We start from the raw sequence: 72,089 nt of genomic DNA on the forward strand, positions 1-72,089 counted from the left end.
TTCTTTATTCCTTTGTGAGCTCAACTCTTCATTGCATGGATGTTTATTATATTTCATCCAAAACTTCTAAAGCATTTGTAGCAGGCAAATTTTAAAAATGTGTAGATCACTACCTTTCTGATCCCAGAAGACCAGAGTTGTAAGTTGTGCTGTAATTTCTGTGTACAAATTATGTATGGCATACCTATGTGAAAAGATGGACAATTTTTATAACAAATTATGCACAGAAAATATATTAATAAAAATCTCCACTAAATGATTCATAACTCCTCTTTCAGGATGTAGGCTCTAGTTACTAATTCTATTATTAGAATTAGTTATTACCCATTATTATCTTGCAATCTCTGTTCAATCAGACAGTTTATTTCAAGAAAAAAACAAACAAGCAAGTAAAAATATCTTATTTTGGCTAGGCCTATAATAATTATTCCTTAAGAATGTCCCCAGGGATTTCACCTCCTTTTCTAAAATGTTCTTTGAAATAATCATTAAACACAATTTAAAAATATTTTAATTATCAACAAAATTGGTAAATTCTTCATAGCATTGTGGAATCTTTTGTTTTCATCTTCTCTTCAACTTTACTGGAAATGTATTAATCATTTTGTTACTGAAATTGTGAGAAGCCCTAAAAATATTTGGTTGCTATAAAAGCCATCATAATGATTTCCAATATTGTCTTCATATTGTGTTTTTAATTAAAATGTTTATTTTGAGATAATTATAGATGCACATGCAGTTGAAAGAAATACACGTAGATCTTGCATAGTTTTTAACCAATTTCCCTCCACCTTGAAAACATATATTAAAACGTCTCTACTGGGATACTGATATGGTACAAGGAACATACAGAATAGTTACATTATCACAAAGATCCATTGTGTCATTCTCCTTATTGGTCTTATTTCCAAATACAGAGAAAAAACATTCAATATTTCCACAATTAAGTGTAATATATTTTGATAAATATTCTTTATCAAATTGAGAAACATTTTTTTTGCTTAGATTGACAGACGTTTTTATCATGAATAGGTGTTGGATTTTGTCAAAGGTTTTGTGTGCATCCCTTGATGTGACCAATTGATTTTTCTTCTTTAGCCTGTAAATATGGTGGATTATACGGATTTATTTTTGAATATTGAAGCAGTCTTACGCACTTGGAATAAATCCCAGCTGGACATAGTGTATAATTGGCAGTGGTCTATAATGGTGTATAATTCTATATATATGTGTGTGTGCATAGGGATGTGTGTTTGTATATTTACATACATACATGATTTGCTAATATTTCCTTGAAGCTCTGCATCCAAGTTCATGAGAAATATTGGCAATGACTCATACTACTTTATTGCACAAATATGTGGTAAAGGTCAGAACTTTTCTGGGCCTCGTTGACACTTCCCTGGTGAAAGTAGAAGGCTGCCATGCATCTCTCATTGTTTCCATGTGGGAATATTCTATCAGCTCCCATTAGGCCCCCTGCAATCAGAAAGAGGGAAGCAAAGGGCTAATGCACACTATTACATTATAGCTGCAAGGTGTTGGTAAAGGTTCAGTTCCTTGTGGAGCCTCTCTGACACCAGAAGAGCGGAGAAGAGGAATGGAAGTGTTTAATGTTTTCCTGACTTGAACCCCCACAAAGCTCCACGAAGATAGCAGCAAACTTTGTGTAGCTCGCTACTGAAACTCCAGGTCTTAAAACAATGACTTTTTTTTTTTTAAATGAATAGGGACATTTGTAATTGTATTGAGATTTACAGATGTATATCATCATCTATATGTTGAAAAAAATGGTTCTCCGAGATTTATATATTAAATGTTTTGGCACAAGTTTTGAGAGACCGAAAGTAGCATACTTTTTCACAGCTTAATCCTTTAAAAGACCAGCCCTTACTAGAATTGTTTAACAATCTGATTTCAGGCTGTTAATTGTAACTTACTATGTTTACCAACTGGCTATTTCAATATGTTCACATAAAGAAACATTAATATTTAGCAATTTTCATTATTTAATGCCAAGCTTAAATTGGATCCCTATTTGACAATATTGATGTTTTGGATTTTTCTTTGTTGGAGGGACATAGGAAGTCTTATTCACTAATATTTTTGTCCTTGATTTTATTCTTTTTCAAAAAACATGAGGGGGAAAACTGCTAAGCTCAAATGAGAGAAATCGGGTTTAATTCTAAAGTGCTAGTGTAGAGTATTTCTATGATTTTATTACTTATAATAAAAGAATCTGGAATAAGTCCAGTAAGTAAGAGGATTAACTACAGGAAATACACTATAAGAAAAAAAAAAATGCTTAGGCGGTTACATTTAAATAGATTCTCAAGAATGGCATAAGAATTTCTTCAACACAATGAACTTCCTTTATTCTATGTCTCAGGTTACAATATGTAAATCTTAGGTTACAATATGTTGAATATATCTATGTCTACAGATTTTCATATTATTGAAATAGATTTTATCATTTTTGCTAACTATGGTATTTTTTAAATGTGAAGACTTGTAAATTTGGATACTACTTTGTTAATAAAAATATCAGAAAATTTTCAAAATAAGAAAATGGAAGATTTTGATTTTCCAATAATATGTTTATAACAACATGCTAACACTATGAATACATACTAATTGCAAGGAAAATAAAATAAGCCAAAATAGCAACAGCAATTTTGCATTTTAGCCAACAGAACATACTATTGAAAATACACACAGACAAAAGCACATATACACACTTGGAAATAAAAGAAACCACAGAATTTTAACATGTATCGTGAGTTTGATATTACATATGTTTTAGAATAATTGACCATAAGTGTAATAATGTAGAGAGTAATTTTTTTGGTGCAAGCTACATGATTGACAAAAGCACTTATACTTTACTGGAAAGAAAAATGACAACTAACGAAACAGCTGAAGTTATAGTTTTTTAACTTAGGATAGGATGTTGAAAACTGAAGTCTTTCAAAATTTTCATTCTATTTATTAGAATAAATTTTAGGAATAAATTTTTCCTTTCTTGGTGTTAAGTACCTAACAGGTGGAGGAAAACTCATTTTTAACCACTTTGCCCATTGTAAAAACAACAGAATACAAGTTTCCCACTGAGAAATGATAATTTTTCAGGAACTTTGAATGCAATTTATATTGAATATTTTATAAGAAAATTAAGAAGGAGCTGATTCAATTATCCACACAAAAATATAAATGATACAGGAAAATGGGTTTCTTTTTGTTTAACTAGTGGTATACTTTATGTGCAAATGTTTCTTTATCTAAACAATTTTTCACTTGTTTTTATAAAATTTACTGTATTTATACCTATGTATCAATACGATGTATCTGTTAATCATTTAACTATCCTATGATCAGTTAAAAAGTATAGAAATGCTGAGTTTATAAATACTTTAGGAATATGTATCCTTCAGACTGTCTTATTAAAATCTAGTCATAAAGATTTTTGAGCATACTAAGCACATATCAAAAATACTATCAGACCTTTATAAACCTGTGAAAGCAAAATGAAATAAATTTGGCAATGAAGAGTCATACAAATATATTGATTTCTAAATGATAATAAGACCAGCATTTTCTCTTTGTTTGATTTTTTTTTTAAGACTACATTTTCTATGATTTGATGAAACAGTTTTATATTTTCATTTACAATTATTATGATGGTTACTATTCACATGAGTAGGCAAAAAAGAATCATAGGAGGAACTCTCAAGAGTGTTTTGATGTGGATATTAGTACTTTCTACTCAGGTTTTGAGGGTTTTAATAGTATCAGAAAGCGGTGCTAAGGTATAAACTTATGCACTAAAATACTTTTTTTTTTTTTGCAAATAAAATGTTATTTCAGTATCTCTAATGTTCTTGTTTCTCAACAGGCTCATTCCCCGAAGGCTCATTTCTTGCCAAGACCAGGGAGTTTCTGCCCATATGGTCCCATGAAGGCTTGGTTTATAGTCCCCTGATTTCACTACAGTTACAGAAAAAAATCTCCCAGGCTTCTGATTTCCTTGTAGATAAAAACAGCATATGCCTTCAGTTACTGAAATAATGACAAAATAAAAACTCCCCAAATATTCTGAGTTTGTTGTGTTGGCTTCAAAAACTTCCGAAGCAAGCATTGTTTGTTAAACAATGGAAAAGCCTGTGACTTATTTAATGCTTTATAGGGTTTGATAAATTTTCAAAACTAAATTAAAATATGTTGGCTAATTATCCCTTGCCAATACTATCTAGCAAGTAAGGTATACCAGGAAAATTTGACAGGCTTTTACATATACACCATGGAATGAAACTATATTAGTATTTTGAAGAAAGACACATTAGCAAATTCAAGATTTTCCAGTAATTTTTTTTATTTTTGAATATCATCAGTCACATTTCTCTTTAACTAATACTATTCATATATGGTATCTATAGTCTGATACATATTTTGTACTCCCTAAAAGCCTCTAGGTAGTTTTTAAGCACCTATTTATTTAATTATGTGCTATTCAACCTCATAGATGGTCTTCTTTGATTGTGGAAAGTTGCCTTATTCAGAATGTGCTTTCTGGTTTACATACTGAGTAGCTTATGGTGAAGCTCTGTCAATAATATAATCTATATATATATATATCTCTCTCTCTCCAAAATTCTAACAAGATGTTTCCATTTATGTCTCATTTTAAGTTTTAGCACTAACTCTACAATTAAGTTTTAGCACTAACCGTACACTTTAAGTTGACATAACAACACAGAATTAATATAGTTTGAATTTTAAAAAATGTTCTTTGACATATCATGAAGAAACATCCAGATAGATTGTAGTTTGGTAGATAGACAGACAGACAGATAGATAGATAGATAGATAGATAGACAGGAATGAATTATTTCAAATTGTCTTAAAAATCAGGCATGTATATATATACTGTGCTATATAAGAAACAGACTATCTAAGTTTGGGTGAAATTCTGTACCTCTTAAAATATGTTTATGATGTGTTCTATAAATAATATAATTCAAAACTAAAAGTTATAGTCTATTTCAATAAAAAATAAACAGTGCTTTAGTAAGTGAAAGTAAGGCTGGGCGCGGTGGCTCACACCTGTAATCCCAACACTTTGGAAGGTCTAGGTGGGCAGATCACCTGAGGTCAGGAGTTTGAGACGAGCATTGCCAACATGGCAAAACCCCATGTCTACTAAAAATACAAAATTAGCCAGGCATGGTGGCACGCTCCTGTAGTCCCAGCTACCCAGGAGGCTGAGGCAGGAGAATCACTGGAACCCAGGAGGCAGAGGTTGCAGTGAGCCAAGATCGCACCACTGTACTCTAGTCTGGGTGACAGAGCAAGACTCCATCTCAAAACAAAAAAAAAAAGTGAAACTAAATTTTGAATCTCAATTTAATAATATTTTGGTGCATATAAAATCACAATTTTGAAAGAAGTAAAGCAATTAAAATAGCAAATGTTTATGCCTGAAATAGTAATTTTCTTTTTAAATATCTACCTGGCATAACAGATTATAAGTCTTTTGTTCATTCAATACTTATTTCAACAAATTATTATGGATGGAGTCTCATATTTTATGTAATGTTTTGAAGTCTGGTGATAAAGCAGTGACTGAAATAACCTGCTTAAGCCCTGGAGTCTATGTTCCAGAGCATTCAGATATATCAATGATTCTTTGACACATTTATTTATTCATATATGCCAAAAGAGTATGTGTAATTTTCAGACAGTGATGTAATCTTGTTGCCAAATGAAGTAAATGTCATGATACATTTGTTCTTCTTTTATACTCACTATAATGCTTTGTTTTATATAGTCATCTCTTGTGTCATATAGTCGTCTCTCATATTAGAGACATCAACTCATTCACTGAATTTGGTGAAGTATTTCATCATGACAATACTGGAGCACTTATTTGATGTTCTAAGTTTGTTGCCAAAGTGTCACAACTGTAGGACTTACCTTTATAATGCACATTTTTTTAGCACTGGCACCACCATCATCATCTTTTGACTATCACTGTGACTCCCAGGCAGTCACACTTCTCTAGCCATATTTCTATCCTATAGTTTGTTCTCAATACAAAATCTAGAGACCCTTTTAAATGGCAAATAATAGCATGTTGCTCCTGTGTTCAAACTTCTGTACAGGCACACCATTTCATTCAGAGTTAGAAGCCAAAATCTTTAGAAATGCCTACAAGGACCCAAATGATATGTAAGTTTACATTGTAACCCGTCACATCCCACTATCTTATCTCTGATATTCTCTACTATTTGTTCTCTTAGTATTGGGGGAACCCATCCCCAATATTTCAATGTAGGTTCTTTCTATTTTCCATAAGTGTTGGCTTGCTGAGAAATAAAGAGAGACAGTACAAGGAGAGGAATTTTACAGCTGGGCCGCCAGGGGTGACATCACATATCAGTAGAACTGTGATGCCCACCTGAGTCTCAGACCAGCAAGTTTTTATTAAGGGTTTCAAAAGGTGAGGGGGTGTAAGAACAGGGAGTAGGTACAAAGATATCATGCTTCAAAGGGTAAAAAGCAGAACCAGTAATAAGGGTCTAACAAAGATCACATGCTTCTGAGGGAACAGGACAAAGGGCAAAAGCAGAACCACTGTTAAGGGTCCAACAAAGATCACAAGGCAAAGGGCAAAAGCAGAACTACTTGATAAGGGTCCAACAAAGATCACAGGGCAAAGGGCCAAAGCAGAACCACTGATAAGGGTCTATGTTCAGCAGTGCATGTATTGTCTTGATAAACATCTTAAACAACAGAAAACAGGGTTCCAGAGCAGAGAACTGGTCTGATCACAAATTTACCAGGGTGGAATTTTTCCCCACCCTAGCAAGCCTAAGCGTTCTTCAGGAGACCAGGGCATATCTCAGACCTTATCTCAACTTCATAAGACAGACATTCCCTGGCCGGGTGCAGTGGCTCATGCCTGTAATCCCAGCACTTTGGGAGGCAGAGGCAGGTGGATCACGAGGTCAGGAGATCAAGACCATCCTAGCTAATACAGTGAAACCCCGTCTCTACTAAAAATAGAAAAAATTAGCCAGGCATGGTGGCAGGCACCTGTAGTCCCAGCTACTCGGGAGGCTGAGGCAGAAGAATGGCCTGAACCCGGGAAGCGGAGCTTGCAGTGAGCTGAGATTGTGCCACTGCACTCCAGCCTGGGAGACAGAGCAAGACTCCATCTCAAAAAAAAAAAAAAAAAGACAGACAGTCCCAGAGTGGCCGTTTATAGACCTCCCCCAGGAATGTATTCCTTTCCCAGGGTATTAATATTAATATTCGTTGCTAGGAAAATAATTTAGTGATATCTTTCCTACTTGTACATCCATTTATAGGTTCTCTGCAAGAAGAAAAATATGACTATTTCTCCCCGACCCCACAGGCAGTCAGAACTTATGGTTGTCTTGCCTTGTTCCATAAAAATCACTACTATTCTGTTCTTTTTCAAGGTGCACTGATTTCATATTGTTCAAGCACACGTGTTTTACAATCAATTTATACAATTAACACAATGATCACAGTGGTCCTGAGGTGACGTACATCCTCAGCTTATGAAGATAACAGGACTAAGACATTAAAGACAGGCATAAGAAATTATAAAAGTATTATTTGGGAACTAATAAATGTCCACATTAATATTAAATCTTCACAATTTATGTTCCTCTGCCATGGCTCCAGCTGGTCCCCCCATTCAGGGTCCGTGACTTCCCACAACATCTTAGCCCACCAAACTGGCCACCTTGTTGTTTCTTGAATGACACTATATTATCTCCTGAGTATTTTTATTCTTCCCATTCCCAGTGCCTGGAATGTTTTCCCCAGATACAATTGACTGAGTTGTCATTTCCAAGATTATTCTAAAACCCTCCATGGTCTCAAAAGGCCTACCTTGTCCATTCTACTAAATACTGTAACATCCATCTCCAAATCACACACCTAAATTCTTCTTATTCTTCTTTAATTTTTTCCTTTTTCACTTAACTATTGAAAATAATTTACTTATATATTATGTTTATTGTTTATTCTCTTTCTGCTCCACAAGAATATAAGCTTCATGGTGTCTGTTTTATTTACTGACACCTGTATATTCACATGCCTGGGACAGCATCCAGTTCATATTAGATAATACATGAACTGGATGGTGTCCCAGGCATGTGAATATACAGATGTCAGTATAAATTTGTTAAATGAATGAAAGTTATGCTTTCCAGTCTTGTTGATTCTTCACATTTTGTAAATATATATGATTAGTCCTATGAAGATTCCCATTCTTCAAATTCTTATGCCTCTGTTAGTCTACCAAGAATTTCATTTTGAGATTTTATTATTGATTTCCTATCATTTCCTATTAATATATCACCTTGATTTCCTACTATTATATTTTCCTTGTCTTTCCAATTTTTAAAGTTGCAGTATATAATTCAACTATTCTATATTTTTATTTTAATAAGTAATTAAGTAAAATGGACAGAATATACAAAATATTTAATTAAATAAAGTAATTCCTAGAAAAGGATACCAATGCTTTAAAAATGTATTCAAGAGCAAATTGAATAACAACTATTTATTATTACATATTGCAGAAAATTATACTTATTTTTAAAGAAGATGTAGACACACTTTAAAAATTCTTCAACTTCCATCTGTGGTATAGTTTTCAAAGGACATATGATATGCTTGTAAGTTTATCCATTGGAAGGTGAGGTCAAATGCTCTTCATCTCAAATTTTGTGCAAAACAGAATGTTAGGCTAGCCATGGTGGCTCACGCCTGTAATCCCAGCACTTTAGGAGGCCAAGGTGAGAGGATTGCATGAGCCCAGAAGCTCGAGACCAGCCTGGGCAACATGGTGAGAGACACATCTCTACAAAAAATAAAAAATTAGCCAGGCATGGTGGCACATGCCTATAGTTCCAGCTCCTTGGGAGGCTGAGGTAGGAGGATTGCTTAAGCTTTGGAGGGCAAGGCTGCAGTGAGCCATAATAGTGCCATTGAACTCCAGCCTGGAACACACAGCTAGACTCTGTCTCAAAATAAACCAGCAAAAACCAAAAATAGACTTTCAGATAAACAGACAAAACAGAAAGATAGATAGGTAGGAAGGTAGATTGAAAGGCAAGTGGGTGTGTAGATAGATACGTAGAAGATAAAAGGATAAATAATTAGTATATGGAAATATGCCACTATAATCTTGTGTGGCTTTTCTGCTTATGCCTCAGTAAAGATGTTTTTACTTCAATTTACATTGATTTTACTACACATATTTAAAATCAATTATGGATATAGCCTTTGGTTTAAATCAATGCAGTTATTAACTCAGCCATGCTTTGATCTTAGTGACTTTAACCTGAGTTGCATTGTTCTTGTTTCACATGGAACTAATCTGTTAATTCCATCCAGTCTATTTTTCATCAGTCATAACAATAAAATGGATCTGCTTACTAATATGCTTCTCCAAATTGACATGCACCTATCTCTCAGGACATTCTTAATTCTTCTTAATAAATGATCATCCTTGGAATACAGCTGCTTTACTTTATTTTAGCCACTAATATGAGTTCTAAAATGTTGACATAGTTTACCTCTAACTATACTGACAGAGTTTACCTCTTTCCACTCTTTTCACTCCCCTGTCTCCCTCCAGTAAGTAAATATTTTCCGTGTTAAGCCTTAACATATTCTTAACTATGTGTATGTGTGTCTCTGTGTGTGAGTGTGTGTGTGTGTAATTGTACTTTAAAAAAAAATCAGGAAAAGATAGGCATGTTCCTGGATTTTTTTCTATTCAATATTGCTATAGGAGTTATTAAGACATTCTTTCAGGCAGACAGAGAGGAAAAGCGGTCCTTGGGAAGTTTTTTTTTCTTTTAAAGCAGCTCCAGAAGCATTTCTTTTCTAGCAGAAAAGCCAGGCCGGCAAGCCTGGCAAGCTGGCCGATATGCAAATGTCGGCCATTAGAAACTGGGTCCACTCAGATATGGCAATTCCCCTGTCTTCTTCTTGTCCCCACATGTGCCTAGCAACATGGCTGCCCCCACATATCCCCATGTGTGTAAAACATCATGGCACCCTGCACTCACATATTAAAAGGCTAGGGTGGGAGGACCAGTTTTGTTGAGGGCTACTTGAGTGACAAACCTGGTCAAACCAATCCCCTGGGCCCTATGCAAATCAAACACCACCTCCTTCTGCCTCATAATATAACTGGCTGTTCTCAGCTGCACTCGGGATTCCCTCTTTTGGCTTGGAGTCCCCCTCCCTCTGTCTCTGTATGGGGATCCTCTTCCTTCTTTTTTGCCTATTAAACTCTCCTCCTAAAACCACTCCACGTGTGTCTGTGTCCTTTTATTTAAACCGGCGCAAGACAAAGGACCCTGGTGTTCCTCCAGTCATCGGAGCCAAATCAACATTGTACTACAAATATAATTTATAAAGGGCATTTAGTTATAGTTTCTTTGTAATAATGTTTCATTATGTGAGGTTACCAAAGCTTATATACATTCTGTTTTGTACAGAAATAAATTTGGCATTTGTATAGCATTGGATTTAGCACTAGATTTTTCAGTATTATGAAGATTCGCAAACATATCTCCTGGGAAACATGTCTAAGAGTTTCATTAACTTTATATATTAGTATGATGAGTCTTATGCAGTAGAAATGATCAACTCTATACAATGCCATCAAAATATGTAATGAAATTGTTATGATGGTAAATTCCAAAAGGTGTGAAACTGTAAGTAAATTAATAATAGAAGACAATGTAAAGAAGAAAAAGAAATTTTTAGAAGAGTGCCTGAGTGTGAAGTCAGCACATAATTTGTTTCAGGCAAATACCGCCAATACTGTCTAAAAGATATTTTATTCCTTAAATTTTTTTCCTCCTTTAATAAGGCTGAAGATTGAATCTTGTGCTACCATCTCATCATTGTGACACCATCTCATCATTGTGACACAGATCTAGAAGAGGTGTCATTAGTTTTAAGATATATTAAATATACGTGTGTGTGTCTATGTACATACACACATTTAAATGAGTTAATCCGTGATAAATAATGCCAGTCTTATCCTAGTAAAATAAAAATTATAATTTGTGGTTTAAAATAATTTAAAGCTGGAAGTTGTCATTTTTACTTTTCAAAATGCAATAGTAATACAAGCGAAGTTTAAAAATATTTTTAAAATATAATACTTTAAAATATGTTAGAAAAAGTCTGCATCTATAACATATTTAAATATAAAGATTTTAGAATAATTTTATTAAGTTCCATTTCTATTGTTTAACTGAAAATGACATTTCAATTTGAAATTGGGATAATCTAATTACTTATCAAAAAGAAGTATGTTACATAATTGAAAGAGGCAATTGTGCTTTAAAATCAAACAGATCACTTATTTAACATGCACTTAAAAATCCTCAATTAAAAAAATCTACTTCATGAGTTTTCTTTATATTTTGAGGCTCTGATAAGTTGTTAGGCTCAAATGAGGTAATGTATGCAATCGTAGTTGAGTGTGTGTTAAATAATAATTTGTTGCTCTTATTTTTATAACATTCTATTGAGTTTTAATAGCATAATAAATTTTATTAAATTATTGTAAATTAATGAAATTACAAGTTTAGAACATTCTTATTATAACATCTTTGTTAGCCAAATTCCAGCTGTAATACCCTTTTAATTCATGTGGATAACAAACATTGGATATGGATTACACAGCAGGTAGTATTTTAAGAAATATTTACCAAGAGATATTTCCCATCATGAAACTTACATAAATCATAAATAAAACAAAACAAAAATAAACGGAAACATAAAGTACTATATCAAATTAAAGAATTCAAAGATAAACTCTGACCTACAAATAAAAATATACTAAGAATTGGCATTTACATCATAGTATAGAAAAAAATGGGTTTGTGGTTCTGAAGTTATAAAAGTAACATTTGATGACAATGTATTACTGTATTTTAAATTTGCATGCTTTAAAATTTTAAATTTGAATATACTGTATCACCCAGGAGACAATCTTGATGTTAAAATTTTTACAGAAGATATTTAATTTGACAGTAATTTATATATCTGTCATAGGGCCAAATACCAAAACAAAAGCTCTGAGCTACACTAGAGGTAATTCTAGAAAGTAGTTACCACCCTTAAGCCTGGGGAATACAAGAGGAAAAGGTTGAGTGTATCAGATGGTAGAGAAAAGAGGAAACACCTGCAGAGCTGGGGCTCAGGCTGCTGCTAGTCCTTTGAGGGAAGGCATAAAGGCCAGTTCTAGGAAATAAATAAATAAATAAATAAATAAATAAATAAATAAATAAATAAAGCCTGGGTCTGGAACCAACAAATGGCTGAGGAGATCTGCTGTGGGAAAAGCAGCCAGCAAATAGAAACAAGTCTGTTATCTCCTTGCATTTTTCAACACTCTCTAGATCCTTTGTGTTAGCAGAATAGAGCAAGTTATCACTTGTCAAAGTAGCAGGTAGAAATGCAAAGAATCTCAGCCTCTACATCACAAACTAGGGCATGGAAGAATGGAATTGTGGTTTACAGGCAATAGCTTTATAAACTAATTTCTGATTCCATATAGGTTTCTATTATATTATATTCTTACGGTGTATTTCCATCACATTTTTTTAAATATTATTTTTAAAGGTCTAGTCCTGTAAGTATGTGAATGTTTTACTCTTTCCTCAAATTTCTTTCTCTTTCTTCATCCCCTGCCAATTTCTTCTTTTCTCTGCCCAATTAATGACTTTAACTTGCTTCCAGGCAGACTAAATTCCAGACCTTGCCACAATCTTTCTCACATTGGAGTATATGTATATCCTGCTCACTCTGCATGTCTTCTCTTCTCCCTTCTTCATCGGATTAATCCCCATATATCCTTCAGAACTCAGCCAAAATAGCACCATCTTGGGCTCTGAGTAACAGGTACTTTTCTTATTGAACACAATGACACAGTCTGCTACCTCTATTGTAGAATGTAACAAACAGCACTGTAATGGACACATTTCTTAGCTATTTCTTTCAATAAGCCATATGTCGCTTGAGCGACATGACCTCCTGATTCTGAAAAATGGAGTCTATTATATATATAAAGAATATATATAATAGATTATATATATAATAGAATGCATATGTATATATATATAATCAAAAAGCCATATGCAAACCATAAGGGCTAATATAATTTGTGTGTTTGAGCACTAAATTTGTTCTTAAGTTTTCTAGAAGTCAGAAAAAAAAAAGACAGCAAGCTAAATAAAGTTGGAATTTATGTTTACTGTGGAAGAAGGGTAACAATGAATAGAAAGATTAGAGAAATATGTTAAATGTCAGTGAGCATACACAAAGTTATCTGGGTGCAAAAGTGTGCAGAAGCAAAAATATAGTATAACTAAAATATATGAACACTGCCTTTTTAAATTCCTGTCTCATCTAATATAACTATTAATTGAAAGCCATAAGAATAGCAAAACTAAGAGGGAATTAACTAAACAAGCTTATAAGAGGAAATTATGAGTCAGTATGAAAGTATACTGCTTATGATATCTGACCAAATGGCGGTTAGATTCGCACTTGGTTAAAACAAAAATAGTGAAGGGATAAAATAATGAAAGAATAAAAGAACAAAGAACTTGAGAAAGAAAAACATGAGTACAAAATAACTAAAAAAATAAAAAATAATAAAATATCCAAAGAAAGAAAAAGAGGATGATGTGGGATATTTCTGATAGAACATAACTTGTGGTACCACTAAAGATGTACTAAAGTCCTTTTAAATGGGATCCAGAGAAGTTCTGGAACTCTAAACAAACTCTAAACAAATATGTTGTATTTAATTTTATTAAAATTCAAACTCAAAGTGTCTTTTTAGACAATGTTAACTTAGATCAAAACAATTTTTTAAACTATTCTACTCCCCATTTGCAAATGTCATATAAAATTTAATGTTCTTTTATTTTGATTTACTAGCTTCCTTCTTCATGCAAAATGATAGGCTTCATAATTGAGGAAATACATTATACCATTTTATTGACATGAGCCAGGTGATAAAAAGAGTTCATTTTTGCTGCACTAACAAAGAGAAAGACAAGTAAAATTTTGCATCTGATGAAGACTTTTAAAATCAACTGTGATAGGCAGGTCCTATTCCTTGGAGATTAAATCAGGATTGTTAGAGATGAGAACATTCTGAGGAACCTTGACCCTCTTTTTCTTTCTCTCACCTCTAATCTCAAACTGGCTATTTCACTTTCAAATATCCTGAGGCTAATTATTTCCTGATTGATCTTTCTAAATGAACTTTTCACGGCTTCATCTAATGGATATGTGCTCCTCCCTAAATCGTTTGTCAAACTTGCTTTCATAAAGATATATCCCCCAGAGGTGACTTTAGCTTTCTGTTAAATAGGTCAGATAGAAACAGAATTGAGACCAAATACTCAAAACTTCACAGAATTCAAACCCAATTCTATATCCATGTTACTATGGTGTAGGTTTCTAGAATATAAATGAATATGAATACGGACTTCTCTAACAGCAATGCCAAATTATCTGGGAAGTTTGTCTTGACCACAAGTAGGTTCTTGAAAAGTATCTACTTTAAAATTGAGCAAATCTACTTTACAATGTCTATACTAGTCACTAAATTAATGCAATGACCTTCAATAACGTAATGTACACTTGCTTTTTCTGAACTTCAAGTATTGAAATTCTATCACTCATGCTTCAAGGCTGACTTCATAGGAAAAGTTTAAAAATTCCATTTTATGTTGAAATCTGTTAAACTTTTGATTACAGGTTTAATTCTACATCTTGTAAACATGGAAACTGTTTCTACGTATTGTTTAACTATATATAGAACATTGAACCAGAACTGCGTAGCTTTCCAGACAAATACTATATGAATTATGTGATGGGAATTCATTTCTCTTAAAAGCTAAATAAAGTGAAGTATGTGCTCCTAACTTCATAAAGTTAAGAATTAGGGCTGCCTTCATGAATATGTAGCCAGTGAAGTTACTCAGAAACCCACATTCAAAAGACCTCATGCTTAAGATTGAATGTTCTCTATATACTGTCTTGAAACTCTTAATAATTTTATCTTTGATTTTCTGTTTTTCAAGTGACTTCCAATGGGACAATGAAGCATGCAACAGGGCCTTGGTGATGTGGCTGACACATAGTTCTTCATTTCAACATCTCATGTTGCCTTCTTAGAATGTGTCCTTTTCAGCTTTCTTCTACCCTGATGTCCCAGTCTCTCCTATGCTTCTGCCATATGACCTCTGCCATCTTTCAGCAACTTGTTTTTGTGAGCAGAAAGGATGTCTGTGTTCTGCTCTTCCCATCTACCTTTTGCAGGGATGTTGGCACAGGCCTGAGTAGGGTTGGGAATGGCCATACAATCAAATTGGTCTTACATAAAAGTACAAGTCAGATATTCTATCATATCTCAAGGAGGAGGTGGCAGCCATCCCTGCCTTAGGCTGGCAGTGACAAAGTATGTTTGGTGAGCAACTTGAGAACTCTCATATCCCCTGAATCTAGATGTTGAGCATCTTGGAACATGGAGATTATAATGCCTTGGAGGTCACCCTTCCATCATGGGTTGAGGTGGTGATTTGTTGAAAAAAAAGATTGCCTTCACTCCTTCCATTGGGACACTATGCCACAGTCCAGCAGCTGGTTGGAGGGGGAACCTGGCAACTGCCAGGTCAAGTGCATGCATGTGCACATGGTCAGGCTCTATGAAGATCTACACTTGCTCAATAAATGTCTCTGTGACTGAAGGAGCATGGCATTAAATAGAAAATAAAACACACTAAGACAAATGCTGCAAATGGACACTGATTGTTCTATTGTTCACGATCAAACATAATAGAAAGATGAGTTCTATTAAAAGACATACGTTACAAGATACAAATATTTTATTAAGATGCTGTTGTTGTTAAATCCACACCGACATGAGGAAATTTCAAAGTAGGTATTCATAGCTGTTAGGGTTTGACCAGGAAAGCAAGACTAGTATGAGAGGTATGTGAAGTATTAAGTGATATGTGAATAGCATGAGTGATACATGACTTCTTATGAAGTCAGCCTTGAAGCAGTGATGGAAGAATTTTAATATTTTAATTCCAGAAAAAGCAAATGTAAGGATTAGATTTTCTATAATTGTGATAAAGTCTTTGAAGGGCTATTGCACCCCACTATCTGTTAGTGAGCCTAAAGCCGCTATAGGCCAGTAGGGCTGGCAGTTAGAAAGATGAGTTGAGGCCAGGCGTGATGGCTCACACCTGTAATACCAACACTTTTGGAGGTCGAGGCGAGCGGATTGCCTGAGGTCTGGAGTTCAAGACCAGTCTGGCCAACATGGTGAAACCCTGTCTCTACTAAAAAGACAAAAAAATTACCTGGGTGTGGTGGTGTGCACCTGTAATCCCAGCTACTCGGGAGGCTGAGGCAGGGGAATTGCTTGAAACAGGGAGGTGGAGGTTGCAGTGAGCAGAGATCATGCGACTGCACTCCAGCCTTTGCAACAGAGCGAGACTCTGTCTCAAAAAAAAAAAAAAAAAAAAAAAGAAAAGAAAAAAGAAAGAAAGAAAGATGAGTTGAACAGGGAGCAATGGAGAATGGATAATTTAGGCCCGAAGCACAATCGGAAACCCACAAAAACAACCTGAAACTCTCATCTCTTCTCAGTGCATCTAAAATCAATGACATGATTGACCTGCAAAAGAAGCTAGAATCCTTTGCAACAGGGCTACACAGACATTCCACCTAGATTTTGAAATATCTGAAAAACAACAGGAATTGTCTATTGTCCCATACCAATAAGGTGGACCAGTAGACATGTGACAATGTGTTTGAGTCACAGCAACACCTGACATAACACACTTCATAGTGGAATGGCTGTAGTGTGTCTTCACTTCCAACTTTAAGAACTCATGCAAATTTCTCTACGAACACTCCACATGCAACCACAAAGAGAAACGAATTCTTGTCATTACAGTTATAGCTTACCTAAGACACGGTACAAAGTCACTACAGACTCCAGTGTTATTTTACAGCAAGAATATAAATGTCTGGAAATATGGGTAATTAAATAGACTTGATAAGGAAGATTTCTTTCAAAGGAATTATTCTCTGAATCATTTTCCTAATTCTCAAGAGGAAGATATGACTAGTATGCCCTCCTAAACCCAAGATTAGTGAAAGAGGCTTCAAATGGACCACTGATTGAGTCTGAAATACATTGTGTATGTGCCCATGTGGTTGGGAAGGTATAGGAGTTAGGTCTGTGACTTACGTCTAAGAAAGCCAAAGTGACTAACATCAACAGAGTAGAAGCAGGTGTCAGGAAATAACTGCATGGCCTTGAGACAGTTGGTCAAATACATACAAATCCTGGAGGCCAGGTGAACCATAATAGTAGAAATGAAAAGAGATCCTGTCCTGAAATAGTGTCTTAGTTCAGGATTACTGACAAGAGAAATATAAAATGTGGATCCCTGTTCATGTGGCTTATTAGTGGAGTGCTTTAAATGAAAGAGGGGTTGTGTTTGTTTTCTACCCTGTATAACAAATCATCACAAAGTTAGCAGATTAAAACAACACCCATTTATCATCTAAGTTTCTGTAAATTTTAAGTCTGGGCACGGCTTAGTTGGGCTTCCTGCTGAAGGTCTCACACCACTGAAATCATTATAATATATTTTCAAATAGTCTCATAGATTTCTAAAATTTTATTTTCACAAAGCTTATTGCATAAGTAACTAAGGCATGGCTACCCAATTGAGGAGAACACAGCTAATCACGAGCAAAGAGCTTGACTAATTTAAAATTTTTGAGAGCTAACTTCGTAATCCAAGATATAAACTGATAATAATGTCACAACCCATTACCCAATAATATGTTTTACAAATAATATAAATAAGATATTTATTCTTTCAAGAAATACAGCTCAAAACTTGGAGTTAACTGACTTTAATCTAGGAAGTTACTCATGGAGATAAAGTTGGTTTATTTTTTTCACATTTAAAAAGGTGAATACGATTAATACCTCTGACTATATTTTGGTCATGTAGTGAAATTAGAACATGTACCTAGCAGTTGATTCAGGGTGTCATTAATACAACTTTTACATCACCAATTTATGCCCTAAAGAACAAGAGAACACATGCAAACTCTTCTGAAGGATATTAATTTAAAAAAAGGCACAACAAAGTGTGTACATATTTAATTATATCTGTTGCCATGGAAGAGACTTCTGTGTATAAATTACGTCTTCTCTATTATCATTTATTTCATAATATAAACTCTTATACAAATGTGTGTCTTTGCTTTTGCTATGATAGAGAAATATTACAAAATGATTCCAGCATTGTAAATATTCAATAAATAATAATTTTAAAGAAAGACATGTGGCAATATTTCATTAAAATATACATGCAAAGCAGTAAGAGTTTATAAATAGATATGTTTTTGTATTTCACACTGAGGTAAACTTTTTTTATTTGTTATTATTTTTTGAGATGGAATCTTGCTCTGTCGCCCACACTGGAGTGCAATGGTGCCATCTCGGCTCACTGCAACCTCTGCCTCCCGGGTTCAAGTGATTCTCCTGCCTCAGCCTCCCGAGTAGCTGGAACTACAGGGGCACTACCACCCCCAGCTAAGTTTTTTGTACTTTTAGTAGAGACAGGGTTTGACCATGTTGGCCAGGATGGTCTTGATCTCTTGACCTTGTGATCCACCCGCCCTCGGCCTCCCAAAGTGCTGGGATTACATGTTTGAGCCACCGCGCCCGGCCAACATTTTTATTATTTAAATTATTATTATTATTACTTGAGACGGAGTCTCGCTCTGTAGCCGAGGCTGGAGTGAAGTGGTGCGATCTTACCTCACTGCAACCTCTGCCTCCCAGGTCCTGGTTCAAACAATTCTCCTGCCTCACCTCCTGTGTACCTGGGATTACAGGAACGAGCCACTATGCCCAGCTAATTTTTGTGTTTTCAGTAGAGACGGGGTTTCACCATGTTGGCCAGCCGGTGTTGAACTTTTGACCTCATGATCTGCTTGCCTCGGCCTCCCGAAGTGCTGGGATTACAGGCGTGAGCCACCGTGCCTGGCCTAAATTTTATTTTTGAAACTGGTTGTCAAAATATTTTACAACTTTTTTCTTGTTTCTATTCAATTACCTGTACTACCTCTGTCATACTCCCAAAAATATATATTTTTTAAATTTCTGATACTAATGATATATTTGTAAGTTTAGTTAACAAATGCTTTTTCTCATTTGTTCTTAGGCAGAAAATCTAGAATACAATAAGTAAATAATCCATAGCTACAAAATATGATTTTGAAATCTAGCAAAGGAGATAAAAACCAAAATAATATAAGGAATATAGGCAAATTACCATGAACATTATATTGTATACTATAAGATTCAGAAGGTAATAAATTCTTCCACATGGGGGTCTCAGTGAAGTCTTGAATTTAAAGACACCCTTTGAATAAAACATAAAACAATGAATCGATTTTACTAAGGGGAGATTAGGCATTGCTGACAGTTGAGGTAGGATGAATAAAGCCATTGGAGAACTAAATAGGTTAACATTTGGAGGGAATATCAAGAAGATGTTAGAGTTCAATTTCTTTGATCTTTAGAATAAATTTTAGGGAGTATGGAGGTAAGACTCAAAAGATAGTTGAACTCAGTTGTGGAAGTTTGGATTCAGCAAAAATTGGATTTATATATACATCTAAATTTGAGTATATAAAACAGATTGGGAGAAACACAAGAGACACAGGCAAAATGGAGACCAATTTTCAGACTATAGTAATACCTTCCTATTAATTATGTGTAGGGTAGGTGTAGGAGTAAATCACTCTAAAAGAGAAAAATGATTTCTTGTGGTAAAAATAATGATGATAAAGAAGTAATATATGATAAGAGTGTTGGGTAATAATACATTGAAGTGCAAATGAAGATAGTGGAAAGAGTTTTTGCTAGGGTCAATGTTTCTTACAATAAATGGTATAGTCCTTATCAATATATATGTATGTATTTGCATGAGGCTTACATTTATATGTTTTTAGCTATCTCTATCGATATAGGCTCCTGTGAAGATATATTCAGTGCTAATCCTAAAAATTGCTTTTTGGTCACTTTCTATGTAATTTGATATTTTTGAACTAAGTTTTTAAAAATAATTTGTAGAATTAAAAGCAGATATCAAATATACTGTATTCTCTCTCTTTTTTTCTTGTTTAAGCCTCCATGTGTTGTATCAAGCTACCTTTGGCAATGGAAATGTAATAGAAAACAGGTGAAAAGAAAAGAGTTTTATAACCTCCCAACCACTCTACCAATTGACCAGAGAAAACCTAATTTTAAAAATTTATATAATGAGGTTCTCTAAATTTTCCTTTCAACACAAGGTTGTGTGACTTAAAAATAAAAATAAACTAGCACTAAAACTTCGAAGATGGCTGCTAAGAGTTTTTTTCAACTAAAAGTGGAAAACTTTCAAAAGTATTAGGTAACAATTTTTTAACAAAACAATTACTTAACAATATTAGGTAAATGTCATTCACATGAAAGAAAAATCTTCAAAAAATATAACAGTTAAAACCAAAAGAATAGCAAAATAATTGAAAATTACTATTAGTTTTGAAAATGCCTGGAAGAATTATGTCAGACTACTCTTTCATCCTGACCTAAAAATACCAGAGTAACCTTCTGTACAAGGTTAGTGCAAGGACCATTTGGTGCCTCCCTGTCCACCTAGATGATTGCAGAATTGCCAGCAGAGGTTGCTATCTTTGTGTAACTCTGGGCCTGCCCCAAAAGGAGCTATTAAATAATCCCCATAGCAGGTCATACAACCAAGCTGCTTTGTGTGCACTTCACTTCAAATAGGCCACTTGCTCATAATTATTCTAGGGCACATGGTGTTTATGCCACAGTGTAGAGTGGAATCAAAGTAGTTTTGTAAAGTGGTTTCTACACTTGTTCCTAGTGGGGCTTAATTAAACACCAATGACTATACAAAGGCTAAAGCATAATAAAAAATAGACTAGTGCTGTGCATGAAAGTGCTGAACAAACTGTTGTAGGCATATGTATAAACCACAAGGCTAAGATTTCCTTCTTAACCACGCATAGTTATCTGTACCAATCAAAACATATAAATAATTATCTCTTCTTTATATAATCTCCTCAATCAAACACTTGTTTGGCATTAAAATATTTTATCCAAATATAATCACTGTGATTATGTTTCTTTTCTTTTCACAACCTGGCCAGGAAAATTTCTGAACATTTTATCTTTGCAATTTCATTGATTTATAGTATGTATTTAAATAAAAAATGCCCTTAATAGGGCAAACTATAAACATCAACAAAACTAAAGAGAAAAGATTTACTTTGGAAAACCTCAAGGGATACAAAATATCAGTGTTGTTTAGTTAACAATAAATAAAAATTGAAGATATATAATTGAAGATTGCATTGACTATGAGACGTCACATTGAATAGGATTTCTGAACAAAGCAGTGTTTGGATTAAAAATAATAAACACATGTAAACATTGGAGACTCGTGCCCTGAGGATTGGTGGTTTGATTTTTAAAATTTATTTTGCTCAGAAGCAACACAAGCACATGAACACTATTTCTTAAATTTTAACTGTTAAAACTAAATATATCAGTTCCTGTAATTCTCCTGTCCCTCATAATTCATACAATATTTAAGTTTTTTTAATATACTATTTTCAAGTTTGAAAATTTCTCTCTCCTTTTGAAGTCTATACTACTGAATGCTCTCTTATAAACATCTGTACTACCATCTACTGGAAAGGTATGTATATATCAGAAATCATATTCTTATCAAACATTCAAAACAGAATACAAATAATGCAAAAAAAGCAAAAAACATTATTTTTATAATTAAAATCTACCAAGTAATAATAATAATATGCAGATAATAATAATAACATAATTATATATTATAATAATGTAATAATAATAATGCACTGATAAATGATTTTTTAAAATTTATTTAATGGTGTATCTTTATAAATAAATAATATTTCAAATTATCAAGTGTCGATTGGGTATCTAGAAGAAATTCAGAAATGCAACATAGAGAACTATATTTGCAAGTCAGGATAGATAGAAGGCCTCATTTTCAAAGACATGTAAACTTCATAAATTTATGTTTGCAGGCATTATGGTATTTGTGTCCATATCAGGAGAAAGGGAAACAGTGTGAAAGCAAGGAACATATACAAATGTTATTTTGTAGGAACACTGAACTCATATTCTGACTCCTGTTGAAGGAGTTAGCTTAAAACTGCTAGTTGTTAAAACTTGAACAATTTAAATAACATTTCTGATACCCAGAATTATGTGTATCAGGACTTTTTTAAGAAAATCACAGATAACTGATATAAAGTTCCCATTATCTCTTCTTATAAGACAGGTAATTAGCAAAAGCTCTGGATAATAGTTAACTAGTATTTCATAAATACTTTCAGATTTATTTTGTGCCATTTATAGTGCTGTTAGTTATTGCACTCCTTGGTTTACCAAAGTATGTTAATAATTGTGATTAAGTTCAGAGAAAGTATTTAAGTCTGCAATGAATTGGTTATTTTTTTTAACTATAAAAGAAAATCGGAGTTAAGTTTATTATTGTTCTCAATCTATGCATTCAATGAGATGATGTATTCACTCTATGTACAATTATTTTGATTCCAACAATAGATTGTTTGAATAATGCTGTAAAAGATAGAAGCCATAAACAAAAGAATGAAATAGATTTTATATAGGTGGGAATTAGTTTTAATAGATAGAGCCTATTTCAATTAAATGAATGCAGAGAAGTCAAGTCAGGAATTTTATTATTGTTATTGTTAGTATTGTTATAGTTAGTTAAATAAGAATAGGTAAATAAGATCAATATACATACACATGAGCTTATAATTGATTTTCAAAACATTGTTTCTTCTGGGTAAGTAGAAATGGATATTTACTGAAAAGGTAGAAGTGTTAAAAGGCAGCTAAAATCAGGCATATTTAAGGAGCTCATTATTTCTACTCAAATACACACTAAATAAAGTTGGAAATCAACTATAATTATTCTGGTTAAACCTCATAGTAAAAAGGCATATACTCAAATTATAGAATCCATATTCTCCTTAATTAGGAGTTAAAATAAGGGTAATAGAAAAGAAAAATTATTTTACTCTAAAGTTCAGCTACTGAAGTTGGCAAGTAAAAACCTAAATATGTTAATTTAGAATTATTTACTAGAACAATGACATCCATACATCTACAGTCACTATAATTTTATGAGCTTTTCTGACTGGTATTGAATGCTTTAAATGTGTTCTAATAAATTAATCACATTTATGTATTTTTCACCAGTCTTTTTATTCTACTTTATAATAAATAAATCTTGAGAAAACAAATTTTAAAAGGCAATTCATATGAGCTTCCAAAAAGTAATCAAGTTTTTAAGTCATATAAGACATTAAGAGCCATGTGAAATAAATTATAAAATAAGTCAAAAATATAACTATTAAATTAATGATAATATGTTATAATTCTCAAAAACATCCTTCAAAAATCCATTATTCATATAAGTGAAAATTAAAACATTTTTAAAGCAAATATACATTATCTCCTGGGGTGTATAGTATTAAAATTAGTGACAAAAATGAGTTAAATATACTGTTGGGAGTTTTGCCTGTTCGATTTTGATGCTATCACTTAGGAAGTAGTATTTTTATATGTCTTATAAAAACACATTTACCAAATCTTTAAACACATGCATTTTTTATTCTTACCTAAACACACAAGCCTTTCTTAAAACATTTTTTTCTTGATTTCCAATCATTCTTGGTTCCTATAATTTATCTACAGAAAAACGGTTAATGTGTACGTATGACCAAACATAAATGACGTGCATACAACACACAAGTGATTATTTAAATTCTCCTTTTAAATTATTTAAATTAAAGAGAATTATTTAAATTTTCTTGATTTTTCCAAAGTGGTAGGATATGCATTAAATGTATTCCTAAGCATTTTTACAATTAAATAAGAAATTATAGGCAAATAACCTAGTAGAGCTTCTGTCTAATAATAGTTATGACAAGCATATTAGTTTTATCATTTCTTTCCTGAGAGAAAATTATCTGGACATTTTGTTAAATGATTCAAACATTGTTCTCTATTTATTGCACACCACCCTCCACCCTTCACGGAATATGTAAAAGAAAGAGTGGTGAATCATCCCAATATTTGGGGATTCTTTGTCTCAGTAAATCAGTGAGGAAATATCACAAGTAGTAGGTTAGAGTAAAACAGAGGGTATCCATATCCATGATTAAAATTATTGGTTCAGTTATCTTCACAGAAGAATTTAAATAATATTGGTTCCAGGTAACTAAGCTGATTCATTAATTTATGTACATCTCCCTATGTCAATGTCAAACTCAAGTAGATTGTCATAGGCTTTTTTTTTTTTTAATTTGGTCATCCCAAGAAGCAGACCTCTACACTTATAAGTTTGATTTATCTGATGAATACTGACAGGAAAATCAATCAGAAAAGCATGAACTTTGAGGTTTGACTATGCGTTTGGTGTGACCATGTCTTACTATGTGTATGCATTTTTGTTTTCTTTTATACTTGAATATTATCTTTGATTCTTCAAAGCATAGAAATGGTAGTTTTATGATCATAAACCCATAATAAAAAGAAATAAAGGCCAAATTGCCACAATCATCATCCAGCTCTACAGTGAGCAAATTAGTTTCTGGTGCTCATCCATCAGAGGTAAACATCTTCTTCCAGATCACTGGGGCTCAATTTCTGTTACCTCTTCTGGTACAATAAATGACACACAGGTGCCTGATAGAGTTTGTTTGCCTCTTTGGTATACCATATTCACTGAAGCATCACACAATAATATTACCTGGGACTATAAACTCAATGAACCAGTGCATACCATTCCCAGTTATGTGCTATGCATAGCACCTAATTCAACGTAGAAAGTGTGTTCTCGGTTTGAACATTGTCCAAGAAAAATAATTAGTTTTATAAGAACATAGGTAGAAAATAATAAGCAATAACATTCAAAATTAAGTTTTACATTACTTTTTTTAATCAGTTGTATATCTGGTATGTCCAATCTAATCACTTTTCTAGAACCTCATTTTGTAAAACTATAATCTTTCTATGAGCATTTGTTTTGCCCTCCAAACTCTTTTTTTAACTTGGTAGGTTTAAAAAAATTATAGTACTTTTCTCAAAATCCCTATACTGATTTTGTTTTCAACCATCTTTTACCTTTTTTCTTAATCACATAACAAGGGAGCAGAAGAAAACTGTAGGAAAATTGCCATTTTAATTAACACTATGAAAAAAATAGCTTTTCATACCATAAGCTTCCCTCATATGTCCTTTTACAGCCTCAGCTGGAAAAAAAATCGTAAAACTAAGATGTATTTAAGCTTTGCAAACAAAACAATTTCCAGAAAACATTCCATATTTTAATCCCCATCCCTGTACCTGTACAAAATATGTAAAAGAAAGACACACAAGAGAAGAAAAAAAATTCAGTAAACCAATAAGTCTAAATTTTTATTTTATGAAAAAGTGTCTTTAAAATGGTTTCTGTAAAGGCAATACAATGTTCATAATATAGTTGTGTGTGTACATGTGAAAACAATAAGTAAGGTGACAACAATAGGGAAGAGTTTTTTTTTTGTTTTTTTTTTAATCACCAAAGAATTGTTTAAGTTCCTCTTGGGAAACTTACTGTTGGGAGAATATTCTGTAACTTTTTGTCTAGCTTGGCTCATAACGCTAGAATCTTTTTCACATCCTTCAAAATGTATCGCCCGATATTGATAGCCCATTCCTTTTGATAGCCCACATCATTCTGAATGTGGAGGAGTTTGATGGTTCACGTACAGAAGTATAGTTAGATAATTAGGAAATTAGTATGAAAGTAATAAGGATAAATATAAAAATCATTTCTTAGAAGTTGAATGGAGAGGGGTAAAAAGCATTAATAGTAAGCACAGAAATTAAAATAGGTATTTAGACACAAGGGAATAGAAGAAGGGAAGGAAGGAGGCAGAGGAAAGGATTTGGCATGTGGTTGTTACTAATTTCTCGTTGAGGGACAATCTCAGGTTGTATTAACCTAAGTGGCTTCGACATCATCATCAATAATAATTCATTTTATGTTAGAATGTTTTGTTAGAAGCTATTCTATTTTGTTGAAATTTGCTCTGTTTTTCTCTTGCATCTTGTTACTTAATTTGTAGTCCTCAGATCATCCTTGCAGCATCACCTGGGAGCTTGTTGAAGTGACAGACGATCAAGCCCTACCTTGAGTTACTGAATCGGAATCTGTAATACGACAAGATCTGCGGTAGTTTGTATACTTGAACCTTGAGAAGCACTGATATATGTGTTTTAAAATGAAAGAACAAAACAAAATACTTTAACTATATGGGAGTTCAAGCTACGATGACTGAGTATGGAAGAGATCCTTGAGTGTTTGCATGAATTTAGCACTAGGAGTTTAGGATTATACCAGGGTATGATACAAAGAGGTGGGAAGACTTAGTGGGCATAGAGAATACAGGAAAGATTGTTGGAGGCTGACTACAACTTTCTGGCCAACATAGGAATAGCAATGTAACACAAGGTTCCCTATGAAAACCTTTGAAACAAATGTTAGTAAAGATTTTTACTGGAGGTGTAGAGAAGCATCATTCCCCTCCATTTCTTACCTGCCATGTGCGAGTACATTGGGCCATAGAAATCATTTTAAATTTCAGGAAGATGTCTTTGCTGAGTCATAATTGGAGTTACTAGGGGAACAGATTGAACAATAAAGCACTTAGATATCCATTTTCAAGAGTTGATATCCACGTCTTTTGTTTGTTGAATTTCTTGTTGTATTTTATTTTTTACAGGATTATAGGAAAAAAAGATGTCAATCCTGAAGGACTGTGGCACTTTCTGCACCTTCACTATCTCCAAGGTGGTTTTCTGAGCTCTCACAAACAGAATGGGTGAGAAGGGTGACTTTTTTTCCTCCACAAATCCATTATGAAATTTAACACCATTGAATACTGGCTTACATAATGTCACCAAAACAAACTATTAGTAAGACAATGCTGTTTATTGCTTACCATGGTAGAGAGTACATCAATCGTTATATTTTATTTATTTTGACAGTAAATGCAAAGTTTCTGAATCAGTGGAAGACCAATTATATACTTACAGAATATATTTGTACCATTTGGTCACACTCCGTTTTCCTGAATGTGACAAAGTGGTGAGAGCCAGATGTACCCTGCATGTGTGTGTGTGTCATGGATAGAGGTGGGTGAGTAGAGGAAGGGGACCCATGCAATAGCAGAAGAACCCAAAATTATAAAACTGGAAGCTTATATAGGTGTTGACATATTCACCTCTACTCCCCCGTAGAAAGAAAATTGGTGGTGTGCACCTGTAATCCCAGCTACATGGGAGGCTGAGGCAGAAGAATCACATGAACCTGGGAGGTGGAGGTTGCAGTGAGCTGAGATTGTGCCACTGCACTCCAGCCTGGGTGACAGAAGAAGACTGTCTCAAGAATAGGAATTTTTTTTTTTTTTTTTTTTTTTTTGCGATGAGTTTCGCTCTCGTTGCCCCAGCTGGAGTGCAATGGTATGATCTCGGCTCACTGCAACCTCTGCCTTCCAGGTTCAAATGATCCTCTTGCCTCAGCCTCCCGAGTAGCTGGGATAACAGGTGTGTGCCACCACACTTGGCTAATTTTGTATTTTTAGTAGAGACGAGGTTTCTTCATGTTAGTCAGGCTGGTCTCAAACTCCTGACCACAAGTGATCCTCCCACCTCGCCTCGGCCTCCCAAAGTGTTGGGATTACAGGTATGAGCCACCGCACCAGGCCAAGAGAGTAGTCTTATCTTTTTCTCTGGAACATAAACAAACCTTTTTGGGAGGGAAGGGCAAAATCTCCTAGGTTCCCTCAACCTTTGGGAATGTGACTAATGGCTCTAGGTTTATTACCCTTTGAAATGTAAAGACATAGCTCTACATTTATCATTTCAGCATACAAGGAGTACATCATTTTAAGAAAAAGAAGTCATTCTCTATCCTTAGAGCATGCCAATTTTCTTTATCAGAAAGCTCTGAATGTGCAGAATTTTTTTTTAAATATCATTTCTCAATGTGAGTTCACTACCTTGACAGTGTGTTAGTAACATCTCTGAGAAGAAATAGCAGAGTTGTGATATTTATGAAGATTTTGAAGTCGATTTTTGGTGTCTTTACATGAAGGGGCCCATTTAGACCAGGGTAAGAATTATTGTGTAATAGTTGAAAATTGGTACAAAGAGCAAGGAAATGATTTGAGGCAAGAAATTGAGAGTCCTAAGGTGTAAACTATTGTTTAATATTTCCTATTGAAGAGTTGGTATGCTTTTCAGAAAATTTCCAGAATGAAATTATTTAGAACTTTAATCTTCTTGGCAAGAGTTTCCTAATATAGTACATTAGTTATGAAGACAATAGAATAGTAAGTTACGTTAGTGTAAACTACAAGCTATGTAGATGGTTTTGATTCTTGGCACATTCTATGTATCTTTGGTGTAGTGGTGTAGGGCTAGCCAATTTATACCTCAGCTCTCACAGCTACTTTACACCCCAGGATGTGCCACTCATTGGCTGATGTCTTCTAACTTAATTACATCCTTTCATCTGGTAGAAGAATAGATACATTGGATGGATAAATATCAGCTTGAAGAGGTGAGTACAGAAAAAGATACAAACCTGAGTATTTCTGAATCACAATCACACTTGGAGCAGTTTCAAAATATTTAACATTAATAGTGCTGAAGATGTCAGAGAAGGTTCTGAAGTACATGAGGTATCATGTGCTTCATGAGTTATCAGAAGCTAAGACCTTTCATAATTTAAGTATCAACATAAAATGAGCTTCTCTTCACCTGTAGGCTGGTAAAATCCTGGCATGTTTGTGTTTCATCACAGATTTTTGAAGAAGTAATTTATTTTCTTGCTAATCTAGAATTCTTATCTGCATAATATTTCTGTAATCAGCATTTAAGACAATTTACACAATATCTTTTACTAACAAAACCTCAGTGTAATTTTTTGGAAAGAATATTTCTTTTGTATTTTATATATTTCCCAAATGCTGATAAATGAGAATATGTCACCAAACAATATATGATGAATTTATGCAAAAGCAAGTATTTTTTTTAAAGTACACAAAACACTACAGGGAGGAACAAAGAAAAAAAAATCACTTGTTAAGTTCTTTTTAAAGTACAAATATGTGCATGTGCAACAAAATTATTTCACAATCCAAAACCAAGATTAATTTGTTTTTTGTAAAAACTATTTGGACTTGTAAATAAATATGGATTATCAAGTCATGAATCAGATTAAAAAACTGAAAACAAAGATGTTAAACAAGTATTTCAGTAAAGTCTTAAGCTTTTAAGCAAGTAGCAAAGATTATTTGTAGATAGCTCAACCTCTGCATTAGTACAGGATAGTAGGTTTTGCAAATCCCTAATCCTGTAATATGCTCCATGAAGATGGGTGGTGGAAGAAGTAACTTTAGGAAGGCATTAGCTCTAAAAAATCCGCAATAAAGAAATCTCTGTAACCTTGTTTAACTCAGTATTTGCCAAACTTAATTAACCATTGAATCCTTTATCGTCATATATCTTTTAATACAGAAGAGCTAATACAAATGCTTTACACAGTGTATCAGATTAACCTTCACTGTGAAATAGCTCTATCATGAATTTGAATAGCAGTGCCTTGCTATGGAAAATGTGGACCAACTAGGTTTGTCACCCAGACAAACTGAATAAGGATTTGAAGTTTATAAGATCCCTATGTGATTTATAGGCAAAATAAAGTGAAACAAGCAGTAGTATCACGGGTTTTCAACGCTGGCTGAACACTAGAATAATTTGGTATTTTTTGTTTAATACCAACGTGCTGACACTACACTACAAAGTTTCTGCTGTATTTTTGGGAGGACCTCAGGAACTTTGTAGAAAGCTCACTAGATAATTTGAATCTGTAGCAAGATTTGATAACTGTAGGTAAAGAATAACACTTCCTCTAAAGACCCTTCTCTTGGGAGTTTTTCCTGTCTCAATTAATAGCAACTTCATGTTTATAGTACTTCAAGCCCAAACCTTGGAGTCACTCTTGACTTTTTACAGTTTTTACACATCACATTGAGTTCATCAGCAATCTCGTAGGCAACGGAACTACTTTCAGCCAAGGTGGAGTATCAGGAACCAGGTATAACTTCTCACTTTTAAAGAAACACAAAACTACAAACAAAAACAAAATGGACAAAAAAAAGAAAAGAAACAGTAGTTTTCAAGACACCAGTCTTCAAGGAAGCAAGGACAGTTGTCCTGAGAATGAGAAACAAAAGAGGTGAAACCTACAATTGCCTGCACTTACTGAACTGAGAGGGTATCGAGGCCACAATTGAGGAAGTCAAACTCTTGCACTGAGTTTTCTAAAATTTCTGTCACCATTTTCTCTATTCTCCTTCACACATCATCCTTTTGCAAAACAGGTTCAACTTCCATTACTTCAATAAAACACAACTCATTTCCATGTAACTAACTCCATTTGTATTTTTTCTTTCTTCTCCTTGACCCCAGAAGCTTTCCACACTTTTGAGTACTTATCCTTCTTTAAACTGTTTTCCATTGGCTTTATTGACAGCAACATTCCTCATTTGTCTTTTTCCTCATGAGCCCCCTCTCTTTTCTTAGAAGGTGCATTTTCCTCTTTCGGGTTATTAAAAGCTCTTTTTCTCCATTTAAAATAATCGTCCTCATTTTTATCAAAGACTTCAATTCCACTTACACAGAGATAATGGTCTACTATGTTTCTCAAGCCTAACTCTATATTTTTCTTGTTTCTTATTTGCTTTAGGATAATTCAAACTTTACATGTTCACAACTAAAAAGAGGACTCTTTTCCAGACCTGGTTTTATGATGTCTCCATCCTTTTCATGAATGTGAACCAACATGATTCCACTTCAGAAAAAAATAGAAATTGTGCTTGACACCTTTCTCTTCTTCAAACCTTATATCAAATATTTCTGTTAGTTTTACCTCCTAATTATTCCACAAATTGATCTGTATTTCTGCATCTCCAATGGTACATTACTTCTAGCCATTAAAGTTTTTCACTTTAAAGACAGAAGTAGACTCCCAAGTAGCCTTCATTAATCCATTTCTCTTTCTCTCACATGCATTTTCTGTATAGTAGATAGTTTGTTTCTTTGTTTCTCTTAAATGATAATCTGATTATGCCATCCTCCCATTAAAACTCACAGTTGGCCAGGCAGGATGGCTCACGCCTGTAATCCCTGCACTTTGAGAGGCCGAGGCAGGCAGATCACGAGGTCAGAGATCGAGACCAGCCTGATCAACATGGTGAAACCCTGTCTCTACTAAAAATACAAAAATTAGCCAGGTGTGTTGGCACGCACCTGTAATCCCAGCTACTCAGGAGGCTGAGGCAGAGGAATCACTTGAACCTGGTAGTCAGAGGTTGCAGTGAGCTGAGATCGCACCACTGAACTCCAGCCTGGGCAACAGAGAGAGTCTCAGGAAAAAAAAAAAAAAAAAAAAAGGAAAACTCACAGCCACCCTCACTATTCTAAGGATATAAAGAAAAATGTGTTGTAATTAAGAAAGCCCTCATGATCTTGCTTTTACGAATCTCTCCAAAGTCATTTGCATCAAGTGCACCCTCACTCTCTTCACTAGAGTCGTAAGCCTACAATACTATTTTCTCTACTCTTTGCCCAGGTAGCCCATACTCATGCCCGCACCCCCCACCCCTTTTTTTTAACCCAAATAGAGATTATGCCTTGAAACTTTCATCTCTCTGGCCAGGTGACATCTGCCTAGTACCTGTCCTCAGAACTCACTATACATATATTTCAGGTACATCACAGTTGTATGTTTCCGTTGTCTTGAATGCTGTTGTTGCTTCTAGTTTCTTTTTTTTTTTTTTATTAGTGTCTGTTTCCCCCACTAAATTTCAAATTTTATGAGAGCTAATTCAACATCTGTTTCTTCTGATTGTTACATCTCTCTGCCTCCTATTGTGCTTGACATGCAGTAGACATGCAATAGTTGTTGAAGAAATGAATAAATAGGTTGAGATGAGAGGGAGTAATTTAAATTACACATTTTCAATGTTCATATAATCTCTGCTGTTTGTTCTGAGGGATTGAAAATTCTTCTTCATGTGTACTACTGGGAAGATGGTATAAACTCAGAAGCTCCCATACTATCCTTTAATCTATCTATCTTCTCTGAATGAAACCTGCAATGGAAGTTTTGGGTGTTTGAGGGCAGCTGAAACTCTATATTTTGTGGAGCTTCTGGCAAATAAACCTTTTATAAGCTCTTTTCTCTTTCAGTAAGGTGTGATGGCAGAAGTAGCCATTGTAGTCAAGCCTGGTTCCTGGGTTTCATTGTTCGGGGCTGTTATTGTGATGGAAACAGCATTAGTTTCTGCTGTGACCTTACAATTAGTCACTATTACCTTAGTCTTGACTATTTCCCCAAGCCTCAAAGTATTTTGTTTACCTCTTACTATATGTTAATTCACGTGTTTGTTTTCTGCTTCAGCAAAAAAATTGATCCAGTGGTTTGCAGCAAAACAAAAATTCAAATGGGCTACCCATATCCCCCAGTCCCGAACTAGGGATTTTCTTTATATCTTAGCATACCCTTTTTGACATTTCCTGTTTTCATGCTTACCCATTCCAATGGTGTGGATGGAATCTATTGAAACTTAACAAGTGGAACTTTCTTCATTTAAAAAATACTTGTGGATATCCAGCTTCACTACTGAATGGATAATTCTGACCAAATGATTTAATTTTTCTGTTCCTACTGTTGGAAATAAATTTTCGATGCCACAAAAGAAATAGCACTTGAACATGAATTTTCTCAGCAAGGCAATTTCACTTCTATAGAAGGGTGTGTCTTGCGAATGGAGCAATGGTGAGAGCACACCTGAACAAGGGAGGGGAGGGGTTCTTATCCCTGACACAGATAGCCCCTACTATTGTGTTATTCCCCTATTGGCTATGGTTGGACCACACAGTCTAAGCTAATTCTGATTTGCTATTTTAAAGAGAGCAGGTGCATGAGCAAAACTAGTGGGGTGAGCAGTTTCAGCAGGAAAGACAGTTGCGGAACAGGTGACTAAAGTTGACTCAGGTCAGAGCAGGTGACTGGGGTGACTCAGGACAGAGTAGGTAACCAGGGGAACAGATGGGAACTACCTATTAGAAGTGGTGGGAAAGTTATTTACTGAAATTAGGGGCAAGGAGACAAGAATGAGGAATTTAAACTTTAAAATGGAGAACAAAGAATTAAATATACTGACATACTGATTCTTTGAAGAGAAACTTAGAAGTCACTGTATTTAACATTCCTTTTCACCATGTGACTGGAAAGAAAGGCCAAAAATTATTTTTATTCTCTTAAGTGAAACAAGATTACATAAAATGAAAGCTTTCTAAAATTAAAAATAATTAGTTAAAAGTTTGATGAATTTATCTTGAGAAAGAATAAAATAGGCCAGGTGCATGCAGTGGCTCACATCTGTAATTCCAGTAATTTGGAAGGCTGAGGTGGGTGGATTGCTTGAACCCAGGGGTTCAAGACCAGCCTGGGCAACATAGTGAAACCCTGTGTCTACTAAAAATACAAAAAAGTTGGCCAGGCATAGTGGCACGTGCCTGTAGTCCCAGCTACTCCTGAGGCTGAGGTGAGAGGATTACTTCAACCTGAGATGTAGAGGCTGCAATGAGCCATAATTGTGCCACTGCATTCCAGCCTGGGCAACAGAGCAAGACCCTGTCAAAAAAAAAAAAAGAAAGGGTAAAATATTTAGTGAAGATAATTGCAATAACAGAAAAATAAGTAATGGGATAATATAATGTCTACTATATTAATGGTACTTTACAAATGTAAAAAAGTTGGTATGAAGAATATTGTAAGAAGTATATAAAAAGACAATTTATAGAAAAAATCCAATGCCTTGCAAATATGAGAAGAGAAGCTCAATTTTTTGGTTGGAAAAAGAGTAAATAAAGAAACATTTTATACTCAACTGATTTTGCAAAAATGTAGAAGTCGGGTAATAGTAAATGATGGTGAAGGAAATGAGAATCTTCACATATCTTGAGTGATAATTTGGTGAAATTATAGATAGTTATACTTGATGATTTAGCAAGTCACACTTGGATATTCATTCTGGAAAACTAGTGTATGGTTTCCAAAAAAAAAAAAAAAAGAGTTGCATGGGTTTTTATTACAGCATTGTTTGAGTACTATAACACAGAAACAATCTAATATGTATCATTAACAAGATGGTAAATAATAATATAGATGCTAACTACAGAAGAAAACACGTTAGTCAAAAGAGTAACTTAAACTATGTACACAACATAAATAAGTCTTTTTAAAAATAAAATACCACTGAATATAAGTGGAAGGGAATAACATCTGTGATGGTTTATACTGAGTGTCAACTTGATTGGATTGAAGTATTGATACTGGACGTGTCTGTGAGGGTGTTGCCAAAAGAGATTAACATTTGAGTCAGTGGGCTGGGAAAGACAGACCCACTCTTAATCTGGGTGGGCACCATCTAATCAGCTGCCAGCAAATATAAAGCAGGTGGAAAAACATGAAAAGGCTGGGCTAGCTTCCTAGACTACATCTTTCTCCAGTGCTGGATGCTTCTTGCCTTCAAACACTGGACTCCAAGTTCTTCAGTTTGGGAATGTGGACTGACTCTCCTTGCTCCTCAGTTTGCAGATAGCCTATTATGGGACCTTGTGATGATGTGAGTTAACACTTAAGATACTTCCCTTTATATGTACATATATATATACACACACACACACACACACACACACACACACATACATATATATACACATATATATATGTATATATATATGCATCTGACACTCCTGATTTAACCCTCATGAGAGGCAAGGAGTTTAATGACTCTACACATAATACCTTTGACCATAGGTGGAGAACCAAGGAACATGACGAAGCTGCTTGGTTGCTCCTAAGTTTGGTGGACAAAGTGATGAAATAAAATGATTAACTCAGAGATTCTGTCTTCCAGCTTCAGAAGCATATACTGAGCCTCAAATCTGCTAAGATTGCCCTGAGTGAGAGTTTTATCTCCTATAGAGAAAAAGCTGAAATTGTGGAAAAACACACACTAGCTCCTGTCATGAAAGTGCCTGACCTTCACCAAAAGGTGCAGGCACAGCCTTGCCAGGTGTCTACTGTTAAAGTAAGGGGATTGATTGGAAAAGAATGGGACTCCGCAATTTGGAATGGGGATGTGTGGGAGGACCCCAATGAAGCTGCGCATACTGAGTTTGTAAACTTTGATGAACCTTTTTTTTTTTTGCCAGAAGAAACAGTTTCCCTATCCCCAGTAGTGGCAACATCCCCTCCCTGACCCCCACTGCCATCAGCCTTCCTACCTTTGTCTGAGGAGATAAACCCTATGCTGCCTAAGGCAACAGTGATGGCCTCCTCTGAGGCAGTTACCAGGCAAGATAATGTTGATTCTCCTCAGGAGCTACCCCCAACACCCTAGTTTGCTTCTAGACCTATAACTAGACCAAAGTCCCAGCAGGTCCCTAGAGGTGAGGTTCAGAGTGTGACCCATGAGGAGGTGTGCTACACTAAAATAAAATAAAATAAAATAACTGCTTGAGTTTTAGAGAACAGGCAGGGGAATGGACATTAATGTCTGGGATAATGGTAGAAATAACATAGATTTGGATCAGGCAGAATTTATTGATTTGGGCCCACTAAGTAGGATTCTGCATTTCATGTTGCAGCTCGGGGAGTTAAAAAAGTTCTAGTAGTTTATTTGCTTGGTTATCTGAAATATGAATTAAAAAATGGTTCACTGTGAGTGAGCTGGAAATACCTGATCTCCCTTGGTTTAAGGTAGAGGAAGTGATCCAAAGCCTTAGGGAGATAGGGATGGTGGAGTGGATTAGTCACTTTAGATATACTCATCCCAGCTGGGAGGGTCCATAAAATATACTCTTGACTAACGCCTTGCAAAATAGATTTGTGAGGGCAGCACCTGCATTTTTTGAAGAGCCCTGTAATTGTTTTTCTCTGTATGTTAGATCTAACAGTGGAAATTGCAGTCACTCAACTACAAAATTTAAATACAGTGGGAATAACTGCATCCCAAGGTGGCAGGGGCCTAGTGGCAGCACACAATCATCAAAGACAAGGTAGGCATGGCTACCATAATAAACAGCAGATGCAAAGTGGCAATCAGAAGAGTCTGACTTGTATAGAGCTCTGGCATTGGCTAATTAATTGCGGTGTTCCTAGAAGTGAAATTGATAAGCCTATTACATTCCCACTTAATTTATACAAGCAGAAAACTTCTAGATCAAATAGACAAAAGACTAATTTAAATTATAAAAACAGAGATTTATTGCCCCTCAATCTATTTCCAGACATGAGCCAGTTTACAGACCCAGAACCCCTTGAATGATGGGGAGGCCGAGTCCCATTGAAGAAGGACCCCACTACATTACCAACAATTTATGCAGTGAATCTTTGTCCCATCCTTCCCCAAGGAGACTTCTGGCCTTTTACCAAGGTAATCGTGCATTGGGGGATGGGAAATGATTAGAACTGACATTGATTCCAGGGGACCCAAAATGTCAATGTGGTCCTCCAATAAAAGTAGGGGCTTATGGAGGTCAGGTAGTTAATGGAGTTTTAGCTCAATTCCGACTTACAGTAGGTCCAGTGGGTCCCTGGACTGATGCTGTGGTCAGTGCCTGAGTGCCAGAATGCGTAATTGGCATAGACATATTTAGCAGCTGGTAGAACCCCCATATTGGCTCCCTGACTGGTAGGGTGAGGGCTATTATGGTGGGAAAGGCTGAATGGCTTCCATTAGAGCTGGCTCTACCTACAAAAATTATAACTCAAAAACAATATTGCATCGTTGGAGAGATTGCAGAGATTAGTGCCACCAACAAGGACTTGAAATACACAGCGGTGGTGATTCCCACCACATCCCCATTCAACTCTCTCATTTGGCCCAGGTAAAGGACAGATGGATCTTGGATAATGACAGTGCATTATTGTAAGCTTAATCCAGTGGCGACTACAATTGCAGCTGCCATACCAGATGTGGTTTCATTGCTTGAGCAAATTAACACATCTCCTGGTACCTGGTATGCGGCCATTGACTTGGCGAATTTCTTTTTCTCCATTCCTGTCCATAAGGCCTACCAGAAGCAATTTGCCTTCAGCTGGCAAGGCCAACAATATACCTTTACTACCCTTTTAGGGGTGTATGAAAACCCCAGCTTTCTGTAACAATCTTACTCAGAGAGAACTTGATCGCTTTTCGCCTCCACAAGGTATCACACTGGTCCATTACATTGATAACATTATGCTGAGTGGAACCAGTGAACAAGAAGTAGCAAACACACTGGACCTATTGGTGAGACATTTGCATGCCAGAGGATCGGAAATAAATCTCACTAAAATTCAGGGACCTTTTACCTCAGGAAAATTTCTAGGGATCCAGTGGTATGGGGAATGTGAAGATATTCCTTCAAAGGTGAAGGATAAGTTGCTGCATTTGGCTCCTCCTACAACCAAGAAAGAGGTATAATAGATAGTGGGTTATTTGGATTTTGGAGGCAACACGTTCCTCATTTGGTTGTGTTACTCTGACACATTTATTGAGTTACCTAAAAGGCTTCCAGTTTTAAGTGGTGTTTAGAACAGGAGAATGCTTTGCAACAGGTCCAGGCTGCAGTGCAAGCTGCTTTACCACTTGGGCCATATGACTCAGTAGATCCAACGGTGCTTGTGGTGTCAGTGGCAGATGACCTAGCAGATCAAATGGTGCTTGAAGTGTCAGTGGCAGATAGGGATGCAGTTTGGAGACTTTGGCAGGCCCCTGTATGTGAATCACAGTGGAGGCCTCTAGGATTTTGGAGCAAGGCCCTGCCATCATCTGCAGAACACTATCCTCCTTTTGAGAGACAGCTCTTGGCCTGTGTATTAGTCAGGGTGCTCTAGGGGAAAAAAACTAATAGGATATATGTATTAGTTATACATAACTAATAGGAGATGTGTGTGTGTGTGTGTGTGTGTGTGTGTGTAGTTTAAAAGGAATTAACTTACACGACCACAAGGTACTACAATAGGCTGTCTGAAAGCTTGAGGAGTAAGAAGAGCCAATACAAGTCTCAAAACTGAAGAACCTGGAGTCAGATGTTAAAGGGCAAGAAGCATCCAGCATGGGAGAAATATGTAGGCTGGAAGGCTAGGTCAGTCTCTCCTTTTCACGTTTTTCTGCCTGCTTTATATTTGCTGGCAACTGATTAGATGGTGCCCACCCAGTTACGAGTGGATCTGCCTTTCCCAGCCCACTGACTCAAACATTAAACTCCTTTGGCAATACCCTCACAGACACACCCAGGATCAATATATTGTATCCTTCAATCTAATCAAGTTGACACTGAATATTAACCATCACAGCCTATATCTGAGCTTTTGACTATGCATCATCAAGTTACCATGCAACCTGAACTACCTATCATGAACTAGATGCTTTCTAACCCATCTAGCCTTAAAGTTGGTGGTACACAGCAGAATTCCACCACCAAATGGAAGTAGTATATACATGATAGGTCTTGAGCAGATCCTGAAGGCACAAGTAAGTTACATGAGGAAGTTGCTCAAATGCCTATGTTCTCCCCTCTTGCCACCCTGCCTTCTCTCCCTCAGCCTGCACCAATGGCCTCATGGGGATTTCCCTATGATCAGCTGATGGAGGAAGAGAAGACTATGGCCTGATTCACAGATGGTTCTTCATGATATGCAGGCACCACCCGAAAGTGGACAGCTGCAGCACTACAGCCACTGTCTAGGACATCCCTGAAGGACAGTGGTGAAGGGAAATCTTCCCAGTGGGCAGAACTTCGAGTAGAGCACCTGGTTGTGCACTTTGCCTGAAAGGAGAAATGGCCAGATGTGTGATTATATACTGATTCATGGACTGTAGCCAGTGATTTGGTTGGATGGCCAGGGGCTTGGAAAGAATCTGATTAGAAAATTGGTGACAAGGACATTTGGGGAAGAGGTATGTAGGATGGCCCTTTTTGAGTGGTAAAAAACTGTGAAGATATTTGTATCCCATGTGAGTGCTCACCAATGGGTGACCTCAGCAGAGAAGGATTTTAATAATCAAGTGGATAGGATGACCTGTTCTGTGGGCACCACTCAGCCTCCTTCCCAGCCAGCCCTGTCATCACCAAATAGGCCCACGAATGAAGTGGCCATCATGGAGGTTATGCACGGGTGCAACAACATGGACTTCCACTTACCAAGGCTGACCTGGCTTTGGCCACTGTTGGGTGCCCAATTTGCCAGCAACAGAGACCAACACTGAGCCCTCCATATGGCACCATTCCTTGGGGTAATCAGCCAGTTACCTGGTGGCAGGTTGATTATATTGGACCTCTTCTATCCTGGAAAGGGCAAGGTTTCTCCATATCCAGAATAGACACTCTGGATATGGATTTGCCTATCCTGCATACAATCCTTCTGCCAAACCTACCATCTGTGGACTCATGGAATACCTTACCCACTGTCATGGTATTCCACACAGCATTGCCTCTGACCAAAGCACTCACTTTACAGCTAAAGAAGTGCAGCAGTGGGCTCATGCTTAATGAATTCATTGGTTTTACCACATTCCCCATCATCCTGAAAAACCTGGATTGATAGACTGGTGGAATGACCTTTTGAAGTCACAATTACAACAACTAGGTGACAAAACTTTGCAGGGCTGGAGCAAAGTTCTCCAGAAGGCCGTGTATGCCCTGAATCAGTGTCCAATATATGATACTGTTTCTCCCATAGCCAGGATTAATGGGTTCAGGAATCAAGGGGTGGAAGTGGAAGTGGCACCACTCACCATCACCCCTAGTGATCCACTAGCAAAATTTTTGTTTCCTGTTCCCATGACATTACATCTTACTGGCCTAGAAGTCTTAGTTTCAGAGGGAGGAATGCTCACACCAAAAGGCACAACAATAATTCCACTATACTGGAAGTTAAGATTGCCACCTGGACACTTTGGGCTCCTCCTACATTTAAGTCAATAGTCTAAGAAGGAAGTTACAGTGTTGGCTGTGGTGATTGACCCAGAGTATCAAGATGAAATCAGTCTATCACTCCACAACTGAGGTAAGGAAGAGTATACATGGAATACAGGAGATCCATTAGGCTGTCTCTTAATATTACCATGTCCTGTCATTAAGGTCAATGGGAAACCAAAACGGCCCAATTCAGGCAAGATTACAAATGTCCCAGACCCTTCAGGAAGATTTGGGTCACTCCGCCAGGAAAATAACCATAACCTGCTGGGATGTTTGCTGAAGGCAAAGGGAATACAGGATGTGTAGTAGAAGAAGGTAGTCATCAATACCATCTACAACTACGTGACCAGTTGCAGAAAGGAGGACTGTAGTTATCATGAGTATTTCCTCCTTCTTTTGTTAAAGACATGTTTGTGCGTGAATACACTTCTACTAAGAAAATATCTTCATTTTATTTTCTTTCTCCTTTATCATGTGACATAAAATTTATTGATTTCATATCAGTACCTAAGTATTGTTAACTTTATTTAATAGCATTTGGGTTGGGGATTGGTGCATTTCCAGTTGTGTGAAGGATAGTTGTATTATGTTAGGCATAATTATGACCTTATTATTTTCTTTATTTGAAGATTATATATCATCTCAGGAGATGTGTATGGGTTCAAGTTGACAAGTGGTGTATTTGTGATGGTTAATATAGACTATCAACTTGATTGGATTGAAGGATGCAAAGTATTGATCCTGGGTGTGTCTGTGAGGGCATTGCCAAAGGAGATTAACATTTGAGTCATTGGGCTGGGAAAGGCAGACCCACCTTTAATCTGGGTAGGCACCATCTAATCAGCTGCCAGTGAATATAATGCAGGCAGAAAAACAAGAAAAGGCTAAACTGGCTTAGCTTCGCAGCCTATATCTTTCTCCCATGCTGGATGCTATCTCCCATGCTTCCTGCCCTCAAATATTGGACTCCAAGTTCTTCAGTTTTGGGACTCGGATTGGCTCTCCTTGTTCCTCAGCTTGCAGAGAGCCTATTGCGGGACCTTGTGGTTGTGTGAGTTAATAATTAAGAAACCCTCCTTTATACATATATTATTTGTTCCATCTCCCTAGAGAACTTTGACTAATACAACATTGAATACAATATTATATATTATTTTCTTAATTAAATATATATATTCTTTATGTGTTTTTCAAGTGTCCATATACATTCTAGGACATTTATTAATTTATAATAAGAGTCTGTGGGAAAAAAGAAAAGGGAATTGTTGATCAGGGAAGACACATCAGAATAAGACATAGAGAACAAAATGACAGGAGGGAAAGAAAGAGAGGAGAAGAAAGCCTTTACATATATAGGTTCAGTAATCCTTATCTGAAATGCTTGGGAACAGAAGTGTTTTCGATTGCAGATCTTTTCAGATTTCTGAATATTTTCATAAACAATGACATGTCTTAGGGATGACACCCAAGTCTGAACAAAAAATTTGTGTTTCATAAATACCTTATGCACATAACTTGAAAGTAACTTTATACAATATTTTACATACTTTTGCACACGAAACAACGTTTTGCCTATGTTTTGACTCTGACCCATCACATGAGGTCGGGTGTGAAGTTTTACACTTCTGGCATTATGTCATTACTCAAAAAGTTTCAGATTTTAGAGCAAAAGTTTCAGATTTAGAGTTTCAGATTTTAGTTTTTCATATGAGGAATGCTCAATCTGTACCTCAAAAATAAACTCAATCCAGTTTGTATCTGAACATTAAAAAAATTTAACTGCTCTATCTAATCACTATGATATATGAGGTGATTAAGATAAAAGAACAAATTTATGTATTTATATTAAAAATTTTTGTTAAATAGGGCTACCTATGGAAAGTTACATAATAGGAGAACAAAAATGCCAAAACTATCTAGAAAAGTTAAAGCAAACTTCACAGCCAAGAAAATATGTGAGTCCCATATAAAGAATGAGAAAAGATTCTTGAGGGAAAAAAGATAAGAAAAGTGAGACATTCTTTTATCAAATCTAGATGACACTATAGAATAGGACTTCAAAGTGTTATAACTTATTTTCAATCTTCCAATTTGAAGTTATGACACCGACTAGTCTCAGATTTGAATCTATCCTCTCTAACTCTATAAAGTCCATGCTCTCAATCTCAAAATAAATGAAGTTACACAAAATAAAGCCTTATCCTTGAGCAAACACTGGATTTTTCAATATAAATATGTACTCTTCATGTCTGAGTTTCCCACAGCATTTTACATATTGTCTTGCTCAAGAGATGCTGAATATTTGATATGTGGTTTGAAATTTTATACAACTAGTATAATTAGGCATCATAATAGACCAGTCCAATTTTATACAGTTTAAATCAGTTATTACTTACTCTCGTAAACTGTTGTTTTCTCAAATTGAAAGTGCTATCTCTATCTACATATTTGATGAAGGAAACATTTCTACTAACATTTTGACTAAAGTTTGCAGTACATTTAAACAGAATTAGTGCAAATAATTACAGCCTTGTTGTGGCTAAAAAAAGGAACAAATAAAATCAATTTTAACATTTATCAGATTTGTGTCTGAAAATTTGATTTTCAATAATTAGACTTATTGATGTTTCTAAATAATATTCAATTTCATTTTTTTCTAAAATTTGACTCTCTTCAAATTGACCATATTTTCTTACCTTAACACAATTAAATTTAGAATTTGTAAGTATTGTGGTTCTAAACCAACATAGCTAAACAAATACTCAATTAAAGTAAGTACACAACTACTGATTTTCTGAAGGAAAAACTTGCCAATGATTATCAAATCAAGATTAATAAATTTGTGTCAATCTCAGTTGTCAATAAGTATGTGAACATCGATAATAGCAGATTAGGTCAGTTTCATTATGTTTATAATCTTTGTTTTATGTCTCTTAATTAGAACTACTGATCAGTTTAATGGTTGTGGTAATTCTTGTTATGTTGATAAGAAAATGTAAGGACGGTAAGATTCTTTACTTTTTATTTTAACTAGTTATAGGTCTATTTTCCTGGCCACTGTTGCCTACTTAGTACTGTTGCTTTCAGAGCTAACTAAATTGCATGACCCTCAGGAGTGTGCTTTACTTTTGATTATTCTTTCACCCTGAAAAAATGATTTTAAAGATTTGAATGATAATATGACCTCTCAAGTCCATAGATATATCCCATGGTGATAACAAGGAGAGATTGTTTTCTTACAACAGTCTCTTTTTCAAAAGGAAACTTGAGCTTTGATTTATTTGGGCCCTGTTGCTGTTTATGTTCGGGGACACAATATCATAGATCTACAGTGTTGCAATTTAAAAATTCCCCTGTGGCTATAAACCAGGAGTAAAAATCCATAGCTAGCCAATCATATTGCATATATTTTAGACATGGAAGACATAAAATCATCTCTTTATATTGAGTTATTCTCAATTTATTGCATACACAATGTACCCTTGCAGTATTGAACATAAAAAACTTACATTTAATTTGATTTAAAGAAGAGAATTGCATTCCATACTCATTAAGTCATCCTGCAGGTCTTTGAAGAAGTACTAAATTTTGAAGTGCATAACTAGTGAGGCAATTTTAATTCTAACCAAGCATGGCATGAAATAAACATGCAAATGGCAAACAGAAAGCTGTTAATTTGTGTGAGAAGTTAAAGTTAAAAAAAAACAAGTTGATAGTTTTTTCACAATGGGTTTGCTGCCAGAACACAGGCATCATGAAAACTACACCTAAAAGCCAAAACGGGAAAGGAAAAAACTCATATCAACATTGTCATCATTGGACACGTAGATTCAGGCAGGTCCACCACTACTGGCCATCTGATCTACAAATGTAGTGGCATCGACAAAAGAACCATTGAAAAATTTGAGAAGGAGCCTGCTGAGATGGGAAAGGCTCCTTCAAGTATGCCTGGGTCTTGGGTAAACTGAAAGCTGAGCATAAATGTGGTATCACTATTGATATCTTCTTGTAGAAATTTGAGACCAGCAAGTACTACGTGGCTATCATTGATACCCCAGGACACAGAGACTTCATCAAAAACCTGATTACAGGGATATCTCAGGCTGACTGTAATGTCCTGAATGTTGCTGCTGGTGTTGGTGAATTTGAAGCTGGTAACTTCAAAAATGGGCAGACCCGAGAGCATGCCCTTCTGGCTTACACACTGGGTGTGAAACAACTAATTGTTTGTGTTAACAAAATGGATTCCACTGAGCCACTCTACAGCCAGAAGAGATATCAGGGAATCATTAAGGAACTCAGCACTTACATTAAGAAATCGGCTACAACCCTGACACAGTAGCATTTGTGCCAATTTCTGGTTGGAATGTTGACAACGTGCTGGAGCCAAGTGCTAACATGTCTTGGTTCAAGGGATGGAAAGTCACCTGTAAGGATGGCAATACCAGTGGAACCACACTGCTTGAGGCTCTGGACTGCATCCTATCACTAATTCATCCAACTGACAAGCCCATGTACCTGACTCTTCAGGATGTCTACAAAATTGGTGGTATTGGTGCTGTTCCTGTAGGCCGAGTGGAGACTGGTGTTTTCAAACCTGGTATGGTGGCCACCTTTGCTCCAGTCAACATTACAACTGAAGTAAAATCTGTCAAAATGCACCATGAAGCTTTGAGTGAAGCTCTTCCTGGGGACAATGTGGGCTTCAATGTCAATAATGTGTCTGTCAAGGAGGTTCATCATGGCAACGTTGCTGGTGACAGCAAAAATGACCCACCAATGGAAGCAGCTGGCTTCACTGCTCAAGTGATTATTCTGAACCATTCAGGCCAATCAGCTCTGGCTATGCCCCTGTACTGGATTGCCACACAGCTCACATTGCATGCCAGTTTGCTGAGCTGAAGGAAAAGATTGATTGCCGTTTTGGTAAAAAGCTGGAAGATGGCCCTAAATTCTTGAAGTCTGGTGATGCTGCCATCATTGATGTGGTTCCTGGCAAGCCCATGTGTGTTGAGAGCTTCTCAGACTATCCACCTCTGCATCGCTTTGCTGTTCATGATATGAGACAGACAGTTGTCCTGGGTGTCATCAAAGCAGTGGACAAGAAGGCTGCTGGAGCAGGCAAGGCCACCAAGTCTGCTCAGAAAGCTCAGAAGGCCAAATGAATATTATCCCTAATACCTGCCACCTAGTCTTAATCAGTGGTGGAAGAACGGTCTCAGAAGTGTGTGTTTCAATTGGCCACGTAAGTTTAGTAGTAAAAGACTGGTTAATGATAACAATGCATCACAAAAACCTTCAGAAGGAAAGGAGAATGTTTTGTGGACCACTTTGATTTTCTTTTTTGTGTGTGGCAGTTTTAAGTTATTAGTTTTTTAAATTAGCACTTTTTAGTGGAAACAACTTGACGAAAAATTTGTGACAGAATTTTGAGACCCATTAAAAAAGTTTAATGAGAAAAACAAACAAACAAACAAACAAAACCAAGATGATAAAAGCAGTTAGTTTGTGCTACTACAGAATGGAATCCACAATTCACATCCTGGGGGAGTGACAAACCAATCATTTAATGCTGTGTCAACACATGTATCTTGTCTTTCATTAGTAAACTCTCCTGCTGGTTTGTACACTGTCAGAAGTGGACCACCTACTGAAATTCATAGAGGTGTGGAAACTGTCATGGTTTAATAATTCTGTTTTGTTTAACTTTCTTCCTTATCCTATTTGAAACAATTTTTTTCTGTGTTTTTAGAAGAAGTATGTATTAGCTTCATTTATGAAGTAAATGTTTAAAATATTTATGATTCAAATGACCTACTTTCCTCTTAATTCCTTAGAGCACTTTGAATATCCTAGCCAATTGAGGCTTACATTTGCCCGTAAATTACCCATGCTTTATCTCTGCACACAGTCTACCCCGCATCATCTGTGAATAAATAACCATAAAAAATAAATGGAGAGGAAAGACAACTGCATCCGTCTCCCTTTCTTTCTGAAAAGTGTTCTACTGAGATGTTGGTTAATGATCTAAGCAGTAGTATAGATTCAAAAGATTTTCCACTCCTCCAGACCAACCCTCCCCTGGACAAACCTGTTCAATTTAAGTCTTTTCTTCTATTCGACATTGCTTATAGGAAATGAATGAGTAAATAAATATTTAAACAATAATACATGAAATCTATGAAACACAATTAAGTAAAAGCCCAGGAAATGGAAAGGTAACTAGATATAAAAATTTTCAAGAATATAATATGATTTCCTCAAACATTTTCTAAACATAGTCAAAAGTAAGATAAAAGCTACTCTAATTTTCAATTTTAACAAACAAGGACATATTTATTTTAGAAAATATTAAGTTTCTTGTAAAATTAATTACTGGAATTATTTTTTATTAATGTGAGTCATACGGACTTTTATACCAAATGCAGAATAGTTAAACATAGGAATAGTGTGCCTGTTTAATATTATAAGTAGTAGTGTTTGTAAAATTAAAATTAAAATGACTACTTCAATCACATATATGTTCCTCATTTAAACTGATAATCCCTCTTCTAATAAAACAGTATTTATTTAAAAATCCTATTTTTTTAAATTAAAGAACAATTTAGACATTTTTGCTTTTCTTAAGAAGCAATCAAATAAAAGTGACAGAGCTTAGTAAAAGCTTTCTGGTAAAATCAAAAAATGCCATAATAATTTTAAATATTGGACCTATATGCATTATAATCGGAATGCAAGTAAATTCTAAAAGAGAAAAATTAAAACTTAGACTATTAGCTAGATTGTTGAAATACCTGTGTAAATATTTAGAATGATTGATGTATAGCAGATATTTTAAAAACATAACATTTGATATGTATTTGTTCCTCCTGTCTCAGCCTCCTAAGTAGCTGGGACTACAGGTGCCCACCACCACGCCCAGCTAATTTCTTTTTTGTATTTTTAGTAGAGACGGGGTTTCACTGTGTTAGCCAGGATGGTCTCCATCTCCTAACCTCGTGATCCTCCTGCTTCAGCCTCCCAAACTGCTGGGATTACAGGCGTGAGCCACCGTGCCTGGCCTTTTTTTTACATTTCTTGTTTAGTATAAGGTGAGCTTTGTACTTTTGGAGATCTATGAACAACCACCCCACCCCAAATTTAAAAATACAATGAAATAATTTCTAATTAAACACTAAGTCATTAGATGTAAAATACATTAATTCATTATTTGCTTTATAATATTGGAAATATAATAAATATAACTATGTTTAGTTTTTAAAATCATAGAGATTTTAAAATAAAGTTATCTTTTTCTTTTTCTAAGATTTATTTTTAGTTTTCTAAACTTATTTTGAATAAAATATTCTTCATAGAAAACTGAATATTTTCATAAGGATGCTTTAATTGCTTAAAATGTGTAAAGTTAAAATTATTTAAAAATTAAAATTTGAAATAAGCCTTAATTTCGGTAAATTGGAGAAATATACCTTTTGAAATACATCAAATTGCAAACATTTAAATGAAGAACGATTTGCTTTAAATAATTAAACATTTGCTTCGTAACATTCGCACCATTAGCTTGTTCAAAAAAAGACTTAGTAGGTTAAAAACTACTGCTAATTCTGATTCAAGTGAAATCAATTATAAGAGTTTCATGATATAAGTACTCAAGAATTTTAAACATAATTTGTTTTTAAAAATATTAATTGAAAATCAGGTGAAAATGCTTTTCATATAGTTGAGGAAAACCCACAGGTATAAAGGTTGAGTAACATTAGCTTCCAGTGAAGTTTCCAAAGCTTCTAAGCTTTCATCTGGATTCTCATAATTTGGAAAGCTGCAATGGTGCTGTATTTATAAAGAACCACCTTAAGCTAAAAAAAAATTACTGATATTAAAAGTAAATATTTGTTTGTGAACTGTAGTTCGTATAATTTCTACCTTAAGAAATATATAATATTAAACCTTAATATTTAATACATGTGAAAAAGTTCACTTCTAAACTGCCAGTAGCCTATCACTATCATTATTAAATTAACATTGATTCTCTAAAAAATGTATTTAAATAATTTTACAATCACAGCCTTTCTTCTCATGTTAGTTTTACAGCATATGCAAATATTCTCTTTGAAATGTTTTTATTTGTTCATTTGTTAGGTTTGTTTTTCTGTTTTACCACAGGAAGTTTGTGGCTTGGCTTTTTCCTTTTGCTTGCAACTTTTAAAATTGATTTTAGACTTTCCATGAGAAAAGTATTGTGGGCAATTTCAATGATAAAAATTTTAAGATTATTATATTTTCTCAACAAGAACTCAGCCAACCCTGTATGTGTCTGTGTGTGTGTGTGTGTGTGTGTGTGTGTGTGTGTGTGTACTGAAGACATCTTCTAAAAAACTGGGAGTATCAGATACCATAAAAAATTTTTGATCTGAAGATGTGTCAAAATGTAGCCAGGAACAACATTTCTTAAGAGAAGCACCACTCGATTGTTTCACTTAATATATCTGGTTTGGGTTGAATAGAAGATGTCTATACCAGAGCATTAACAAACATTGTAATTTGCTGGGGTCAGCCAGGTCTGAGGCTCTGAGATTGAAAGTCATGTTAAATTATGCTATCAGCTTTCAAAACCTCATTAGACTTAATCCATTTAGGCGCCACTGACTTCTCGGAATCACCAATAGAACCCTAATCAGAAAACCACAGAGCAGCCAGTCTTCTGCTATCAAAAACCTCAGTACAATTTGTGTATTAATATTTCAAAAAGTTTGTAGAAATACGTACTCTCTGCTGAGCACTACAACCAGTTCAGATACAGTTACAGTCAGTCATCCTGGCTAGAGCCGCTGACTGCTCTCCATCTGTGTCTGGACTCGGCAACTGGAGAGAGAAAAAGACAGCAGAAAATGAAATGAATGTCTTCATTTGATTTGTGATTAATAAATTCCCATAATTGGAGAGTCAGACAACCAGTAAACAGAAGACTATAAGTTACAGGAAAATGAGAATTTTATCCTGTAATATAGCCATCTGATTTTGAATACAACTATACTACCTTGTTTTTTCAGGAGAAGCAATTTTTGAAGCTTTGTTTTTTTCTAATGTTCTCAAAAACATTTAACATAATTTTCACCATGAATTGGTAACAATAAAGTCTGAGCAATATACAACAAAGTAGTGCAATTAAAAGGTTTTATAACTTACAGAAAATCAATTGATCTGTTTATTTATAATGAGGAGAACCTCATAATATTTAAATTTCCTTACTTATAATGGCACATATTTATTAACATGGGCCCCTAAAGCGAAAATATTTATAGATACTTCTAAAAAGTTAGAATCTCAAGTTTAAATAAAACAGTTTAAAATAAAGTTATACTAAAACAAATTAAAAGATACTGTTTTAATTATAATTTTGATACCTCACATGTTATTTAAAGTAAATTGATTATGATATTGAAATGGCAACCAGAATAAACAAACAAATGACGACTAAGACAGGCATATTTTCCATACTATATGCTTTTGAATATGAAATTTTCTTTGATATATTTAATTAGATATGGAGGATGTTAAAAATCTCCCCGGCATAATATAAACCATAGTCCTATGGAAGTTCTTGATTATTACATTTTTTAGTTGTTTTTACTGAATTGCAGGGCACTGGCCTTATCAGGAGTCAAGGTCTACTCTAGCCCAGCTCCACCATGAGCTAATAAGTAGCACTGACATGTCAATAAGCTTGACATGTTTAGTGTGATCTCACACCTGAGACCCCTTACGGTCCCACTCTAATATGCCTACATCAAAATCTTATGTGTGCATGCACACTTATATGAACACAAACACGATGTTCTATTGTCATCCAGATCTGTCTGAATATAATGAATATTTTATTAAAGAATGCTATGATTTATATAAAAATATGAGCACACAACCATCTTCAACAGCTCTGATTTTAAAGGGGAATTTCATAGCGTTTTCACCTCTTTCAGACATAAATGTGCCTGTTACAGAGCTAATGAAGTGAGAAACAGAGAGTGGATACCCTTTTTCTTGGTATATTATTCTGTGCCATGAGATGTACTTTGGTCTGGCTGATAGTGCTGCAATTTAAGTGAAGTTGGGGAATATTTCTCATCATACCAAACAGAGAGATTGAATAAATTTATGTATCTGAATTTGTATTGCAGCTAGCTGTTCAGTTTTATAATCTTTTAGTAATTAGAATTAAAGTTGTTCTTCTTAACTCACTATTTTTTGCATAGAGAACTTTCATAAATCTCCATTTTCTTTCTTTTTTTTTTTTTTGAAACAGAGTCTTGCTCTGTTGCCCAGGCTGGAGTTCAGTAGTACAATCTCTGCTCACTCCAAATTCCTGAGTTCAAGCCTCCTGGGTTCAAGCAGTTCTCCTCCCTTAGACTGCCGAGTGGCTTGGATTACAGGTGTGAGCCACCACACCTGGCTAATTTTTTGTATTTTTAGTAAAGATGAGGTTTCACCATGTTGGACAGGATGGTCTCAAACTCCTGACCTCAGGTGATCCATCCCCCTTCTGCCTCCCAAAGTGCTGAGATTATAGGCATGCACCACCATGCCTGGCCTCCTCTGTTATCTTTTAAAATGTTGAATATGTTAAAAGAAAAATGAACATCTATCTAAATAATAAGACATAACAATAAATGAACATCTGTTACCTCTCCTAAAATTACAACATAACCAATAATTAAGTCCTACTCCTAATCCATCTACCTTCCTCCCAGAACCAGTTCCCAGAAATAAACATTATTCTGCTCTCAGCACTGAGTTTTCCTAGTTATAGCAGTTCAAAACAAACAAAAAACAGTCATATAGTGACATGTTCAGTCACTATATGAACAAAATTGCTCATCTTGTTCAATCTCCTCAGTGCCTCTCTGATCAAAACTATAACATAGATTTGAACACAAATAGCTTTTAGGGCCAGCAAGTTAATATTGCCATGAGTGTGAGGTATGTTGCAGCCCATAGGCAATAGAACATAAAAGCCAAAATGAAATCCTCAGCACTTCAAGAAGAGAGTGATTATAATTATGAACATTCCAGCTAGTACTTGCCAGTCTTTATTTTAGGCAAATGAGGAAAAGATCTGACAATAACCATGGGATCACCTAGTCAGATTACCATGAGAAACTTCAAGAAGCCCTGCAAAAATACAAGACCTTGCTTACCCCCCATGAAGTAATAAAAATGTTTTATTCTCTTCAGCATTAGCACTTCCTTCTTTGGTTATATGGAAGCTTTAGAACATTCTGAATACAACATCTAGCAAATCCCATTTCTAAAGGAATTTTTACAGATTATCGTTTTTCCCTGAAGTGATTATAATACAAATACACTTGCAAATGTTTTTGCCAAGAAATGTTTAAAAGTATATCTGAAATCTGGTGGTAATTTTGTTATTTGGGTTAAGGGCTTTTAATGCCTTCAGTAACAAGTTATTTTGTAGATGTGAATGTTGTCATTAGGTATTAAATTACTTTGGATACAATGTTATCAATTGCTTTGAGAGATACATAATAGCATGTAATTAGTAACGTTACATAGTCCTTATATCAAAAGGCTATTTTGTAGTGCCCTTATATGCTTGCTTATAAGGTAAAGGTTTTTTTTTTTACACTTAAGTTAGAAGATTCACTTATATTTTGAAAGTAAATGCTCTTTCATAATATATAACACATGACAAATACATTTAAATTCTACTAAACCAATTAACAAGACAGTCCTAAAAGGAGGGAATAAAATAAATTACTTATGTTTCTTACTGAATAATCATAGTTTCACCTGAAGTATATGTATCAAATATGTTCCTAAATGGTAATGTACTATGTCAATATAATTCTGTAAAAATATAACTATAGATATAAATGTAGTTGAATTAAGGTATATCTATTAGTTTTAGCTTTGGATCTTAAAATGACAGAAGACAACACAGAATCTGTCTCATCTATAATTGAATGTATGAAAGAACTGAGTATGTAGGTCTAATTTTGGATCCATTGAGAGCGCTTCACTGAGTAAATGAGAATGATGTGAAGGGATTGAAAAGGGAAAAAAGATGCTTTAATAAAGGTATACATGGAACTGCATATTCTAGCTTTTTGATGTTAGATTTTAACTGAGAACATGTAAGTTTTCCAGTTAAACAAATATACGAAGTAGCTTCCAAATAATTGGCAATTTCATGCCCCATATATAGGAGATTTTACTTGCCAAGAATGTTTTAAGCGTATTGATTAGGTGTTAGAAACAGCACTTAAGGCTTTTTTTTCCCCACCAAGATTAAATTAGCACAGGTTTGCCAAATAATGTACCCTATTTAGAAAGAAATTTAACAGAAGTCCATACTATAATTTTTCTGGCTATAGCAAGGTTTAACCCAACAATGACTATCTGTTTTTTATTTAGACCCACAATTATGACATATAATTGGTCAGTCAGAAGAAGGATTTACACTCAACAGCAACAAAGCAAAAGTAACTGTTCTCTGTATAGAACATAACCTGAAGTATAGAACATAACCTGAACTCAACTAGCTGAGTAAATAAGTACGGATCATTTATTTACCATGGATCATCTCACTATGTCTGTGTTGGACATTGTTGCTACCTTGGCCGTAGGTTTTTCTGTTTTGTTTTGTTTTTCATGTGTAAAGAGAAACTACTGATTATGTAGTTGAAAGAGACTTTTCTAATTGTTGATTCACAATCTAAACTCTTACTTATTTTGAAAGGAGTAAAAATGCAGTAAAACCTGAACATATTCTGTAACATTTTTTAAAAGAATGAACCAATTTTTAAGCAATTTTTAAGAGTATGTATTACATATTCAAATATAAGATATTTGGACCACCAAATATTGTTGAACCACTAAGTTATTGTTAACCTGGATGCTTGTAGGAGTAATAATTCCACAATAGTAAGCTTGATTTTTTATATACATCATTTATTATTTTTCTCTGTCTTCAAGCCAAGGTAATTATTATATTTAGGATATTTTTTCTTTGGAAAATACATTTTAAAGTGTTTACATTTGTCTTACTTTATACACAGATATTCTACAGAGAAGATATAGAAAAATGTGATCTTGTTTTACCATAAAAATTACATGATGATAACAGTAATATATTACCTTTATTTCTGATATAACTTTAGTTAACATGTGTTTCTAACACTTTACATGTATTTTACTTTGCCATAGTCAGATAATCAAATAGTTTATGGGCCAAACTAAGTGTTCTAAAACCTGTCAGAACTGTTAACTAGTTTTTGTTTGTTTGTTTTGTTTGGTTTTTTTTACTGATAGCCAGTCTCTACCTCAAGTGAGATATTTTGATTTACTTCTTAGTAGTAAGACTCAAACATTTCCATATATTAAATGATCCTCAGTTCATTCAAATCTTTAGGTAACATCTTAAAAAACAGAGAAAAGCAAACGTAAATAAAATTAATGTTTCTTGACTTATGAATCAAAATTCCTTGAAAGCAGATGACCAATTACACTTTATTTGTTGTCCAAGTATCAAGTTTTTACATTGGCTTTCTTTCTTTTCTTTCTTTCTTTCTTTCTTTCTTTCTTTCTTTCTTTCTTTCTTTCTTTCTTTCTTTCTTTCTTTCTTTCTTCCTTCCTTCCTTCCTTCCTTCCTTCTTTCTTTCTTTCTTTCTTTCTTTCTTTCTCCCCTCCCCTCCCCTCCCTTCTCCTTCCTTCCTTCCTTTAATTCTTCCTTTCTTCTTTTTCTTTCTCTTTCTTTCTTCTTTCATTTTTTTCTCTCTTTCTCTCATCTATGATCATGTAAAGGCATGAAATCATTAAAATCATGTAATATTAAATGTATCGATTATATTTTGTAGACAAGTCCCAGTATCTAAAAAAAAAAATTACAAATGAAAAGAAGACTCTTATAGCATATCTTGCAAATATTAATCACAAAAAAGTTCCTTTTAATTACAGAATAAAATATATCTTTGATGATATAATCTGAACATAAATGGCAAAAAATAGTTGTCTAATTGTTCAATTAAGTTTTTCACATTCACTAATTATTGTAGATAACTGTATAAATATAGATACGCTTTAGAACATTCGCAATATAGATTATTATGAAAGTGTAATTTTTCTTTCAATGATTAAAACATTTATAGATGTATACAATATATTCTTATAATCTTCTTTTCTCTTTTTAAGATCTCACCATTTCACTTTATTAATTTTCCTAGATCATTAGTTCTCAAACTTGAACATGCATCAGACAAGTTTAAGTTTGAGAATTAAGGCTGTAGAAGTACTTAAGACACAGATTGCTGGGCCTCACCCACAGAGTCTCTAATCATTAGGTCTGAGAAGGAGCTATATAACTTGCAGTCTATCAAGATCCCAGTTAGTGCTGATACTACTGTTCTAGTAATTCCACTTTGAAAACTAGAGTTATAAAATAAGAAGGACAAGTCTTTCTGTGTTTCTTTTTTTCAGATCAAGGAAACTAGCAATGCTTATTTATTTATGACTATATGAATTTTTTATTACATAAAAATATGGAAGTTTTTATAGAATTTTCCTGCCCCTTAAAAAAATAGAAAATATAAGTTATACATATTTCCTTGAATTAGAGTTCTGGAAAGAAATTCAGTTATTAATGTAGTTATAAATACAATGTAAAATTAAGCTCATTTCATATTATATGACTGAAATTATTACAATACTGCAGAATTAAACTTGATTTCATTAGTTTTATACATTCTAGATATAAAGGTGAAATAGGACCTCATATTCAAATTACAAATGGAGATTAACAATTTCAATGAGTATGATTATTTGTATCAACATACTTCAGCATAAGCTATCTGAATAAATGCTTATTTTTCCACATTGTTTTTCTCCTATTGAACCAATGCCACCATAATTATAAAAACTCATTTTCTTAATATGTATAATTGACCATTCATCACTTGGAAAATGATGAATGAACTCCATTGTAATATTTAATCTCTGAAATAAGGTCTTATTTTGTCATTTCATTTCCTTTGGACATTGTTTATCCTCCCTGGTATACAGACTAGGGATCATAGCGCTAAATAAAATTTGTGTCTTTGGTTATGGAACACAATTTAGGAGACTGGGCTCTTATTAGGACAAGTGAATGTAATGAAATAAATGATTAAAAAAATAAAGCCTCATAGAGCTAGGAAAAGGTCAGCTAGAGGATGAAAAATTACTAAAAGCTCCAGAGACTACAAAATAATAATGTAGAATCTGTGATTGAACTACTTGAGGATGAGATGTGTGTGGACAAGGTAGGAAGAGACTGCAAGAGATGTTAAAGGCAATAAAATGCAGAAGGTTCATGTGAAATACTCAAAGGAAGAAAAAAATTAGTGTGTCTGAAAAATGGAATTAAGTACATATCTAGGAAGGCTATTAAGATAATGTAGAAAACAAGTTCTAGAAGCAAGATATGAAAATTCAATGTCAATGACCAGCATGCAAAACTGGATATTCAACTCTAGGAAAACTCTGTGTGGATATGAAGAGAGGCTTCCTTCTTATGGGATGTGGGACAAAGGAGGAAAGATTTGAGACACAGATTTAAGATGACAAAAAAATGGAGTTCAAGTTCTGAAACTACCGTAGGAAACAAAATACTGCTTAGAAACAAGAAAAATAAGAGTTAATATTTGAATCAAGTTAAAAATACAGTGCAGAGACAGCAACATCAAAGAATACTAGATGTTGGATTTATTCCTAGAAGTTATACTAGTTATTCATCTTCACTTCTCATTGGTGAGAAGCAGAATTATGAATGAAATTGGAGGCTGAAGTTTATATTGCTCTACTTTGAAGAAATAAAAAAAAAAAGCCATGTGCTAGGAAAGACATTACATGCATATATACTAATATAACACCATACTTATTAAGTTGCTCTATTACTTGGATATATCTACTTATAAAGGAATAATATTTGGCATAAATTATAAACCAAAGGGAATGTTATTTCAATAAATTTATTACCCCCACTTAAAGCTCTGAATTCATCTCTACTTATTGAATTACTTGAACTACCCTTTTTGATTTTCACTATGGAGCTAAGCCAAGACCACAATTTCAGGAATCGATAGGGTCTGTGCTGTGTTGTGAAGCAACAAAACTCCCTGGAAGTATTCAGCTTACAAATTCCTCACTAAAAGCAGCAATCTCTGGGATCTTTTTTCTTCTAAAAATATAGAGCAAATTGTATAATATGCTACACAGATTTGGGGTATAAAAACAGTATATCTTAATTTTCTGTTAAAACTAGGAAAGATTCTGAAATGTAATAATCTTTCTCAGATTTCTACAGTCTTAGGGAACAGCTGCTTGCCTACACCAGGTTTTTTTTTTTTTTTTCCTATGATTAGGTACCTGGAAATAAAGTAAGATTCTGATATTCACCTCTTCCTTCTTGTTCTCATTTCTGCAAAGAGTATATTTCTCTTTGCGTCTTCAAGTGTTATACTATTACATTAAGTCTATAGTTTATCAGTAAATGATGAGTTATGCCTGTTTTAGACAAAGTACAATATGTTTCACTTATATCAATTTCACTAAGTACCCAAGCCATTTTCTTCAATTTGCACTTTATTAGTAAAGAGGAAGAAAAGTTAGTATTTTGATCTACATCATTCATATCCTATTTATTCACCAAGTGATTCAAACACATGTGAGAAAGAGGTCATAGTCTGATAACTGACTCAGGAAATTTGAGAAAACTTAAGAAACAAATGTGACAGTAAAATACCTATGAAAGAAATGTGCTGGGCCAAGTGGCTTTAGGTGCTTTAATAGGCAGGTAACTGAGGTTCCCCTGACTTTGATATGGACAGGAGGCAGAAAAATACTGAGTAGAAGAGGCTGGTCACTGGCAAAAGTCCCACCCTCAAGCCTGGACCTGCAGCCCAAGGGAATTTTACATCCTTGTTTTCCTGCTCGAATGTTGCCTTTTCCAAAACCACCCTGACATTGGCACATGTCCACCCCCAATCCTGTACCTATAACAACCCCAGGCTCCACTAGTAGTGGAGCAGCAGAGAAGGAGAGAAAAGAAGTAGCTTGACTTCAGAGGGATGGCTTCATGGTGGGACCTCAGAGAAGAGTTCAGCCAGGGATGGCCAAACTCCAGGGGAAGACCACCTTCCCACTTCATCCCATTTCCAGCTCTCCATCTCGCTGAGAGTCACTTTCATTGGCAATAAAATCCCCTGCAATTACCATCTTCAATTCACTCATGTGATCTGATTCTTCCTGAACACTGACCAAGAGCTCAAGATACAGAAGGCTGTCACACTGAACCGTTAAACACCTAAGCTATCCACAAATGTCAAAGCTAAAAGAGCACACTGTAACACACACCTTCTGTGGCTCTGGGAGTTGCGGGTACCCTCCTAGACAGTGCTGTGGGGCTGCACCGAGTTCTGCTCCTGCTGATGCCCAGATGTACTCATCCTGGGCCCTGCACCCACTCACCTGCATGTTCCCATCCTTTGGGCAGGTTGAGAGCTGCAGCCTGAGGAAGTGAGCCACCACCTTTGCGAGTCCCACAGAGGGGTCAGGGAAAATTTCCCGTTTCAAATCTATAAGCATGGCTTTTGAGGGCCTGAGAAATAACAGGACTTGCCAGCTCCAGACTATGTGGAATAGGTCAGGCAGGTGCCTTAACAGATAGTTTTGAGACTAGAAATATACTTTGCCTAATTTAATCAGGTCTGCAAGAAAGAAAACATCTGAGTCCTGCCATGTACAGAATATTAGTGAAATTCTGAATTAGATCATTAGTGCCAGGCCAGGCAGGTGAAAAAAGAATCAGAATGCCAAATTTGTATCTCTTTTACCATTTTTTTCTTTGATCAGATCAATATATCTAAAAGTTCATCAATTTGATTGATCTCATGAAAAACCAATTTAATTTATTGCAATTTTTCTATTTCATATATTTCTAGTATTATCATCTTATTATAATTAGTATCATGATACATTATTATTATTGTTTCCACACTTCAAGAACTTTGTGCTTAAACTTTTTTTTTCTTTTTCTGGCTTCTTAAAGTAGAACCTTATATAATTGAGATTAAATATTTTGATTTTCATGTAATAAAGTTATAGAATTCCATCTATGTGTTATTTTACTTGTGTCTCACAAATTTTGATGTTTTCATTATCATTCAGTTCAAAATATTTTATTTTAAAATATAGAAATTTTAAATGATTTATTTCTTGAATCCATTGTCCATTTAGAAGTGTGTGTGTGTGTGTGTGTGTGTGTGTGTGTGTGTGTTTGAGATAGAGTCTCATTCTGTCACCCAGGCTGGAGTGCAGTGGTGTAATCTGATCTCACTGCAACCTCCGCTCCCTGGACTCAAGTGATCCTCCACCCTTACCCTCCTGAGTAGCTGGGACCACAGGCAAGAGCCACCATGCCCCACTAATTATTTGTGTTTTTCTTTGTAGAGACAGGTTTTCACCATATTGTCCAGGCTGGTCTTGAACTCTTGAGTTCAAAGTTATCTGCCTGTCTTGGCCTCCCAAAGTGCTGAGATTACAGGCATGAGCACTGCACCCCATGTGTGTGTATTTTTAAAAATTTCTGAACTTTTGGGGAGATTTTATCTTTCTGTTGTTTCAGTTCTTGAAATAAATTGTTATTTGTTTTTATATTCTAGCTTATGATCTTGGTTAATGTTTCATGTGCACTTGAAAAGGAATGTATTTTCTGCAATTTTAGGATGTTCAATAAACGTCAATTAGGTCAAGGTAGTTGTTATGGTTGTTAACATTTATACATTTGTTATTGTGAGAGGGCTGGCAAAACATTCACTTATGACTTGATTCATCTGTTTCTGCCTTTAGTATGTAAATATCTGTTAGTTGTTGCTGCATGTAGTTTGAAGCTGTTATTATTTAGACTGTTTTTACTTCCGGATACATTCAATTTTTATCATTAGGAAATTTCCCTCTTTATTTCCTGTAATACCTTTGTATAAAATCTACTTCATCTGATAATAATAGGCACAAGAGATCTCTTATGGTTACTGTTTCATTTTCATGGTAGGCATTTTTATATTAGTTGTGTCTTTACATTTAAAGTGTGTCTCTTAGAGAAAAGAAATAAATGAGTTGTTTTTAAATTCAATGTAAAACTATCTGCATTTTAATGTGTTTAATCCATTTAGACTTAATGTAATTATTCATATGGTATGTTTAAGTCTATCATCTTGCCAATCGTTTTCAGTATTTTTAATTTACTTTTATTTATCTATTTTTCCTCTTTTCTCGTCTTGTAACTATTTTATTTTCTGAGTGCTGGCTAGCATTTAAAAATATTTTAAAATATATTTTATTCTATTTTCAAAAATTATGTTGCTTCACAGATACTTTAAGAAACTTAAAACAGAATACTTCCATTTTTCTTCCCCTTTTCTTTGAGCAATTTCTGTAATATTTTTGAATTTTAGGTTCTCTAGTGATCCTATAATATGTAATCATTTTGGTTTATTCAATTTTCTTTTATTTATTCAGAAATTTGCAAGCTCTAGTGCTATTCATTTTTAAAAATTCATATAAAATTATATTTCATTAAACTAAAGCATTTTTAAAAGATTTTCATATAGTATAAATCTATTGCCAACACAAAGAATTCTCTCAGTTTTCTTTGTCTATTGTCAATGTGTAAAATACAATTGTTGCATATATTCTGGAATGTATGAAAAGTCCAATATTCTAGTGATTACTATTACAGACTGTTAGAGATTGAATTGTCCCCCATCCCTGAACTCATACATTGAAGCCTTGACCCCCAATATAACTATATTTGAAACATGGTTTTTAAGGAAGTAATTAAGGTTAAATGAGGTCATAGATTGGGACTAGTGTCCTTATAAAAAGAAGAGAAAACAGGGCTCTTTTTCTCCCCTCACTTAGTGTGTGCACACACGGAAGAAAGGCCATGTGAGGACAATGCAAGAAGGTGACCATCTACAGGGCAAGGAGAGAGGCCTCCTCAGAAAGCAACCTGTCTGACACCTTGATCTTGGACTTCTACTCTTCAGAACTATAAAAAATAAAATTTGGTGGAATAAGCCACCCAAACATGCACTTTGTTGTGGCAACCTGAACGGACAAAAACAGCTACAGTGGTAGAGGCAATCAGTTACCATTTATTCTATCTGGTTGAAATTATGTCTTATTGTTCTTTTGCTCTTCTCACCCTCAATTGTCAGTAGGGTAAATTTCTGATATTTGTCTAGATCTTCTTAAGAAACAGTCCCTTAATGTGTGATCTCTTACTTGTTTTATGTTTGGTAATTACTTCAGTTATTTTTTTTTAGAGACTAGGTCTTGCTCTGTCACTTAGGCTGGAGTGTACGGGCAAAATCATAGCTCACTGTTACTTAAAGTTCTAGTGATCAAATTAGATTTCAACAAACAAAATTACTGATTCATCTACAGAGGAACAGAAAATATTATTAAAAAATAAGAAATAAAAGGTACTATTGCATATTCTTGGGTTTGAATGGCAAATATTTGCAGTATTTTCAGTGAAATGACTCAATGACAGTATTGCAAAACTAAATCTTAAAAAACCAACTAAATGGGCTTATGTCTGAAAAAAAAATCTGTCTATAAAAATACACTTCACTTAAAAAATCAAGGAAAACAAAAGTAGTTAAAAACATGCTTTACCATTGACACCAAATTAGAAAAAAACATATATAATGTATAGGCACACACCAATACTGCCTGAGGTGGAGGAAAAGAGAATTTTCTCAGTAAACAGGTTATAATATTAAAGAAAAGAGTAGAAAGATTTGAAGATCTGTTTTTCACCTCTTATACTCCTACACTGCTCCTGTCAACTTTATCTCCAAGAATATCAGTCAATTAAAACCTGATCATAAACTTAGAAAACAGGCAGAAGACCAGAAACCACAAAAGCTACCATCGTTTAAAATAGAAAAAGTAAATCTTATTTTAAGCAAATGGGAGAGAAGAGAGAGGGATTTATTGACATGGGACATTTTTTTCACTACAAGAAACACACAGGTCATAAGATGTTTTTAAGTCATGCCTCCTGCCTGAAAATTTTAGAAAAGATAGGGGAAAAATTGCTTTGATTTACATTATCTGATTGCGTCATTATGTTTCATAAAACATGCATGATCTGTTATAGATTCCATTATGTGTGTTTAAAATACAATTTCAAATTCTATCGTGTTAAATGGTTAGATCATTGCAGTATTCTAGAAATAATGGCAGATACTCTTTCTTTACAGAGCAGTAAACATTAAGAGGTAATTCACATAAGTGTGAAGACTAAATTAAAGAATCAGTAGTGGATGCTGTAAATTACTCTGGAAAATGAAAAAAATAAGTAAGCATAAGTTTACATTTATTATTTTCATGCACCAATGATTCATTTATAATAGAGCTAATAATTTAAATTCTGGTTTCTGATTTGATTTGAAGGAATGAGAACTTTCCTAAGCAATTCGTTTGCAAAATTATCATATGATTTATTCAAAATCACCCTCCTTATCTCCACCAATATTCTTTCTTGATAGAGAATATGGTAATATATTGTCTGCAATGAGTATGCAAGTTAGACCTCACTAAATGCGGCCATCTTTGCTTTTCTCTCCTCCTCTTGTTTAATTTCTTGCAAGTTGTAGAACCTGAACAAGAATTTTTGGAAATAGTGATTTGCGCTGGACGTAAAGTAAGTCAGTGAAATTTCATAAAATAGTTTCTCCTCTCGTAAGATGAAACTTTGGCCACTGTTTGAAATATAGCACAAAAATTATTTCATGACCCATATTTTAAAGTAAAAGAAAAATAGCTTGTATTATTTATATTATTCCCATGCAACAGATTAAATTCAAATATCAACTTTCTTTTATGTGAAACAAGAAAGTAAAATAAACCATCTATTTTCTACATTTAACAGTGATTTATTCATTTCAGACGTGGAAGCTCTATAGAAAAATATTAAAATATACTGGTATATGTTTGCTTGTTTTTTAAATTGTCCTCTTATTTTGAACACAAACTATAAGTCTCTAAAAAGAACACTCACTCTAGAAATAGCACTTTTCATTTTCTTTGCCTGTTTGTTCTTATATTCAGTTTTGACCCTGTGGGATAGGCATGGTGTACTGAAGGAAGACCAGGCACAACCAATGATACTGAAATTAAAAGTAAGCAGTACAGTCAGCATGATAGAGGAGCTCTGCATGGCGCAGGGACATTCCCCATGCTCATGACATGACACTTACATGCCTTCCATTCGTGTTTATTGCATAAGCCTTTGGAGTATAGTCAACTAAAGGAATAAATCAAGAAGTGGGTCAGGAAGTCCCACTGAATACACATCTACAACATATCCCATATTGCTCTACTTCTCTTAGTCTTCACCAAAACCTCCTTAGTTCACTGCCATGTTCTTAATGTTTGTGTCACCCCAAAATTCACATGTTAAAATCCTAAACCCCCAGGTGATGGTATTAGGAGGTGGGGCCTTTGGGAGATGATTAGGTCATGGAGGGCAGAGCCCTTATGAATTAAAATAGTGCCCTTATAAAAGAGGCCCCAGAGAGAGCCCAAGCCATTCCAACATTTGAAGTTAGAGTGAGAAGACAGCTGTTTATGAGGAAGGAGGCACCTAATCTGCAGGCACTGTGATCCTGGATTTCTCAGCCTCTAGAACTGTAAGAATAAATTTCTGTTGTTTGTAAGTCACTCGGTCTATGTATTTGTTATAGCAGCCTGAAAGGCTTAAGAAAGCCATAACATGATTAATCTTCTGCATAGCTTCTAAAGTTGTCTTTCTGTTCTCTACCTCATTCAAATATTTTCTATATGGAAACTAAAGTAACCATGTAAAAAATAATTCAGGCTATGTGTCTTCCCTGCCTAAAATTTTCCGCTGTCACTAATTAATTCAGAATAACATCTGAACATTTTCCCGAGGGTACAAGGATCTATATAACTCGATTTCCATCGAACTTTTCAAGTTTATCTTGAACCCCTCTTCTCTTTGCTCATTACTCTGCAGCCATCTTGACCTTTTTCTTGTCTCCCAAGTATTCCAGTCTTCCTTACATACTGGGCCTTGAACTTGCTCTTCGTTCTGCCTGCAATATCAATGCCTAGACTGTTGCATGCCTGGCTCCCTCTCTTTTCAGGTGTCAGAACAGTTGTTCCACCCTCAGCAAGGCTTTCTCTGGAATAACTCAAACCTTAGACATTCTACTGTATCACCCTCTTCTTTTTTCCCAGAGTACTTACAAATCTCTAGTAATGATTCAATCATTTTTCATATAATTATGTCTTTATTATCCCAAGAGAGTACAAATTTCATCAGATGAGACTTTTTTTTCTTTCTGACTACTAGTCAGAAAGAAATAGTAGTAATCCTTAGCTTATTACAATGTCTATGACACAGTAGGTGGCTCAATAAATGTAGAATGAAATGTTAATGAAAACGTAGAGTTATTTCTTTGTTTTGTTCTTGATTTTTTTTTTTTTTTTTGCCTCCATGTGGTAAGGGAACCAGTTACAAGGATCCTTTTCTTAGTGGTTTTATGCTTGTTCTTAACAATAGCTTAGCTATTTATTTGTGAATGTGGTGGTAGATTCTCCAGGAGAGACAGTGAGCTAATTCAATGACAAAAACCCAAGCATAGAAATAAGACCTACTTCCTGCCAATTTAGAAACAAAAATTGAGTCATCTGAGAAACTCAATGACACAATAGAGTATAGTGTTTAAGACAAAATAACTCCTCAGGATGTAAGAGTATATTAAATTGCTTTGTCCATGAGTTGACCAGAGATACAGATTTTAGTAAAGCAGATCATTTGGGATGTGCAGGGATTATCATCAAGGAAGGGGGAGTGATACAGGCAAGGGAAAGCAACCAATGGAGAGCAAACTTTTAAGCCAGCTAAAACAACAGGAAAACAGATTACTGTCACAGTGGACTCTGAAACTTTATGTAAAACATTTCAGAAATATCTTTCCAAGAGAGGTAAGAGAACTAGGTTATTTATTCTTATTGGCTAAAGGCTACTTCTGGGAAGTTGACTTTCAGGTATTAAAAGCTTTGCTATGTGGGAAGCAGAGTTGTTTTACAGGGATCCTGGATTGGGGTGGGGGCAGAGAGAGGAGAAGACCCTAGATATAGATGCAGATAACATCCATAGTTGGAGGACACAGAAAGGTCTGAAGAATATGGGAAGAGTATGAATAGGTTTGTAAGAGGCACAAAGAACAGCATACGGAGTTAGAGCTGAGTTCACCTTGTGGTTGTTCCAAAGGCTGGCTAGGCGATAGTTCTGTTTCCAGTGACTTCATACCCCTGTGTCAATGATGAACTGGGGTGAGGATTTCTCTTCTCAGCCCTGGGGAAACCAGTCTCAGTCACCCTGAAAGGACTCCTTATGTCTTTGGAGAGTCGTAGTGCCCTAATAGGTACCATTTTTAAGAAATTACCATACCATTCACACATTTAGGAGCCAACACTTGTGTCCTATGCACCCAAAGGAAATTACTAGCTTGATCACATCAATAGTTGAAGAGACTTTGTCCAGTTTGTGACCATTTTATACCCTTCACACGGCAAGTGTGTTGTCGGTGTTGAAAATCTTACTATATATAAGCTGCTCATTTCGGTCCCATAGCAAGTAGTCAGGGGCAGTCCAAAGTAATCACCCTTTCCATTTTAGTCTATGCAAGACATTCTTATGCACAATTTCTGCAGCTCCAGCAGTTTGGTGAGTGGGAGGGAGTGGCGTCCAGCGGCTTTTTTGCTCCTGCAGTTCAGTGAGAGTGAGAAAGGATTACAGCTCTTTTACTCCCAGCCCCTGCATCTCGGCAAGTTCTGGGTTCTTGTCCTACAACCAAGAAGAATAAGATATTTGGACACTGGAGAGTGAGTGAGGCAGAAAAGAATTGTATTGAGCAACAGAAAAAAAGCTCTCAGCTGTAAGAGGGGACCCTGAAAGTGGGTAGCCATCTGTGAGGCTGAGTCCAGGGTTTCTACAAGCTTTGAATGGGATTGCTCCATGGGTGCTCTTGGAAAAAACACCATTCAACTGGTTAAAAAGCATCATTCTGAAGGAACCAATTGAGAAAGAAAGTGGGTAAGATGGGGATGGAAGTTCTCACTCTGGTCATGGACTCTGTCTGGAACTGGGATTTCAGTTTTCAGGCTTTAAACTGTCCTTGTCTTGAAGGTCAGGTTTCACCAGGAACCCATCTCTGTCTGCCTAGGAATTCGTCTTCTCCTGTCACTATTACAGTGATTGGGATAGATACATCGCTGTTCTAACTTCAATGTTTTCCTTTTATAACAACAGTTCCAAGTTTTTATCTAAATTGATTATTTTTTGATTACTATTTTTGTGTCATATATCTTTATTAACTTAGTTTAACATGTATTTATTGATTTATATAATGATTTCTGTTTCATTTTCAGTGGCTTGAAACCAATAAATAGAACATTAATGAAGAATATGAGATGAAGCAAGTTCCAGCACCATCACAGGCAACCAAAATCCTCGTGTAGGAGTTTGATAGGTGGCAGATTCTGAAAGCTGAGATAATGTTTGTGCTGGAAGTATATTCCAAACAACTGCAGAAAAGTAAAATTTATTTAAGGAAAGCCTAAAATACTACAAATTTTAGCAGTTTTGAGATAATTTGCCTATGTAAGCTGATACGAAATTAATCCATTATTCAAGGTTTGAAAGACTGCTTTTGTTTTTCCTTTTAACAACTATCACTAGATGTTTATTTGAAAGTGGAGACAAACAATTCTTTCTCTTAGACTATCCTAAAAGGTTTGTAATTGTACTAGCAAATTGAATGTAAGATTATTTTTGCCAATTTGCATAGGCAGTGACATCCTTAAGGAAATCCCACTTCTTTTCACGAGTGGAAAAATGTATTTAAGTAGGTTTTTCTACTTTAGAGAATACTGCTGGTATTTTCTAAATATCTAACTAGATTAAAACAAAAACATAATTCTGTGTGATAGCAAACTTTTTGTTTGTTTAATAATTTCAGTTGTAAACAAATGAAATCACGGTCTGCTTTGGTGGGGTTTAAGGCATCATACATAAAGGAGACATATTTGGATATATATTTTGAACTGAATTGAGGAATTACTTCACACTCTGAAGAAATATTAATACTTCAAAATGTAACCTCAGCACTCCATTGAGCATTACGATTTTTCAGTCTCAGGAAAAAAATTCAACAAGGAAATTGTATATGCCTACAGCAAAATTTTGAAGTTCTCACTAGACACCTGCTTTTCAGGAAGTTTGCAGGTTGCTGAGTGGGAGGCTGAGAGACATAAATATCTTTTGGCCACTCGGATGCTCCCTTGCAGGCTCTGAACCTCTGGGATCCAACAATTGACTTACACATAGAGAAACTGAAGACTTGAGGTATAGTTATCGCCCTGGCCAGAGGCCCACCTCCCAAATCCTCCTGTTCCTCTAACCATGATATAAAGGGACCATGTAGTGCCTCACATGCTTACTACTCTCTATAAGCACGGCAGACAAAGTACAGGAAGCTACACACATGTGCAGAAGGGGTGTAGAGTGAAGATTTAAAAAAAAAGAGGGACTGTAGAATAGTTGTTCACATTATTGTCATCCCTTGGTGATTTAGTGCGAAACTTTCTCATGTTTCAAAACATATATTAACTTCAGAAATTAACATATGGTTTTAATGAGAACCACAAGCTTGTTTTGATATTTTATACACAATTCACTTTCAGCCTTTCCCACTAATATAAGTGCTTACATATATGAAGGTAAAATCTCACATATACATGTCTCACATGTACATATATGTCTATATGAATATAGATATATAATATCTATATATTACACATAGACATGGCATTGTGAATTATTCTAATTTGGTATTTAGACAGCACACTTATAAATACATATATGAAGTGATTTTCTATATTAGTAAACTCTTATTAGTGAAAAATTACTTAACATAGGAAAGTAAATGTAAAGAACACAAATGAAAACTGGGGAAATATCTTAAAAGCTTTCTTAGTAGATTATTTATATATGTGTGTGTGTATATATATATGTAAACATAGGAAAGTCTCACTGAGGTATTAATTGATAGATGTAAAGTAGATGTGATTGATTCAACAAAAAATAACTTAATACTCTCTATGTTCCAGCCATCGTGTCATCATGTTGTAGTTTTAGTAGTTTGTCCTTTAATTGAAAAGGCAGATGATTAAATAATTAACTAAATTACTATAAAATTTGTACTATAGTAAATGTAGGAATTAAGTATACATATTTGAAACAACTCTATGGATGTCTTCACTGAAAAGGGGACATTTGACCATGGAGACACCTGGATATTTTCCAAACAAAACTCACAGATATCTGCATAGTCAAATTCCTGTTGTTTTCATGAAACATCAAGGAACCCTTGGGTAAAGGAGAAGGAAAGTAGTGGGAGAAGAAATAAGAGAAGGCCATGGAGTGAAGGACTCACACATATACAGACTTCTGTGCCATCAACACAACTAGGCACTTATTATACTTCCAGCATACCGGGGAGTTGAGGGCTTTTTCAGAAAAGTGGTCTGAAGTTCTCTTCTGCTAGCTTCTGTTTTCTCTGTAAAATGAAAGGAGATTTATTAGGTAAGGATGAGGATGGAGGTGCTAAAAGTTTAAGGAGAGAAGGAAAGGTATAAAGCAATTGTCTAGTAGTATGAGAAGTAAACTAGGGAAAGCTAATGGTGTTAATTGTAGCAATAAAGGGCTACCAGAAATGTTATTTAGTAATTTAAAGTAAATCCAGCCAGCGTGAATAAAGGGAAAAACCAGTCAGGTGCAGAGTAGAATGTTTAACTTAGATTGCTTTGTTTTCGGTCTTTATCGTCTCTCAGGCAAATATGATAAACCCAGAGGGGAGCAAAATATTGAGAAAGTGCAAATGGGTGACTATATTGATGGGCTGGGATCTAATCTGGTTAAGGAAGGAATGAGAACTTCAGTATTCTCTGGTTTGTATGAAAATACACTGATATTTTCTTCTAAACATAGCAACATGGAATAAATTTCCCATGCAATATATCTCACAAAGACTCAAGTATTATATAAGAATTACAGTTTTGAAGAAATCCAAAAAATATTTATGTGCTTATACTTATTTTCAAGTGAAGTTATAAAACCAGCAGTTTGTTTGTCATACTGTAGAAAGCTTGTTGAGTATATCCAGTGATATAAAAGGAACTTTTATTAATAAATCTCTGAGTGAACAGATATATTTTTCTTGAGGATTCAGAGACATTTCATCAACATGTTTCCCAACAAAAATTTGATCTGTAACACCTATATCAAAAAGTTGTTCTATCTGGTTTGACATTTCTTTTATGTTTCTGGTATTCTCCTGTATATTTATACTCTACTTGTGTACAGAGAACCTATTTTATTAAAGTCTCTACTCAGATTCTCTCTTTGTTCCTTTCCACTATGGAGCCAAGTTAAGTTTGGAGTATCTACTGACATCGAGGCAAATAGCACTGGCCTAACTGCAAAAGCAGGCCTGAATCTGAAACAATAGGTTCTAGAATTGTGGTAAAACATAAAAAATCAGCAGAAATTTAAAAATTTTATACCAGATTTTGAGGCATTATTATCAATAGCTGAATATATGCTTTATTAAGAAGTTAGTAAAGTACCCCCAAAAGATTAGGAGCAGGAGTATTTATTATTGTTAAATATTTTGTTTCATTACTATAAGAGTTGATGGGCCCTTTTTTCCTCTTAAATTTCCTCCACTATCCTTTATTCACCATATACTTTCAAACCATATTCATATGCAGAAGGTAAAATAAGTACTTTGATATAACTCCATAATTTACCAATTGCAGGTTAACTTGGTTATCAGAAAGGTTTAACTTAGTGCTTTTACATTTACATTTTTTTCATACTGCAGATTGATCCATGGTGATTTTCTGTCTCATTTGCTTATTTCCATGTGTACTTTTTCAGTTTCAGTTTGAAACTGCATTTTGCCAACACATAAATGAGTGTATGCTTATTATATTTTTCACGGTGGCCCTTGACATTTCTTCTACCTCGCTTCCTTAGAATATTTTTGTTGTTGTCTTTCTGCTCAGAGAATCTCTATTTAAATGATGTAAAATATATTTTGGTCAATTACATACTCTCTTCTAGACTCATGACAAATCTTCCTCAAATCACAATACTCTTGGACCCTCTTTTTGTCCAAATATCCTCGCTTTCCTCTTTCCAAACTTACCAGTAGAATGACTTTTGCTTGTACATCGTATTTCCAATGATCAATTGATGGCTAGATTGTAGGCGTGGTGGGGGGAACCAAAATTATTAGTCTTCTATTTTATATAAAATATTTCAATACATAACAAATAATTGCCAATTAATTTTTCCAATTGCCAATTGTCAATACAAAACAAAGAAGTATTGCCTTAAAACTGAATTTATATTCACTAAAATAAGAAGCAAATTAAAAAGGCAAATTAAATATATTATCAGCTAGGAATTAAATATATAATCACTGCCTATTTTAACTTTAATAAATAGGCATACTTGAGTAATTTCCCTCCTTTCTTTCCTTCCTTCCTTCTCTCTACCTTTCTCCTTTCCCTCCCTCCCTCCCTCCCTCCCTCCCTCCCTCCCTTTCTTTCTTTCTTTCTTTCTTTCTTTCTTTCTTTCTCTTTCTTTCTTCTCTTTCTTTCTCCTTCCATCCTTCTCTTTCTCTCTCTCTTTCTCCCTTTCTGCCTTCCTTCTTTCCTTTTCTTTATCTTTCTCACTACCTTTCTATATCTTTTTCTCCTCAATATGTATGTATGTATGTATCTATCTATCTATTCCTATTCATAAATAATATATTTGTGTTTTGAAATATGTGAAAATATGTTATTGTTTGGCAAATCAGTTTGTGACAATTTTCTTACAAATTGTATCACTTTAACATAAATTTAGCTGATTTGAAGCCTAATTATTTTTTTCTAAATGTATGTGAGATTGTCAAATTTAATTTGCCCAGCTGAAAGAATAGAAAGATTTGTGTGTCATAATTTAAACACATAGGCTGCACTGAATAGCAAAATTGCCATAAAACTGCTTTCAATATTGTACATTTTTGCATGTCACATTGAGACCAAAAGAAAGGTTCCTTCTATCATGAACTAACCTAGGTACAAAATATGTAGTTTTACTTCCTTAAATATAAAAATCATAATAGTTATTGAGACTATCAGGGTCATGGAAAAAAGTTATCTGTAGAAAACAAATTAAATAATTTTTAAATATTGATTGTTTAATTGCAATAGGCTAGTTGGGTGATTTATTTTCCTTCTTTGGTGTACTTTTGTTTCACTGCTCAGCCATTCAGTTAATGAGGCAATGAAGTAGTTTCAAAGTAAAGCAACCTTGATGTGCTGCCATTAGTTTGCAGCTCTATGCAATTTCATTGGTACAATATTAAGCACTTGATTGATGTGCTCCTATGTCACTCTCTATTCCCTGTAGCTGCTTCAATCTTCCTGTCATGCTTGTCATCACTTGAGAGATGCATTTTTTGGTTCACTTTTCTGAGTGACACATGATATTAGAAGGTCCATGAGGAAAGATAATTTGTCTTTTTTGTTTACCATTGTATCCGCAGTGCCTATAGTGACTGGCATATAGTAGGTGCTCAAAAAATATTTGAGTAATTACCTGCATACTGAAAGAAACATGGCCAATTTTCAAGTCACAAAAGTTTTAAAATAGGTCATCAAAAGGATCACATCATCTTTACATTAATATTTCCAAAAAAGTTTTTGCCTTTTGGGTCATAAGTATTTAAAACCTCTTTGCAGAATAAATGTCTCCATTAATCCATGTTTTTCACGTATTTTCTATGCAATAATGATTTTTGTTAACTCAATAAATTGCATGTCAGTTCCATAATGAATTCACATTTGTAAGCTCTCAAGCTGCATAAGCCTGTATGAATTCCAAACTGCTGCCAATATGCTTTGCAAAGTCCTTTTTAGCGAGCTTTCTACTAGCTTTCTACTAGCTTTTTAGTGAGCTTTCTACTAGCAAGCTGTCTAATGCATTATTTTGTTATTTGAATTTGTGTGATCCCTAACTTTCCATAAATTTTGTACCAGTTGGCAATGAACTAAATTCCTATAAAATTATTTGTATATCAACTGGCATAATTGTATTATTATAACTTGATCCACTATTGCCATAAAATATAGTATTGGACTTGAGGCATAAGAGATATAATTATATTAAAATTAAATAAAGCATATGCACTTAAATTGTCATTAAAAAAAATAGCCATTCCCTGTGAAGCACTTTTGATTGTTAGACTGGCAAAAATAGCAATGCAGATAAAGGTATTTTAATGCAAATGAGATCTGCATATTCAAAGATTCAACTTTCTAAAGTAAAGAATTGCACAGAGTAATCTTCACAATGGAAGTGACTTTTGTATGTATAAAGGAAAAATGTCATTTTATTATAGCAAAAATTTCTTTTACTCAAACTTTTAGAAACTTAAGTTGTACATATGGTACATACATTTCTTAACATTAAATGCTTTGACAAAACTATTCAACCTTCCCATATATATTT

The 72,089-nt window shown here is 34.7% G+C and overlaps 1 pseudogene; it reads left to right on the forward strand.

The window, feature by feature from the left end:
- The first annotated feature begins 19,727 nt into the window (after nucleotides 1-19,727).
- On the forward strand, nucleotides 19,728-45,555 carry LOC129034601 (elongation factor 1-alpha 1-like; annotated as a pseudogene).
- The last annotated feature ends 26,534 nt before the right edge of the window (nucleotides 45,556-72,089 follow it).

The sequence above is a fragment of the Pongo pygmaeus genome, chromosome 3 (assembly GCF_028885625.2).
Source record: "Pongo pygmaeus isolate AG05252 chromosome 3, NHGRI_mPonPyg2-v2.0_pri, whole genome shotgun sequence".
Taxonomy (NCBI): Eukaryota; Metazoa; Chordata; class Mammalia; order Primates; family Hominidae; genus Pongo; species Pongo pygmaeus.